This window comes from Lampetra planeri, chromosome 24 (assembly GCF_965212315.1).
Source record: "Lampetra planeri chromosome 24, kcLamPlan1.2.h2, whole genome shotgun sequence".
NCBI lineage: Eukaryota > Metazoa > Chordata > Hyperoartia > Petromyzontiformes > Petromyzontidae > Lampetra > Lampetra planeri.
The window spans coordinates 5,219,377-5,291,465 of NC_136130.1; the positions used below are offsets into that span (position 1 = coordinate 5,219,377).

The window sequence follows — 72,089 nt, forward strand, 5'->3', positions numbered from 1 at the left end:
ACCTGGCTTCCCACACACCCATCCACCCACACACACAGCACCGCTCTCCCGACGTCCATCCCCGTTCACAAACCCGCATTGACAAACCTGGTGAAGTATTGATAAACAGCCCCCAAGACTGACACGGGGAAGGAGACCCACCCCGTCCATCTGAGGATTTAAACATCTGAAAATTAAAACATATCTCTAGTGTGGCGTAATAGCAAGCGACGCATGGGAAAGTGGGAGAAAATGTCGAGGCATGGCTTGGCTTAACGCCGTTCTGCGCAGACAAAAGCATTTTACTTGTCAAGTACATCACAGGCATCGTTTTCCCAGCCGACTTTCCTAATTATATCCAACTGTAATCAGCGTCAAATCATGCGCGTGCGTGCTGACGAATGCATGGCGGGGGGGGGGCGGTGGTGTAGTGGCCAGCGCGCTCGCGCTACGAACACCGGCCGACCCGAGTTCGATTCCCGCTCACGGCCAACATCGGTGACGATGATCTGAAGCGGTGCTGCGTCTTCCCTCGCGGCCGACTCGTAATTAGCACCCAATCGTGCTCAATTAACCTTCGTGCATTTGCACGACCACCCTGCTGTGCCCGGCACATTATCTAGCCTCTGCCGTGCGCGTATGTGATCACGTGTTCAATTCCCGCTCACGGTCAACACCAGTGACTCATACTCTTAGTTCTTTCGGTAAAGTCACGTAGGCAAAACATGAAATTAAAATTAATAAAAATTAAATACATTTTTTTACCTACGTGACTTTACCGAAATAACTAAGAGTATGAATCCTTGCAGTCACGAAAGCTTCAAATCTAGAATTAACACCAGTGACGATTATCTGAACCGGTCCTGGGCCTCCCCTAGGTCGACTCAGCCTCAAATGAGTACCTGATGCGATGTGTAAACATTAACAAGGCTGCCGGGCGTGGTGTTGGCCACCCACCCACTCGTGTGAAATGCCAGCCTTCATAGGTGCTCGCTGACAGCACTTGCGTCAACCGTCTGTGCAGGTTATACGGGTGATCTTTGTCTTTGCACGACATCATAATTGGCTTCAAAGTAGTGCACCTATCCTGGCACGAGTGCCCTAATGACTCGGCCATCCCGTGGCGATATTGTTGTTGTGTGCACAGGTCCATTTTAATTACAAAAGCCGTTACGTGTTTTTCTATTATTCACATTCGCAACATGAAGCATATGGCAGAGATCGTCTGGCACTAAGCTACTTAAATGATAATGCAATGTTTTAATACTACAGACAAACTCAATGTTCACTGTTTATTTTTTTACGCATTTCAGGCAATTAGGGGATTTTTTTATTCCCTTTTCAAGTGTTGTTAGTGAGTATCTATTAAGACCATAATAGTACACGCAAGAGGGGGTGGTGTGTGGTTACCACCACCTGGATATCCGTGTCTACCCCCAGTGCTGATGTTTGTACACCACACCAGATACTGATTTAAAGGCTGAGTCGATCTAGGGGGAGACCCAGGACAGGTTAAAATATCCCTCACCAATGGTTTAAAGGCTGAGTCGACCTAGGGGAGACCCAGGACAGGTTAAAATATCCCTCACCATTAGTTTAAAGGCTGAGTCGACCTAGGGGAGACCCAGGACAGGTTAAAATATCCCTCACCACTGGTTTAAAGGCTGAGTCGACCTAGGGGGAGACCTATGACCGGTTCAGATATCCCTCCACCACTGCTTTTAATCCACAGCCAGGGAAATCTCCAAAACGCTTCTTCTTTTTTTATTTTAAGAACAAAAAGAGCCAGGCTCCGACTTTACGTCCGTCAGCAAATGTGCACAGGCTTTAAACGAAGTAAAGAAACGTCGAAAAATCAGTTAAAGTTTCTCGGCAATGAGCTTCCAATCACTGCCGCCCCTAATTAGCGGCGCTAATCAGCGGAGGAGAGGGAAAACAATGAACGGGCGGTGGGAACGGCTTCGCCCTGCGGTTCTGCGTCTCGCACGCGCTGCAAAGGCGCAGCCCTGCAAGTGGCCCGCTCGCGGCACTGCTGTCGGAAGGTGCTCCCCGCTCGAGGAAGCTCCGTGAGAGTGCCTTGGACTCCTCTTCCAAGCTGGACAGACGTGTTGGAAGCAGCTGTGTGTACGTGTTTGGGGGGGAGGGGTATAAGCACAAAAAAGGAACAGGAGCGATCGACTAAAAATAAATATGTTTTATTTTATCAGGTAAGGGCCACTGAGCGATATAGCAATTTTATTTCAGTAGCGGACTGGCTACAAATTATCGCTCAACGTGGACATTTTAGAGCAGGCTGAGACTCTAAACGCGTGATGTTGATTCTTAATGTGGAGGGAAAAAACCGGAGGACCCAGAGAAAAATCTACACGGAGAGAGAGAGAGACACGCAAACTCCAAATATACAGCAGGCGTCAGGATCGGGATTGAACCTACGATCTGCTGCTGTATACCAGGCGAGGTAGTTAACATCTCAAAGCCACCGTGATGATGATGATGAGAGAGACACACGCAAACTCCAAATATACAGCAGGCGTCAGAGTTGGGATTGAACCCACGACCTCCTATATACCAGGCGAGGTAGTTAACATATCCTAGTCACCGTGATGATGATGGAGAGAATGACACGCAAACTCCAAATATACAGCAGGCGTCAGGGTCGGGATTGAACCACGACCTGCTCCTGTATACCAGGCGAGGTTGTTAACATCTCCTAGCCACCGTGATGATGATGAGAGAGGGAGAGACACGTAAACTACAAATATACAGCAGGCGTCAGGGTCGGGATTGAACCCACGACCTCCTGTATACCAGGCGAGGTAGTTAACATCTCCTAGCCACCGTGATGATGATGAGAGAGAGAGACACGCAAACTCCAAATATACAGCAGCAGGCGTCAGGGTCGGGATTGAACCCACGACCTCCTGTACACCAGGCGAGGTAGTTAACATCTCCGAGCCACCGCAGTGTCCGTGTTATGGGATTATGTCAATCCGCTGTTGGAGGAAATGCTTCTTTGTGCCATGCCGGTCGTGGGAGTTGTTTGACAATACTTCACCACGCCGGTCAATACGGGTTGGTAAAAAGAGGGCGGGGGGGGGCGAGGATCCCAGGACCCGATTCAGATAACACTCACCACTGATGTCAGCCTTGGCCTGGAATCAAACTCAGGTTGGGTGGGGTTCAGAGCACGCCGTGCAAACCGCTGCGACACTGCGCCGTATGAAGTGGGCGCAATCAACCCTCACGTTAGAATTGTTCACAATCAGAATCTTAATTGAGACTGGAGGAATCCGATGAGCTATGAAGCTTTTTTTTACAGATGCTCAGTATGGGGGGGGAGGGGGGCAAAGCAACAGCGAGGGAATGTGGTGGGGCAATGGTTGGATAACTTTTTGCTCTGAACTCGGTCAGCAAAGTTCAATTCCTAGTCGCGGCAATCGTCGGTGGCACCCTCCAGCCTGCCCCATTCACCAGCCCACATTGACCAGTATGTCAGCTACAGCAATGGGTGCGGCCCGCAGATAGATCTGGTTCACTCACTGGTTTGAGTCTGCATGTAGCGTGTTGACCTTCCCCCCGCACCTCCGATTAGCGCGGTTGGCTATGTACGGTGAGATAGAAGTTCAACATACACGAATAATAACACTGGTCAACACACTTTTTCTGGCATAAGGTATTCCAACGGTTTTAATGTAATTTTGGGGTGTTGATTCCAAATCCGGCATTAGTTTTTGTCTATCACATCAGGTTTTTGAGATATCAAATATTGCATTTTCAATAAAAACTGCAGAAGAAAGATATTAAATAAATGTGTATATCTACATAAAATTATATTATAAACACACTATCCTAAAAATACAGCACCATATTTTAACACTAAAGCAGTCACTGACTCGCAACAACTTGCAATCATAAGTGACACAGTTAATTTCGGGTAAAATCAATGAAAATGGGGTATGCCGATAGCATAAAAATTAGATGTGATAGAGCAAATCTGAGATCAGATTTGGAATCAGCACCCTGCAATTAGTCTAAAACAGCTGCAAAAGTCCAGGCGAGAAAATTTTTGTTTTTGTTGACCAGTGTTATCTGTGTGCAGAACTGTGAGTGTTAGCCGCACGTGACGACGCAATGGCCGGTCCACCAATACGAAGGAGACGTCACATGGATACGCTCCGCTAGTCCTGACGCGGTTATCGGGGCTTGACCGCCGAAATGTGAAATTGTAGTTGTTGTTCCTCATCTACATCAGCAGCCGTACGAGAGAAGAGGAAGAGAAGTATATCCCCTTGATCAGCATGAGCTTTCTCTGAGATACACTACATTTTCTGGTCACATGAAGCCAAACTCACTCATTGTAGGAATTGGCCAAAAATCTCCATGCAGGACCCTCCTGCAAAAAGAGTCTTGAGACTCGACGAGGCTCTGCTGGGTAAATACCCGGGCATTATGGAATAATTGACATTGTTCATGGAAATCCCAGGACGTTTTAAACCTAAAAGTAAAAAAAAAGTTTGGCATAGATTCCATAATGAGGACCACGGCTCTGTCTCGTGGATAAGACAAACAGAGCGGTGGGTAAAACGAACGCTCCCAACGATGCGATCGCTTTAGCGAACTTCAATGCGTGGGGAAATTTGGAAACACGCGTATTTCATTTTTTGTTGTTGTTGTTGTTACTTTCATTATTATGCATGTTGTTGTTTTTGTTGCCGTGCGGAAATTTGTGGGAGGGGGGGCTTGCGGCTACCGACGAACTAGAAAAAAAATATATTCGGAGCGCGCGAGACCTTATTTGTTTCTAAAGCTTTCAAGTCGGGGCCCTATCCGTGCAGGACGATGTTTAGAGGAGGTAACCCCTGGCCGTTGCCATCGCAGCCGAGCTCCCGCACAGACCTCGAAGCCTCATGACGTCGCCACGCACAAACTCGGGGTGGAGGACTCACGGAGGAGAGAAACCACGAGGTGCTCTCATCGCCGTTTACGAAAAGCGAGCGGGCTCCGTGGTGCGGCCATTCCTTCTTCGCCGTGCGTGTTAGTCCACGTCTTCATTGCCGTCATTGACAGACCCGATCGATCAACTGCTGGATGAAGGCAACTCCTAAAGCCATCTCCGCAATGTCACAATCCGCCTGGTATCTGGACCGCGGGCCGATTTCCACATCCGTCTGTCCGCTGCGTTCGGCGTCCTCTCAGATGCGTTCCATTCCTTGGCTGCTACTCCACCAGTTGGTCTCCGACCGTGGGTCGGAAACCGAAATAACGATTAGAGCCATTTTACTGGTAGGAGCCTCCTGGTTACACCAGCCCACAGGGGATTATTCTGTCCGTCCGTCGTGCAGGGAGGGGCTGGGTGGGGAGGGAGGGGCTGGGTGGGGAGGGGAGGGTGGGGAGGGGCTGGGTGGGAGGGTGGGGAGGGAGGGGCTAGGTGGGGAGGGGCTGGGTGGGGAGGGGCTGGTCACCCCGTGGTGCCCTTATCAAACTCAACGTTTAACCTACTCACGCCGGCTTGTGCCCGCCCTCACAGTCGGCCATATTTGCGGAATACACCACGCCGCCGTTGACCCTGGCCATTGACCGAGCAACCCAACGTTCCTACCAGCTCCCTCCGCAGGAATGTGATTTTCGAATTCGATAAGTAAAACATAACAAAAAACACCCTCAATATTTCACGGAGCAGTCCTTAAAGAGCTGCACGTTGCTCCAGAGGGACAGGTTTTGCCGACCTCTTCTAGACCAAGGGCCACCATCATCATCATCAGCACCACCATCATCATCATCATCAGCACCATCATCATCATCTATTCTAACGACGCGTCTTGCCCAAGCCCACTGGCTTCTCTTGACAGTTTTTACCTGCGTTGGTTCTCACCGATGTGTGTGTTCCTCTCTCTGCGTGTCTCTTTAAGTATTTCCAAACATGAGTCTGCCCACGCTTTTCAGAGCACTTCGCAATGTTTTTGTTAACCTTTCATTGTCCGTGAACATGTTTCTGAATGATACCTAACAGCAGATATATGTTAAAAAAATCGTATCTATATCTAAGCGTCATCATACAAGTATTCCGACAAAAATGGTTCACGCCATCTTGTCAAAACGCTCAACTATTTTTGACATCGACTTGGTTTTCAAGTCAAGCGATTTTAATTATAACAATGAAAAATATATAGAAAACCTAGAACGTGTCCCATTTTTTTCCACCATTAATCAGAAGACCATGTGCGTATGTTGAACTTATTTTGGACCATACGTAGCCAACCGTCTTAATCGGAGGTGCGGGCGGGCTGGCGGAGGCGGGGCGGGAAGGACAACAAACTAAATACACACAAAGCAGCAAAACACCGGCTGCCCCTTCAAAGCTGCTTCCGATATCCGTTGCTCAAATCTCCGTTCGGGACGTTTTTTGTTTCTTCCCAAAGTCGCGCGCGGCCACGGCGCGTCCCCGCCGTGTGTGCCTGACGGGAGCGGCACCGCTCTCGTGTCGCGCGTTCATCGCAAAGCTCCCCCGTCAACTTTGGAAAGCCGACGAGAGAGACGATATCGTTGTTTCTGCCCGTTTAAACATACGGGGGGGAGACACGACACCACGGCCACCTGGCAGATATCACCGATCATTGGCGGCGGAAAATCTTTGAGAAGGCTCAGCGGCGTCTTTGGCGACGCGGGGCGTCGTGAGCCGCTCCCAGGTGAAACTCACCCCGCGCGTATTCATTTCGTCGAGTGGAGTTCACGGGGCTCTCCGATGCGCCTTCGAGTTGTGCGCCGCGCGCACCGGTTCGGCACCGCGCCCGACGTTTCGCTCCGCGTGCCCCGCGAGATTACAGAGCGGCAACTTGAACCGTTGGACGTGGCGCCGAGTGACACTCGGTTTCAAATCCTGAAAGAAGGGGAGGAAGGGAGGAGGTCAAAACCCGCATCGGAGAGCCACGGCAGCCGCGAAAGACCTACACGGGTGAGTTTATGAAGCGCAGCAGACTGACTTGATGCCGACTCGATGTATGTCATTTATTTTTTAAGTAAAAAAAAGAGTGGCGGGCGGATGGATGGACAGTTGAGGAGGGAGTGGGGGACGGAGCGAGAAACGGGGAGAATGAACACTCCGCAATTTCCAGGTTAATCGGGCTGGCGATGGACAGAGTTGGCAGTCTGGCGAGGCCGGGCGGATGGTTGTTTGATGTGTGCCTACTTCAATTTAATTAAAAACAGATCAAAAAGTGGGGGAGCCTTCCCACTACCAGCGATTCACGGATACAGCACTTCATTGTGTTTCCTTTCCTTCCTGTACATTTTTTTTCTTTATTAAGTACAGAAAAAAAATCTCTTTCAATTCTCTCCTCCTCCCTTCTCCTACCTTAGCGGGGTTTTTTTTTTAATGTGTACAGTTGTATACTGTAGTTATATGAGTTGAATGTTTGGAATTACACTGAAGGGACGGGGCAGGGGAACACATGGTTCAGAGAACGTACGCAAGTTAGAGACGTCGCTAAGAGGGACGTGGTATGCATATTGTTTTATGTTGTTGAACTTCTTTCGCGCCGTACGTAGCCAACCGCGGCAATTGTAGGTGCGGCGGAAGGCCAACAAACTAAACACAAAAAACAGTTATAAAGAAATTAGTTTTCAATGTAGATGATTTAATAGTGCATAGCTCCAGTGGCATCCTAACATCGCAGAGAAGAGCATTCCAGACGGCCGCAAAAATCGTTTATGAAAGCGCGCGATGCAGTGACTGTCATTGTTCGATGGCCAGCCAAAAGCCGCTGCGAGGATGACCGAAGTTCGCGTGATGGCTTATGGTCCTCGATGGCCAGTGGTTGAGACGGAGTGGCAGTGCAAGCACACAATGTGCCCAACATGGAGCTCACCGTGGGGATGGAGCAATGAGATTGGCTCGTGCGCAGGAGCTCAGGGTCTTTGCAAGACTGGCGATGGAAGGATGATGAAATCAGCTTGCGTGCCAGGACTTTGTGTGGATTTTGGCATCGCAAGACCGTGAGATGTGGTGACATCTTCGAAAGGTCTTCATCCAGCGGTCGAGGCTCGTGGGGAATGATTATGATGATGATGCGCATAACTCAAATTAAATTAGGTGGTATAGTGCGGTCAGTGGTGTGTCCGGGTTGTGAGCATCAACTCACTACCATTTCTAGATTTGAAGCTTTCGTGACTGCAAGGATTCATATTCTTAAGTTTTTTCGGTAAAGTCACGGAGGTAAAAATTTAAAATTAATAAAAGTAAAATAAAAATCACGACGTTTCGGAGGCAACACAAGCATCCATCTTCAGGTGTCGTGCTGTGACGGTTCCACCTGAAGATGGAAGCTTGTGTTGCCTCCGAAACGTCGTGATTTTTATTTTATTTTTATTTTACTTTTATTAATTTTAATTTTTTTACCTACGTGACTTTACCGAAAACAACCTAAGAATATAACTCACTACCAGACTCGAGAATCCGGTTTTAATCACAGACGGCTGCAACCTCGACTCAAACTCGGATTCTCATCAGTCCCAGTTCATCGCTGCTGACCTCCGAGCCACCTCAAATAATTCGAGGTCTTATCCATCTCGTGATTGACTGCGTCAACGAGATAGTTTTAAAGTTGCATTGGAATCAGTTGCTAATTGGTTGCGGTGATGTTCCACCAAATGGAGTTGTGTGTGAGAGAGCATAACAGCTGTAAGTGATGGTCTGTTATTGTTAGAATAGCAAGCGTTTATGTAGTTTAACGATCAATTGCAAACGTCATCGGCCACTTTAGCTACTCGAACTAAAATTAACTAAATGTAGGCGAATTTTAACGTTAAAAAAATATAACACTAGACTCTACGCATTTTGAACTAACACTTATGTTGAGGACAACTTCCCAAACAAATGTGTGCAACAATCGCTCAGTTTGCTTTCAATTAAGTGATAAAATTTTCAAACGATCCGTTTGTTCCTAACTTTGCGCTATACAATGCAGCGCCTAACTCGGATTGCCATCTGGGTCCAGGTTTGACCTTGGCAGTACGGGAATGGGCGTCAGTGTTTGGGTAGCAGGATTTGGTTTGTGCCGAGACCAGGCACCGGTATTGTGTTGAACTTTATTGCACACGAGTTAGGCCACGTGGTGGTTGGTTAATGCAAACATTGTCGTGCCTAACAGTCCAGCATCCAACAAGCACGGTTGGCTACGTACGGTGCGAAAGAAGTTCAACATGTATGCACGTATTGTCACGTCTACAAAGATATTATTTATACGTGCCAGTGTATTTGGTCAACTCCAGACCAATAAAGTTCACCGGTGGCTTCAGACCTTTTGCGACAGAATTTAAGGTGAACATGCAGTTGTTGCAGTACACTGCACCGTTCCAAATGGGCCTCGGCTGCTTGAGAAATTTGTCTGGGTTTAGTCTCTGGGAAAAAGGTGCCAAACTCTGACCCCTAACCCGAACGCAGAGGTAGTGGATCCGTGGATCTCTGCTCAAATGCTGTCACACTCCCTTTCCATGGGCGTCGAGGTGCCGTGGCCTGGGCTGGCCAGGAGAAGGCAGTACAGCAAGTGGACTCATCTCCGTCTGTTTCCATCTGTACGGAGATCGAGCGTTGCGTGTGGGGTTTTTTCCGGGTGCTCCGCTTTCCTCCCAAAACAAAACAAAAAAAACCCAATGCGGGACCCATCAGAACAAAAACAAAACTATCCTTGACGTTATTGTGGCTTTTTCCTGGCTAAATGATTATCATTACTGTATTATTAATGTGAGAGGCACAAATGTTCCCGCTTTGAAAAAAATATTCAAGGAGGGGGTGGGGGGGAGTGAATGTTTATTTAACCAGCAAGAAGCTGGCTATATATGAATACAAAAAAATCATGCATTTTATATAAAGTAAATAACAAGCCTCGAGGGAAAAAGCTGAGGCGAACTTCATTTGCCTTAATGAGGAACATATGGCAGTTAGGGACATCATATTGACTGTGATATTGACGCAGAGCTGAGCGGGATTCGGGATGAACAAAGCCTTGAAATTAGGGAATAACAGGCAGCAGTTGAGGGATTTAATTCAGACTCGTTGTCACTAATAATAGTAAAAAAGATAAAAGGTGGAAAACCCCTATTATTATATTTTGGTACTTGCAAAAGAGGTCTAATGATCATTGTTGCTGTTGAGCAGACGGATGGGACCTATGAACTATAAACTATTTTTTTCTTACTGTAAACTATTTTTTATTTTACCAGGTAAGGCCCACTGAGCTACATAGCTCTTTCTCAGAAGCTGGCCACGAATGATTGCTCAACGACGTGGCTTATCGCGTGGAAATTTATAACAGCCAAATGTGGAAGGAAAAACCGGAGAAGCCGGAGAAAACTTCACGCGACCACGGGGAGAGAGACACGAAAATTCCAAATATGCAGGCATCATGGTCGGGATCAAACCCACAACCTCCTGCATACCAAGCGAGAGAGTGAACGACGAAGACTGAGCGTTACCAACCGTAAATGGGCGTGGGCAGCACATGCCGCGAGGAGGCATAACGGTGGATGGATGGGACTTGTTACAGAATGACGGCGAAAAGCAGGGAAAAGTACACAAGAGGTCAACTACCAGAGAGATGGCGTGATGATATCAGAGATCAACTAACCGTGAGAGTGTGGAGCGGTGGCGCAGTGGTTAGCGTGCGGAGCTACGAACCCGGTGATCGAGTTGGATTCCTGCTCACAGCCAACATCGGTGATAAATTTGTGAACTGGTCCTGAGCCTTCCTTAGATCGATTCAGCCTTATTTGAGTAGCTGGAGCGGTGTGTAAACATGAGCACTTGGGACACATATGCGGTCGGGTGTGGCGCTGGCCACAAATCCGTGAAAAAAAAGCTTCATAGCTCATTAGATTTATCCAGGATTAATAAAGATTTTCATTCTGTGTCAGCATTTATAGGTGCTCACGAATCGCACTCGCCCCACAGTCTGTTAAGGCTCCAAGGTGGGTCTTTGTCTTTTTGTATTGTAACATCATTGGATTTGTGTGGGGTGGTAATGGCATGGGGATGTCTCCATCCAGCAATGGATTGACCATGGTTAATGATGATGATGACGACTCATGATAGAGCTTAACCGTGACTCTGCTGCAGGATTTATTATATTTTCTTTTCGGCAGAGTGAAAGTTGCATTACATTCTGAAGAAATACAGTACAGACGTTAGCATTGGCATGTTTGTGTTTATGGGAAACTAATAAAACAAGTTACAGTGCAATTAAAAATAGCAATGTGCGATGTGCTTGGGAGCACGCACGAGATTATTTTTCCAGAGGGATTTAAAAAATAAATATTTAAAAAAATTGCATTTCAATATTATTCATTTCTTTAAATAATTACATCGTAAACATAAACACGTGTCCAAGAGCAAAGATTTGTTATATATAAAATGTTTTTTTAAAGCACAGCAACCAATTACCAACACCCAATGCATCGCGTTCGCGGGGGGGGGGGGGGGTGGCAAGCTTAACACGAACTGGGCCCACTCCGCAAAAAGTGACACTTTGCTAAATTTATTTTAATAAAATAAAACTGACAGCGCAGAATTATTTCTAACACTTCTGACACTTGTTGAGTGTAGTGGCACACAGAGAGGGGGTGGGGGAGGAGGGGGGGAGGGGGCATTGGGGGCTCAAGGGGCAATTGCCCGCCTGAAATCTTTAGACGACTGTTCAACATAGCAGACTCATTTTTTTAAAGATTTTAATTAAATGTAAAATTTCAAAGCATCAATAAAGCAATTATGATAATTTGCGCCCGACCAAAATTGTTTAGACGTATACAAACAAAGATCCCCCGTATAGCCTTAAACAGGCTGTTGGGCCAAGTGCCGTGAGTGCCTATGAAGGCTGTCACAAGTACACAAGTACAGGATGTGGCCCCCCACTACGCTCTTCCGCCTTTGTCCCCCCAGTGCTGATACATACACACTGAACCAGATGCTCATTTTAAGCTGATTCGACCTAGAGGTGGCACAGGACTGGTCTAGATACATGCGACTGATGAGCGACAGGTCGACGGGTTTGTAGCACGAAGCGCTAATCGCTGCACCGTTGCTTTGACATCTCGGGGGTCGCCGGTACAAGACGTCCACACGACGTCTACACGACGTCTTGTAGACGTCCACACGACGTCCACACGACGTCCACAAGACGTCCACACGACGTCTTGTAGACGTCCACAAGACGTCTACATGACGTCTACAATACGTCTACACGACGTCCACAAGACGTCTACACGACGTCTACAATACGTCTACACGACGTCTACAATACGTCTACACGACGTCCACAAGACGGATCGCATGGCACTGTGATGTGTTCGAGGTAGCGCTCTCTCTCTCCTATGCATGGGGGTTATTCTCCAGACACTTTGCATTGCTCCCACGTGCAAAATTCTCTCGCAAATCGTCCAACGTCGCATCGCAAGCAGGGCCCGCCTCTGCTCACCTCCCCCGTGCGTTATGTACACCGTGTTGGACAGCTACGGTTTGCATGACTTCTGTGAAATGAGTTGACAACAATTCCGACGCATTTTCAGGGTTTAGGGGGCGTGACATACTTCATGCGTGAGATGGTTACCGAAATGTTGACTACCTCGCCTGATATGCCCGAGGTCGATCCCGACCCTGACGCCTGTATATCTGGAGTTTGCATGATCTCTCTCCCCATGGTCACGTGGATTTTGCTCTGTGACTTCGGCTTTCTTCCCTCCACGTTGTTTAGAAACATGCATTTAGAGTATTTGGCTGATATACATTACCGCGTGATAAGCCATTTCGTTGAACCATCATTTGTGGCCAGGTCGCTTCTGAAAAAGAGCTGTACAGCTCAGTGGGCCTTACCTGGTAAAATAATATATAGTTAAATAAACTCCGCATTATAAGATGTTCCGGAAAATAAGACACTCCAAACCTGTGCCCTGTGGCAATAAAGTTACACGAATCTGCTCTGACACACGAGATAATAAGATACACCCCCAACTTTTGTTTGCAAAGTCATGGGAAGAAAGTGTGCTGTAATTATCTCGAGAATACGGGGTAATGAAAAGGCCTCAGACTCAGTAAAAAAAACCCTTGGATAAATTAAGCACCAAACAAAGAAAATTGCAATTAAATCGCCACATTTGGCACAACCTCAGAGATGATTATTGCTATTATGAAAGATAGAGAGGAAAAAATGGCTTTTAGACACTTAAAAAAAAAACCCTCAGTATACGCTCATGAAAATACTGCCAGAAATGTATCAATGCGTGGTGGAAAAGTTGCCGTTATGCATGTAGACGCTCGGGCCAAAGCACACACGGTTTGAAATTACCTTCGGCCTTTTCTCCGAGCCAACCCCCCTTCTCACCCGGGAATCTTCTCACCCTGCCATTAACCCTCGTGATGTGAAGCAGATCCAGGCTTAGATCACGCGGCGTTGATTTTATTTTGGAAACGTCTGCGATGGGACACACGCAAGATGGGAGTTTTCTTAAGACCGAGGGGAAGAGCCAGATAATTTTTTTTATTTTTTTTTATTTTTTAACCACGCGTTCAAATGCTTGGTTGAAAGCGTTAACGCATTAGCCGTGTCCGTCTGTCTGTCCGTCGGTGTCTCTGTCAGTTTGTCTGTGACATGGGGGCCACTATAACGCTCGTGAAGATGACCCAATCGAGAAATTACATGGAGTGTAAAAGTTTCGTTGCAATTGGGTTTGTTCCTCCGTACAAAGCTGGCTACATTTTTTAACGGTAATATTTTTTTATTGAAGTGTTTGTCTGTTGCTCAGTAACTATGATTATGCAACTGCTCATGTGCCTATTTAAAAAAAAGCCAGTCATGAGAAAATATATATGTTTTAAAATGTAATTCTCATCAGGCTCTATGGTGTAAAGCGCAGTCTTCAAAATCTCATGCACTCAATCTCTCTTCTGCCCTCTCTATTTATGCGCTATGAAGAAGGGCCATTGCCCGAAACGTCACCTATTGTATATATGTTTTATTTTATTTAAGGCCTCGGGCCTAGGGAAAGTGGGACTGACTCGAGAAGAGAACATTTTGTTAAGGACTTTCAAATCAGCAGCCAGGAAAGCCACACTGAGTACATGTAAGAATCACGAAGCCCCCTCCCACACTCAATGGCTGTATCCATTGGGCCGAATCTCAGCACTGGAGGAGCATCTTAGCTATGAGCTCAGGGACAAGGAAGAAGAACACAACACGTGCATGGGGCCCATTCCTAAACCTTGGAACAAGTAATGCCGTTCTAGATTTGAATTCTTCGTGACTGCAAGGATCCATACTCTTTGGTTTTTTCGGTAAAGTCACGTAGATAAAAAAAAATAAATAAAATTAATTAAAATGAAAACAACTAAATTAAAACAAATCACGACGCTTCGAAGGCAACACAAGCCTCCGTCATCAGGTGGCTGCTCCAGCAAAATTACTGTAGCGTATGAAGAGAGCTATTTCTGAGACGCATGTTAAATGCCGTCCAGAATGTCATGATCTTGCAATGTATGATGTGAGGGAGGATGTGAAATAAAAATATTTAATAAAAAAAAGAATCAAGGCCTCAGTGCTCTATACGAAGGTGTTCAGTTTTGTTGTTGTTGATTGTTTGTTTGTGCTTGTGTACCACTCCCAACGTAGCAGCAGCAGCAGCGGCGGCACCGCCAAATAATCGATCAAAGCCGTTTAGTAAAACTTTGATAATAACAAAACGGGCACTGGATATAGACAACGCGACACGTACACTAATTATTGTATGCGTAAAAAAAAAACCCCGCACGTGAATTGTTAACCGAAGTAGAATGAGGATCGAGACGTAGAATGCGTCGTCACTGTTTTTGTTTCTTCAAGCAGACGATTTACTCGCTCGTATATGTGTGGCGCACGCGGTCATGGAGTCACGGACCCCCGGCGAATGAGGATCGGATAATAAAACGGAAGCAGCGTCCGCATGGAAACCGTGAACGAGTGCGGCCAAAACTGCAGACGAGATTATACGCCCGTTAATAACACTGGTCACACTTTTCTGGCATAAGGTATTCCAATGGGTTTAAGGTAATTTTTGGGGTGCTGATTCCAAATCTGGCATCAGTTTGTGTCTATCACATCAGTTTTTTGAGATATCAAATATTGCATTTTCAATAAAAACTGCAGAAGAAAAATATTAAATAAATGTGGATTTCTACATTAAATTATATTATAAACACACTATCCTAAAAATACAGCACCATATTTTAACACTATAGCAGTCACTGACTCGCAACAACTTGCAATCATAAGTGACAGAGTTAATTTCGGGTAAAATCAATGAAAATGGGGTATGCCGATAGCATAAAAATGAGATGTGATGGAGCAAATCTGAGATCAGATTTGGAATCAGCACCCTGAAATAAGTCTAAAACAGCTGCAAAAGTCCTGGCCAGAATTTTTGTTTGTTGTTGACCAGTGTAATCGATGGCTAACTGTCAATTATTATGGATATATCATTGGTGATAATTCACGGCCGTTTGTGAATGCACTGCTCGATGAAGCCCTTTCCACACCGCGATGGTAACGTCTTTTTTTCTTGTTGCTTTACCTATTTAGCCACGTTGGTCAAGTGAAGGGGTGAACCCACGTGTTGGTTCCGACATCAACTCGCCACTCACGCTCGCTGTGGCGGGGAATTGAATTGAAGACCCCGGGGTTTCTAAACTAATTTCTTTTTGAAGACTTATTTCTTTGGAATTGCTTTTTGCGTTTAGTTTGTGTTCCTTCCCCCCTCCCCGCACCTCCGATTAGCACGGTTGACCACGTACGGTGCGAAAGAAGTTCAACGTACATACAGTACACTCGTGACCCAAACATCATCGCAAACTCCTAGCTCTCACATTCCTCCTCCAGAGTACCGGTGGAACCATCAGAACATCGACAGGCCGACGCGCACAGCTCCCTTCATGAACGGAAAAACAAAAGACGCAAGCCACGCGGTGACCGTGGCTATGCGACCAGGGGCGGTTTCTTCATTAGGGCGATTGGGCGACGCACCACCAATGTCATTCAACCACAGAGTCACGCTAGCCGTCACTGTGCCTCTGGATATAGTCCAATCAGCGTCATGCTACGTTCTGTGGAGTACCGCCTCTTTTTGGGCGATTTCCCTCCGGCTGAAAATCGCCCCGAGTGGTCCCATAGACTTACATTCAAAGATGTTTTTTTTCGAACAGGGGGCGCTGCAATGCATTCTCTATGGCTTCCGGGAGGGCTCGCACTAACGTGCTTACGTCATCATACGTAAGCACGTTTCATCCAACAAAATTATTTGTCGCCACCTAGTGGAATCTTTAATAAAAGAAACATGAGCGGATTGTATTAATAGTGAGTATAGAAACAAACAAGATGTATTGTAAGAGTCACTTTATTTTTCATTAATATTAAAGAAGTGAAGTTGCCTTTACATGCTTAAGCTGTTAATTTATCCTTTGCATGGGTGGACCTTATCCTTATCAATCATCCAGACATTTGCCCCCCCCCTGAGAGATTTTGCAGGAGCCGCTACTGTATGCGACCCAATCTTTGGACCATCTTGCAAACACACAGAGAGGCTAATAGAGATAGACCGTGACATTTGATGATGGTGATGATGAAGATGATTATGAATGATGTGTTGTACACGCATTACTTTGATGGAATACAAATTAAGTTTCAATTTAAAGAGATAGTACAATTGTACGTAGTTATTTGAACAAAAAATTAATCCCAACTATTTGTAACTAAGATTTAAAATAATGTTGCTTGCATGGTGTCCTTTATTTTACGTGTAAAATGTAAAAAAAAAAATCTGGTTTAGAGTTAAGCCGTTTGATTGATCACGCTTTGCAAGTGCTCATTTAAATAAAACAGTTAAACGGAATGCCCCACGCGTGAATGTAAATTATATTGTCGGACACATTTAGCGAAAACTAAATCTGGGGAATTGTGTGATGTGTCTTATTATCTGCGTGTCACAAAGTGTTACTTGAAAACCTTTGCCAGGTTTTCATGGAGTTGGGGGGATTTAAAAAAAAAAACCTCGTAATATTAAATTCCTCCGGTGGATAAATTGAAGGCATCTGGTTAAAGTAACCATCTCCCAGTCCCACATGCTGAAATCTCGACCTCCAGCGGAGCCCTCACAGTCCCTCTTCTCATGCCACGGTTGCCTGCGGGAGCGTGGAGAATTAACGTACACAATGCGAGTCGTTGCTCATGATCATGATCAATCCGCTGCTGGATGAAGGCATCCCCCAAGCCGTCGCCATCTCTCACGATCCTACGATGTAGAAATCCACTCGACATCTGCACCAAAGCTGAATTCATCGCTCCGTCTCCTCGGTGTGACGCCCTCGTTGTGTCTCGCTGGCGCACAACATACACAGATCCTCCGTATTGCCTTTAATACAGGCTGTTGGGGCACGTGTTGTTAGCGAGCACCTATTAAGGCCGCGCGGCACACGAGGAATTGGGTGGCCAGTGCCGATATTTTTTTACACGCCGTACCAAGTAAAATTTGAGGCTGAGTCTACATAGGAGAGGGCCACCGCCGATTCGTATACTTTCCACTGTTATTAGTTGTGTGCCGGAATTGAACTTGGGTTGGCGGGTTTAGAGCGCAGAGCCACTAACCACTATACTGGAGCTACCCAGCAAAACGAAACACAAGAAAAACTGATTTTAATGTTTTAGTGTGTTGTCCTTCCCCGATGAAGCACGTTTGACTACGTACTGTGCAAAAGAAGTTCAACATTCATACGTGCAAACCCAACACAGCACACACAGGCACACACACACACACAAAAGTACCTAGAAGAACACGTAAAAAAAACACGTGGTAACGTAGACATTTACTTGCAAAAACTCAAGAACATGCAAACACATGTTCACAAATATTTCGTTCTCTGGAGTTCTATTGGCCCAAACTCATGGGTGTAGGTTCAAAAGTTGAAATGTAAGTCGTCGGAGAGCAATGCATTTGGCCAGTAAACATTACAATTGCTAAACGCACGGAGCCTCGCATCCACAGCCACCATTTGCTGCACTTATTACTTTTTACAGCAATTGCTTTGCCCTATAAAGTTTCCACACAGAGACGAGCCTCAAGTACACGCTTCTGCAGCGCGGTGCATTTGTAACCACAAGGAATCCAAATGTGTAAAAAAAAATCAGGGAAACATGTCAAACTTCATAAACAAATGTTCTCTTCGCAAAGCTCTGCAGCAATGCTACCGCACATGTCGACTGGTGTGTGTGTGTGGGGGGGGAGTGGTGGCGCGGTGGTTGACGCACTGCGTAATAAACCCACCGTGGTGGTGAGATGTTAACTGCCTCGCCTGGTATACAGGGGGTCGTGGGCTCGATCCCGACCCTGACGCCTGCTGTATATTTGGAGTTTGCGTGTTCTCTCTCTCCCCGTGGTTATGTGGAGTTTTTCTCCTGGTCTTCCGGTTTTTCCCTCCACACTTATCAACGCCCGTTAAGAGCAGTTGGCTGCTCTACATTCCCACACGGTGGGCCACTTCGTTAAGCGATCATTTGTAGCCAGGTCACTCCTGAAAAAGAACTACACGGCTCAGTGGGCCTTACCTGGTAATAACAGACATAGTTTCGTTAGTTAGTATAGGCTCCTCTCTATACACGTATTACTCAACACCCACCTCTCTCAATCGCTCTTCCTCTTTGCTGTCATCTCATCCCTTCTCCCGCCCCTCTTATTCCCTTCCCCTTGCTCATGTAAAACACGAGCCTCTCTTCCAGACGTCACGGTCAGGGACGATCGAGAGGGAACATGTCCCGCGCGTTCTCCTCTCCCTCGCGTTGCAGTGTTTCGCTCGGTCTCCTGCTCGATCTATTGTTTTGTGTTCATGGAAAGCGCGACTTCAACAAGCGGAATCGTTTCGTCATCGGCACAATCGGCGTCTCGGTCACATTGTAGCAGGAAGGAGAAGGAAGGAAGGGCGAGGAAGGACGAGGAAGGAGGAGGAAGGACGAGGAAGGAGGAGGATGGAGGAGAAGAAGAAAACAAACCGCGATTTTTCTAAATCCAAAATTATTTCTTGTGCGGGTAGCTGAGCCGTATCTGAACACGGTGGTGGGATGTGAGATAGGGGGGGGGGGGCAAGGGGGGGAGGAGAGGGGGGAGAGGGGGGGGGGTCCGGACCCCCCCCCCCACTAGACCCACAGTGACTGTGCCTCTGCCCATCGTGGCGCCAGCCTCCGTCAAGAGAACTTTGTCCCGCGCTCACAAAGGGCCTCCTCACGTCACCGGCGGCGAGCACACGACAACAACACAAACACACAGGCATCGCGGGGGAGCTCCACTTGCAACACGACGCGAAGCGCCAACTCGCGCAAGTCACTCACTCCCACGCGGCGTCGGCGGGGGAACGCATCTCGCGGAATCAGTGGGCGTAGGAGCGGTGGTGCCGCGGTTGGCACAGCGCACTTTGAATGCGTGCGGGACCCGAGTTCGATTCCCGGCAGTATCGTGACTAGCGTGGGGGGCGGGGGGGGCCTTGTCCCACACCCCCCTGGTGGTCAAAGCTACGAGGTGGGGCCCCCTTGACAACCAGCATGAGATATGATTTCAACGACAGTTTGTAAAAGAACAAAATGGTATAAATTTCGATTTAAAGCTTCTTTCGTGACTGCAGGGATTCATCTTCTTGGTTCTTTCGGTAAAGTCACGTAGAATTGAAAAAAAAAAACAGACTGTCTCCTCGACAGACCTGCTCTCCACCTGAGGACGGCTACTTGCGTTGTGGCCGAAACGTCGTGTGAATTATTTTATTATGTTTTATTTTTAATTATTGTATTATTTCCATTCTACGTGACTTTACCGAAAGAACCAAGAAAACAAAATGGTATGTAAGGACGTGATTAGGCAAGAGGGACTGCGATCTCTAGCAGCCGAGGTGCGACCGTGCGAGTGAAATTAAATATTGGAGCCCCACCTGCCCGATTCAGAGCCCTGAGCTGATAAATGTTGTAAACGTCGTGGGTCTACCCCCCCACACGCGCGGTGAGCTGAACTCGTAACGAATTGCCACTTTTGTTGACGTGACAGACCTCACCAATTGATTGCTTCGGGAGCGGTGGCGGGTTTAACGACACATTCATTCTTACGCGATATAACCCCAAAAACAGCCTCCGTTGGGGACAACATTAGTCGCGAATGCCGACTACTACCACCCAGAGGTCGCAATCGGGTACCCGATACCCGTACCCTACCCGATACCCGGCTACCCGTACCCGACCAGGTACGGGTATCCGTTTGCGACCCTGGTGCGGCCGGGTACGGGTAAGGAATCAAAACCCGTTTGCGACCTCTGCTACCACCACGCGTTAACCCGACGACGACGATGTAGTTTGCTACGCCACTGACTGCCAGTCACCCGCGTGGCCGGTGGAGGAAACCTCGCGGCCCACTGCTCACATTGCCCCGGGCGAGCTGATCCATCATCGCCTTCCCCTCCTCCATGTCCCACCGCCCCCCCCCCCCCCTTGCTTCGGTGTCTTCTTATTCTTCACCATCGGCATCACTCCATCTCCCCCTCCCGGGAGATGCCCCGCATGCAAGCACAACGAGCAAATGTGATTCGTGACGCTTCGATCCTCACCCCGTGTATCGTCGGTAGTTCAATTTGAATGTGCAGTTGTATTCTGGGATTGTTTTTGTTGCTGTTGTTGTCTTGCTGGGGTCTGGGACTGTTGTTGTTGTTGTTGTTGTTTTTGTGGCTTGCTCAAGCTTGAATTTATTTTTCGATTTAAAGCTTTCGTGACTGCAGGGATTCATCTTCTTGGTTCTTTCGGTAAAGTCACGTAGAAGGGAAGTAATACAATAATAAAAATAATATAATAATATAATAAAATAATATATTTTTTACTTCCCTTCTACGTGACTTTACCGAAAGAACTAAGAAGAAAACAACTTGAATTCATTGTTGAAAAGTCGGTAGGAATTGATATACTTTTGCAATTTGTACGCATATACTTAACTTTTATTGATATTTATGTTTGTATTTAATTTTTAGTGACTTGCTTACTTTCCTATACTTTGCACTCCTATCGGTGTGTGCACTGTTCGTTGTTGTAACTCTCTGACCCGCCCCTGCCGGACATCCGTGAAGAAGAGCCTCATAGCTCATCGGATTCGTCCAGTCTGAACAAAGATCGTGATTCTAAACACGCCACCTTTCCTCCTCAGCCGACTCCTCCATCGCCATCCCTGCTTGCATCGATTCTTATTTAGGTTTTTTTCGGTAAAGTCAAGTAGGTAAAACATTTAAATTAATAAAAGTAAAATAAAAATAAAATAAAAATCACGACGTTTCGGAGGCAACACAAGCTTCCGTCTTCAGGTGGAACCGTCACAGCACGATTGCTGTATCAAGTAAGAGAAATTCCAATTACTTGAAACAGCAATCGTGCTGTGACGGTTCCACCTGAAGACGGAAGCTTTTGTTGTCTCCGAAATGTCGTTATTTTTATTTTATTTTTATTTTACTTTTATTAATTAATTTTTTTTACCTACGTGACTTTACCGAAAAAAACTTAAGAATATGAATCCTTGCAGTCACGAAAGCTTCAAATCTAGAATGCATCGATTCTCTCTCACGAAACCCCCGTCGGCTCAACACGCCCTTTCGTCCTGCAACGCAACATCTCCAACGCATTTGTAGCCCTCTTTCGCCCCATCAAGTGGAGTTCCACTGCACCACGATCATGGTGAGTCGACGCACAATTCCGATGATTGCTTTGTCATTGCTTTCATAGCTTTATTTTGGTGATTTCGAAAAGAATATTGGTTTAGCCATGTTCGTTGTAATACAGAGTTAGACTGATGGCCTTAATCTAAGTTGTCTTGTGGTTGTTGTTGTTGTTTGACTTGCATCCCACTGGGATTTTTGCACACAGCGTTGGTGTACGGTGCTTTTTCTGCAATATTTTGCTGTCTTTTCTTGGATTTTCTGTTTGCACTTAGTTACATATTCACTTTAAGATGTTTTTTGTTCATATTTTTGTTTTTTTGTTTGTTGCGGTTGCACCCGATTCACGGGCCGAATGGCTCACAGGGCTACACCTAATAAATGAACTTGAACTTGTACTCGACGCACCGGCTCAGTGTCCCCTCTCCATCAGCGGTGATGGAAACCGCAGTCTTACAATGCCACCCAACGGGCCCAACCTTCGCTCCCGTGGGCAGGGGAGGGTTGGTGGTGGTCGCCGTTCCTTCTCGACTTTTGCACCTGACGTCTTGAATTCTCTCCTCCCTCCTGCGGCGCCACGGTGGTGAGATGTTAACGCCTTTACCTCGTATGGGTTCGACCCCGACACCTGTCTATTTTAAGTTTGCGTGTTTTCCTTGCGGTGGCGTGGATTTTTCTCCGGGTTTTCTCTCCACATTTGAAACCAATGTGTGTTTAGAGTATTTGCCTGCTATAAATGTCAACGTGATAAGCCACTTCGTTGGGCTATCATTTGTGGCCAGGTCGCTTCTGGGATAGAGCTATATAGCTCAGTGGACCTTACCTGGCAACACAAAACATAGTTAGGTTTTAGTTTTGTGCTATCGAGACTCTGCTGCCCTTGTTCAATTCCCGGCCTTCAGAACCCATTTGTTTTTGTGTGCGTATGGATACATTTTGTTTCGTCACCGGTGAAGCGTCTGGAGATGGTGGTTGCAGTTTGGACGGTGGGCGGTATTGCTCTGCCAAGTCGGATTGTAGTCTTCCTCCCAGCGTCCACGTTTCACCAGCATATGCCAGCATACTCAACGCTGAAGCATTCAAAACGAGAGATGGTTTCTCTGGAATGAAGCAGACCCATTGACCAAAACGTCAGCTTTTCATCCTGTATATTTTTCTTATTTTTTTTGACGCGGTGTTGCAGGTGACGAACGCGGCGATTTTTAGATATTTAAAAAATAAATTCTCGCTGACGTTCCGTGCCCGTTGCACCGCCGCCAACGCAGTGTCACGCAAACGTTTCCGCTTGAAGAATTGTACACACGAAAAAAACCAACTCTCCCCAGCGTCACGGCTGGCTTCTCTCAACTCGGGCTGCAACGAACGCAAAGCTCGTCCCAACGTGCACGGCGCCGTGACATCTCGCGCACAAACGGTGGGCGCTCGACCGTCCGCCCGCCCCAACCCATGAAACCCGCTCTGAGCGCTGCTCCGCGGACATCCTTTGCGAGAACGTCCAGACGCTTGACCCCCACGACCGACCAACGTCACGACCCTGCGTCTCGCGTTAAGAGTAAACGAAGCCACCTTGGCGTACCTATTCATTTCCTAACCCGCAGCCACCCAGCCACCCAGCCAGCCAGCCAGCCACACACCCAACCGTCTACCGCCTTCATAAAAAGCGGAAACACTACACCGCTGTACATTGCAGGTAACGGCGAAGTGATTTCGTGGTTTCGTTCGAGAGCGTTGAGTGGGGGGGGGGATTGGCCTGGGGGCGGGGGCGGGGGAAACGGTTTTGTGAACTCGCAAATCAGAATCGAGTCGTAGTGAAATAGCACCACCACTCACACACCGTCGTCAACTTTCAAACTTGCTCGACACAACAACAACAAATGCACACGCAAACAAAATCCGTCATTCAAAGAAAGTAGCGTTTTTAGTGTGCTGAACTTCGGAAGGAATGCAAACAAGTGGAATAGGAGCTTTCGTAATAACAGTGCACTTTTCCTACCCTCGGAGAATTTCTCTTGATTAATTTAAGCCGCGTGCACAGTTGAATTATAATGATTAAAACGTTCCACCTGGCAGCCGGTCGCGAGTAATATGCTTCGCAAGTGTACGATTCTCTCCCCCTCAAAAGTCATAGTCGCCTCAGAATAATAATAATAATAAGAGGAATAATAATACAATAAACCGCATCTAATTTTGCCCGTGGATTATTTTACGGTGAAACTTTGATACTTATTAACTCGAAAATGTGGCAGCAACAAAATCCCATGTAATTTCCTGCTCGTGTGAGCATTGAAGCGGTTCTCATCCGATGTCTATAGCCCCGAGTCATTGGTGGAAATTCCACATTCCTATGGCCAAGATGAGTCTACCCATAGAACAACCGCTGTTGACTTCTCCACAAAGTGGTATTTATTTTATCGAGCCTGGGTGGGGGGGGGGGTGATGGGTTGAGTCAACTCTCTCAACCAGGATTTCAACTCAGATCCTTCCGATTGAGAGTCTCTCGCTCGATGACTGCGTTTCCTGGCCGGGTGTTCAGACCTTGTCAAGCGGACAGTCTCAGCCTCGTCCAGGATTCTCCATTGTAAGGCACAGGGGCCACGGGCAGCCGCTGACGGCCTTCAGTGCTGCCCCTGATGCTCGGCCCCCGACATTACACAAAGAGTGACAACACCCCCTACCCCCATCATAGTCATCGTCGTGCTGATGTGAAACCCCCACAATGGTTTCAAATGTGTGTGGCGGCCCTCGCACGCCGATGGTGTCTTATCGGCAAAAGTGGGCCCCCTTCTGAAAATTAGTGAACACCACCACTCTGTGGTCCATTTATCCACGGGAAATTTATACAAGTGGGATGGGCCTTCAGCAGTGGATTGGGTGGGGGTGGTGGGATTATCCCCACCCGCCCCCTCCCCGTGAAAGCTACAGTGCTGCTGCCATGCAGCGTCTCGTAACGCTGCGATGACACCTATGATTGTGTACGAACTCTAGTGGCAAGCTGCCCTCATGCATAATAGACAATAGGGCCTTGGCTTGTCTGGCATCTCCTGGCCGTGTGTAAGCGATCGGGAGGCTCCTGTGGATTAAAGGATTCGAATAATGGCGCTTGAACAGTGGCCTCCGTCTGCGCTGGGTGCGCGCGCGTGTGCGTGCGTGTGTGTGCCCTCGACTTACCATCATGAATGTTTAAATGTTGTGGGGGGGGGGAGGTTTGTGTCTCTTCGGTAAAAAAACAACCGCTCGCTTGCACCTCGAAGAGCTCGATTTGGTCATCATGATTCACGGCCCCCCCGTTTGTCGATCCACTGGTGGATTACGGACTCCCATGGCCCTGTCAGTTATGGAGGGGGTTGCGTTTGACATACTTTGACATACTTCACTGCCTTGGTGACGTTTGGGACGCATAGGCGGTGAGGTTTTTGTTGTTGGTGTAGATGATGATAATTATTTAATAGCGCCGATTCACAGCCTCTTGACAATCCACTATTGGATGAAGGCCTCAAAGGGCGGGTTGTTGACCATACTTCACCATGCTGGTAAGGGTGGGTCGGTAGATGGAAGGGGGGGGGGGCTGGAGCCAGTTCAGATATCACTCGTTACTGATGTTAGCCGTGGCAGGGAATCAGACTCAGGTGGGCAGGTTTTTAGCAAAGTTAAAGAACCACCGTGTTATTGTTGCAGATTAAGTTTGATTTTGTGTTGTTCTTAAGTCTACATCACATCTCTCGTGACAAAGAGAATCACGGTCTCGGGGTTTTCTCACGTGGAGACGAAACTAAATCATGCTGCAGTAGAAAAAGGTTTTGCTGGCTTGCTGGCTTGATGTCACGTCCGGAGTGAGACAGGGGATTAATGATCACGTTCAAAGAGCGTCTATGCTGCTAGTTAATAGTATTTCTATATAAACCGACACGTCATATATGTATATTCAAGGTGGCAGTTGTAATAAAAATCCGTAAATTATAACAACATCCATAACAGAAAAATAAGTGCAGGCCCAAAATAAATAGCTTTAACAACACACACACACATGCATGTGCATTGAGTGCACAAAACCTCAAAAGTTCGGTTAGCCGCGTTTGTTCAACTCTTATGAGTCTGTGATCTAAATGACAAATTGGCTATGCGTGCAATTATTTTGATGGATGCACTTATGTTGAACTTCTTTCGCACCGTACGTAGCCAACCGTGCTACTTGGATGAGCTGGTGGTCTGGGTAAGACTACGGCGGTTATGTACCCAACTTTGTTGGAAAGTTAAGTGGTCATCCTATTGAAAGAACGGTCCCCACCACCATGGCAATGTGGAATTTCCACAACAGGCTCAGACCCAATGATATTGTGAGATGGTGTCCCATGCCGCTCCACCGCCCCCTTCTCCTGTGTGGACCGGAGGACCCATGAAGAGTTCTCAGACGTGACGCCCAGGGTAGTTGCACTGCACTGTGACACATCCAAACACATTCTTGCCGAGGGAGCTGGTAGGAACGCTGGGTTGCTCGGTCAATGGCCAGGGTCAACGGCGGCGTGGTGTATTCCGCAAATATGGCCGACTGAGGGCGGGCACAAGCCGGCGTGAGTAGGTTAAACGTTGACTTTTATAAGGGCACCACGGGGTGACCAGCCCCTCCGCTCCCTCCACCCAGCCCCACCAGCACCACCCTCTCCACCCAGCCCCACCCTCTCCACCCAGCCCCACCCTCTACACCCAGCCCCTCCCCACCCTCCCCACCCAGCCCCTCCCCACCCTCCCCACCCAGCCCCTCCCCACCCTCCCCTCTCCACCCAGCCCCTCCCTCCCCACCCAGCCCCTCCCTGCACGACGGACACAATAATCCCCTGTGGGCTGCTGTAACCAGGAGGTTCCTACCAGTAATATTTTGTTTCCCCATTTTGTCACGTGACCCCGACAGCACACTCGCGGATACAACTTGGGAAAGGAGCGATAGCAGGAAAAGTTAGAACACTAACACCCCACCCCCCTTGCCCCCACTTCTCGCTGTGCTCCAGATTTTCCTTTCCTTCTTTCCGTTCCCTGAAGAAGCCCCCCGGCACACGGAGTGAAACGTCGTCAGGCATCAAGCCGAACACACTTGCGGTACGATCCTAAAACACATCCGATAGATCTCTTCGCCTCCCCCCCCCCCCAAGTTTTTATCCCAATTGTGCCATCGACGTGGTGTCAACGAGATAAACTAACCGTTCGGTAACCGTTAGGGGCCGTCCATAAATGACGTCACGCACCTAGGGGGGTGGGGGGGGGTCAGACATTTGTGACGATGTGGTACGAGGGGGGTGGGGCTGAGAAATGTGACGTCACATCAAAATGCGCAACTTGTAATAAATATAGACAACACGTTCTACTTAATTAAATAGACGTTTTAATAAATGTTTTCACCTACAACATCAGAGTGCAGCGCCACATTAAATACGCACTACAATGACAATAGTTTAAAGCGATTTGAAGCATGTTTTATTTTTAGGGGGTCGTGCCGAGCTTTGTGACGTCACATTTGAGGGAGGGGGTCTGTCAAAAATCGTCCACAATCGCGTGACGTCATTTATTGACGGCCCCTTAGTAAAAAAACAGTCCCAATACACCATACACATCCCATGGTAGTTCGGTCGATGTTTAAATGTTTTTAGTTTATTTCGTTATTTCGTTATTTCTTTACTTAAAAAGTAGTAGAGCACGGGGCACCAAAAGCCCCAAAACGTCAAACGACGCGAGACGACCAGCACCAGCGTCAGACTGGCAATGCGCACGAGTTGATGAGGCGTCCTGAGATTGCGGCCGCGTTGTGTGGACGCGATGGAGACGTGGGGGGGGGGGGGCAAAGTCGACAGATGCGAGCGGATCGACAAGAGAGCGAAGGGGCGAGCAACGGCACGGGTTGAATGTGTGTGTGTGAGTGTGTGTGTGAGTGAGGGTAGTAGTGGCTGTGTGTGTGTGAGTGAGGGTAGTAGTGGCTGTGTGTGTGAGTGAGGGTAGTAGTGGCTGTGTGTGTGTGAGGGTAGTAGTGGCTGTGTGTGTGAGTGAGGGTAGTAGTGGCTGTGTGTGAGTGAAGGTAGTAGTGGCTGTGTGTGTGAGTGAGGGTAGTAGTGGCTGTGTGTGTGAGAGTGAGGGTAGTAGTGTCTGTGTGTGAGTGAGAGTGAGGGTAGTAGTGTCTGTGTGTGTGTGAGTGAGGGTAGTAGTGGCTGTGTGTGAGTGAGAGTGAGGGTAGTAGTGGCTGTGTGTGTGTGTGAGGGTAGTAGTGGCTGTGTGTGTGTGTGAGGGTAGTAGTGGCTGTGTGTGTGAGAGTGAGGGTAGTAGTGGCTGTGTGTGAGTGAGAGTGAGGGTAGTAGTGGCTGTGTGTGTGTGTGAGGGTAGTAGTGTCTGTGTGTGAGTGAGAGTGAGGGTAGTAGTGTCTGTGTGTGAGTGAGAGTGAGGGTAGTAGTGGCTGTGTGTGTGTGAGTGAGGGTAGTAGTGGCTGTGTGTGTGAGTGAGGGTAGTAGTGGCTGTGTGTGAGAGTGAGGGTAGTAGTGGCTGTGTGTGTGAGAGTGAGGGTAGTAGTGTCTGTGTGTGAGTGAGAGTGAGGGTAGTAGTGTCTGTGTGTGTGTGAGTGAGGGTAGTAGTGGCTGTGTGTGTGAGTGAGGGTAGTAGTGGCTGTGTGTGAGTGAGAGTGAGGGTAGTAGTGGCTGTGTGTGTGTGTGAGGGTAGTAGTGGCTGTGTGTGTGAGTGAGGGTAGTAGTGGCTGTGTGTGTGTGTGAGTGAGGGTAGTAGTGGCTGTGTGTGAGTGAGAGTGAGGGTAGTAGTGGCTGTGTATGAGTGAGAGTGAGGGTAGTAGTGGCTGTGTGTGTGTGAGTGAGGGTAGTAGTGGCTGTTTGTGTGAGTGAGGGTAGTAGTGTCTGTGTGTGTGTGAGTGAGGGTAGTAGTGGCTGTGTATGAGTGAGAGTGAGGGTAGTAGTGGCTGTGTGTGTGTGTGTGAGGGTAGTAGTGGCTGTTTGTGTGAGTGAGGGTAGTAGTGTCTGTGTGTGTGAATGAGGGTAGTAGTGGCTGTGTGTGAGTGAGAGTGAGGGTAGTAGTGGCTGTGTGTGTGTGTGAGTGAGGGTAGTAGTGACTGTGTGTGTGTGAGTGAGGGTAGTAGTGGCTGTGTGTGTGAGTGAGGGTAGTAGTGTCTGTGTGTGTGAGTGAGGGTAGTAGTGGCTGTGTGTGAGTGAGAGTGAGGGTAGTAGTGGCTGTGTGTGTGTGAGTGAGGGTAGTAGTGACTGTGTGTGTGTGAGTGAGGGTAGTAGTGACTGTGTGTGAGTGAGGGTAGTAGTGGCTGTGTGTGTGTGTGTGTGAGGGTAGTAGTGACTGTGTGTGTGTGAGTGAGGGTAGTAGTGACTGTGTGTGTGTGTGAGTGAGGGTAGTAGTGACTGTGTGTGTGTGTGAGTGAGGGTAGTAGTGACTGTGTGTGTGTGTGTGAGTGAGGGTAGTAGTGACTGTGTGTGTGTGAGTGAGGGTAGTAGTGGCTGTGTGTGTGTGAGTGAGGGTAGTAGTGACTGTGTGTGTGTGAGTGAGGGTAGTAGTGACTGTGTGTGTGTGTGAGGGTAGTAGTGGCTGTGTGTGAGTGAGGGTAGTAGTGTCTGTGTGTGTGTGAGTGAGGGTAGTAGTGGCTGTGTGTGTGTGTGAGGGTAGTAGTGGCTGTGTGTGTGTGTGAGGGTAGTAGTGGCTGTGTGTGTGAGGGTAGTAGTGTCTGTGTGTGTGTGAGTGAGGGTAGTAGTGGCTGTGTATGAGTGAGAGTGAGGGTAGTAGTGGCTGTGTGTGTGTGTGTGAGGGTAGTAGTGGCTGTTTGTGTGAGTGAGGGTAGTAGTGTCTGTGTGTGTGAGTGAGGGTAGTAGTGGCTGTGTGTGAGTGAGAGTGAGGGTAGTAGTGGCTGTGTGTGTGTGTGAGTGAGGGTAGTAGTGACTGTGTGTGTGTGAGTGAGGGTAGTAGTGGCTGTGTGTGTGAGTGAGGGTAGTAGTGTCTGTGTGTGTGAGTGAGGGTAGTAGTGGCTGTGTGTGAGTGAGAGTGAGGGTAGTAGTGGCTGTGTGTGTGTGAGTGAGGGTAGTAGTGACTGTGTGTGTGTGAGTGAGGGTAGTAGTGACTGTGTGTGAGTGAGGGTAGTAGTGGCTGTGTGTGTGTGTGTGTGAGGGTAGTAGTGACTGTGTGTGTGTGAGTGAGGGTAGTAGTGACTGTGTGTGTGTGTGAGTGAGGGTAGTAGTGACTGTGTGTGTGTGTGTGAGTGAGGGTAGTAGTGACGGTGTGTGTGTGAGTGAGGGTAGTAGTGGCTGTGTGTGTGTGAGTGAGGGTAGTAGTGGCTGTGTGTGTGTGTGAGTGAGGGTAGTAGTGGCTGTGTGTGTGTGTGAGTGAGGGTAGTAGTGACTGTGTGTGTGTGAGTGAGGGTAGTAGTGGCTGTGTGTGTGTGAGTGAGGGTAGTAGTGGCTGTGTGTGTGTGTGAGTGAGGGTAGTAGTGACTGTGTGTGTGTGTGTGTGAGTGAGGGTAGTAGTGACTGTGTGTGTGTGTGAGTGAGGGTAGTAGTGGCTGTGTGTGTGTGTGAGTGAGGGTAGTAGTGGCTGTGTGTGTGTATGAGTGAGGGTAGTAGTGGCTGTGTGTGTGTGAGGGTAGTAGTGGCTGTGTGTGAGTGAGGGTAGTAGTGGCTGTGTGTGTGTGTGAGGGTAGTAGTGGCTGTGTGTGTGTGTGAGTGAGGGTAGTAGTGGCTGTGTGTGTGTGAGTGAGGGTAGTAGTGACTGTGTGTGTGAGTGAGGGTAGTAGTGGCTGTGTGTGAGTGAGAGTGAGGGTAGTAGTGGCTGTGTGTGTGTGTGAGTGAGGGTAGTAGTGACTGTGTGTGTGTGAGTGAGGGTAGTAGTGGCTGTGTGTGTGAGTGAGGGTAGTAGTGTCTTTGTGTGTGAGTGAGGGTAGTAGTGGCTGTGTGTGAGTGAGAGTGAGGGTAGTAGTGGCTGTGTGTGTGTGTGAGTGAGGGTAGTAGTGACTGTGTGTGAGTGAGGGTAGTAGTGGCTGTGTGTGTGTGTGTGAGGGTAGTAGTTGTTTCTGGAGGAGCCCCGAGGGTTAAAATTCAATCTCCTGGCTCCGCCAAATGGGGTTTGGCCAGGAGACGTCATAAAAGCCTGACCCCCCGGGGCCTCCGGCACAAGCTTATTAATTACAGGTTTATGTTTACTTCGTAGTTTAGTGGTGGTTAATTGAAGGTGGAGGGGTTACCAGCCCCTCGCACCCGTCCAGAGCCCCCGTTTAGCCACTGTGGTGGTCACAGACGCCATGAGGGGAGAGGCCAATGGGCATTGGCCCTCCCCCCACAGCACTGCCCACGACAATGTTGCCCGTCCGGCACCGCGAGGAGGTAGGAGGTTGTTTTGCCGGACTAGAAACAACGAAAAACCATTGCGGATGGCCACGTGGAATGTTCGAACGCTCACTGCGGAGGAGAGGCTGCCACTCCTCTGTCGGGAGCTGGATCGGTACCGCCTGGATCTCTGTGGCATTCAGGAGGTCCGGTGGACCGGTTCTGGCTCCTGCCACCATGAGGGGTGGACAGTCCTCTACTCGGGGCAGGAGACTGCCAAACAACAGGGTGTGGTTCTTCTTCTGAACAAAAGAATGAAGGGGGCGTGGGAGCGTGGCGGTGAGGTGTGGGAAGCTGTAAGCCCCAGGATACTTTGGGCTCGCCTTCCCATCAACCAGAGGCGAGGAGTGGTGGTCGTGGTTACTTATGCCCCCACCGAAGACGAACATCTGTGGAGGGATGCAGGCAAAGCCGATGAGTCGGACGCTTTCTATGACCTCCTGTCACAGGTGCTGGCTAAAGTGGCCACTCGGGACAGAGTCATCTTGTTGGGTGACTTCAATGCCCGAGTTGGTCATGATGCTGGCACCTGGTCTGGAGTGATTGGAAGGCATGGGCCAGATCAGCTCAATAATAACGGTAGGAGGCTGCTAGATTTGTGTGCAGCCCATGGGCTTGTAATTACCAACACGCTCTTCCGGCATCGGCGCATCCACACAACATCATGGATGCATGCCGGGTCCAAGCAAGAACATCTGCTGGACTACGTAGTGACGGACCAGCGGATGCGAGCCCATGTCCTTGACACCAGGACCTACCGTGGAGCTGATCTGCCCTCTGACCATCGACTAGTCATCTGTAAGATGCGCCTGCCATTCTTCCACTCCGGTGGTGGGTGTACACCCAGGATCCCATTCCAACCAAAAGTGGCCTGGTCTAAGTTAGCTGATGAAAGTTGCAAGCGAGAATTTCATCATTGCTTGCAGCTGGGGTTGGCATCGTCCCCCACTCCACCTGATGTCGAGGGTAAATGGGCGAGGTTTAAGACTGTGACTCATGCAGCTGCAATGGCTGCTTTGGGTACGCGGTCCAGACCTCCCCGGGAACCCTGGCTGACGGAGGAGGTGTTCAGGTTAATTGAGAAAAAGCGACAGGCCCACTCTCATCGCCTACAGCATCCCACGTCAGAGAATGAGGAGGTTTACCGCAGTCTTCGCTCGGAGGTTCGGAGAGCCGTGAGGCGCTGTAAGGATGGGTGGTGGTCGCGGGTTGCTGAGGAGATGGAGTCTGCCTCAGTGGCCCGCGATCACAAATCACTATTTAATTCCATCAAAATAGTAACCTGCAGCGCCACACCTATTACCATCATTAGAGGAAAAAACGGTGATCCAATCTCCGACCCCCAGGAACAGGTTTGCAGATTTGCTGAGCATTTCTGTGAGGTCCTGGGGGAGGGAAAATCTCTCAGCCAGGAAAACATCATGGCACAAAGTGGGGATAACCCTGCTGAGGCTGCGGTGCCTCAAATATTGGAAGAGGTCACCCCCTGTGAGTGGCTGGCTGAGGTTCCAGCTGTTGAGTAAGTACTGAGGGCGATCCGGAGTCTGAGACCAGGGAAGGCACCGGGCAGAGATGATCTCCCAGGCGAAATGCTGAGGGAGGGTGGCGTTTGTGCACAGACTGCTCTATATGACATCATAACAACAGTCTGGACCACTGGACGGGTTCCGCAGGACTGGAAGGATGCCCTGGTGGTCCCCCTCTTTAAGAAGGGGGACCGTACCGACTGTAACAACTACAGGGGCATCTCACTCCTCAGTGTGCCGGGTAAGGTCCTGGCAAGGATTATTCAACATCGCCTTGCTAGGCATGCTGAGGAGAGGCTTGCGGAGCCCCAATGCGGTTTCAGGAAAGGGCGGTCCTGCACAGATGCCATATTTTCTGTCCGTCTGCTACAGCAGAGGTGTAGGGAATTCCAAAAAGACCTACATCTCTGCTTTATTGACCTGGTCAAGGCCTATGATACCATCAGTAGGACTGGGCTTTGGGTTGTTCTTCGTGCTTTCGGAGTCCCTGACCCTCTGCTCACGATCATTAAGGACCTTCATGATGGTGAGCGGGCCCGGGTAAAACTACGTGGCCGGGAGTCGGAGCCTTTCCCTGTACACCTTGGGGTGCGACAGGGATGTCCTCTGGCTCCCACATTATTTAACATCTATTTCGACTGCGTAGTTCGTGAAGCCTTCAATAGCTGTACCGGGGGAATTACCATTTGGTACAGATATAATGGGAGGCTGATCGACGCCCGGGTGCGATCAAGGGATGGCTCCCTATTGGTCAACCACGTTATGTATGCCGATGATTTGGTAATAGCTGCTCATTCAGAAGAGGAGTTGGAGACGCTGCTGCTGAGACTGGAGTGTGCCACTAAGAGGTGGGGCCTTACCATCAGCCCCGCCAAAACTAAGCACCTGCCTGGGTATTTTGTACCATCGGGCACTCCACCCCCACAACTCCCAATCGGTGATGGGGCAGTTGTGGAGAGAGTGGAGAGTTTCCCATACCTGGGCAGTGTGCTCATGACCGGCTCCAGTTTATCAGCAGAGGTCTCACTCCGAATCAGTCGAGCGGCAATATCTTTTCATCGGTTGCGTAACGCTGTGTGGAAGCTACCTGGTCTGTCGCTCCGCACGAAGCTTCAGGTCTTCTCGGCCACGGTCATTCCCTCCCTTCTCTACGCTTGCGAAACGTGGACCCCCCTAGTGGAGCATCTTCGCCGGTTGGAAACATTTAGGCTGGCCTGCCTACGATCCATCCTGGGTTTAACCAGGCTGGATTGTGTGAGGAGCTCACAAGTCCTTGAAAGATCTGGGCAAAGTCCCATCAGTGAGCTCCTCCGGCAGGCAAGGCTGCGTTGGCTGGGTCATGTAGCCCGCATGCCCAGCCACCGCATGCCTAAACAGCTTCTGTTCGGCCGGATCGAGGGGGCTAAACGGGCGCGGCACGGGCTAGAGAAGAGATGGAGTGATGTGGTACAGGAGGACGTGGAGCTGAGTGGACTTGCCGATGACTGGTACCAGCGGTGTCAAGATCGGCCTCAGTGGAGGAGGCTCGTGAAGGACGCTACTGGGCAGTTGGAGGCAGTCGCCCTCCAACAACAACGGAGGGCGGAGGAGCGACGCTCACAACAACGAGCGGAGCGCCGGGTGGCTAAAGCACAGCAAGTTGGCACAGTAGGGGGCACAGGTGGTGCATCAGCCAGTCATCTCAGTCATCTCGGTCATCTCGGTCAGTCGACCCGTGGCACCTGGGTCTGCCCCGTGACCTCCTGCCAGCGGGCGTTCGACACTTCACGTGGCCTCAGGGTGCACATGGCCTGGCACAAGCGTCGTGGTGACGTCACCGCCACTTAGTGGCGAATGGCGGTTGTTGTTGTTGAGGGTAGTAGTGACTGTGTGTGTGTGAGTGAGGGTAGTAGTGACTGTGTGTGTGTGTGAGTGAGGGTAGTAGTGACTGTGTGTGTGTGTGAGTGAGGGTAGTAGTGACTGTGTGTGTGTGAGTGAGGGTAGTAGTGGCTGTGTGTGTGTGAGTGAGGGTAGTAGTGGCTGTGTGTGTGAGTGAGGGTAGTAGTGGCTGTGTGTGTGTGTGAGTGAGGGTAGTAGTGACTGTGTGTGTGTGAGTGAGGGTAGTAGTGGCTGTGTGTGTGTGTGAGTGAGGGTAGTAGTGACTGTGTGTGTGTGTGTGAGTGAGGGTAGTAGTGACTGTGTGTGTGTGTGAGTGAGGGTAGTAGTGGCTGTGTGTGTGTGAGTGAGGGTAGTAGTGGCTGTGTGTGTGTGTGAGTGAGGGTAGTAGTGGCTGTGTGTGTGTGTGTGAGGGTAGTAGTGGCTGTGTGTGAGTGAGGGTAGTAGTGGTTGTGTGTGTGTGTGAGGGTAGTAGTGGCTGTGTGTGTGTGTGAGTGAGGGTAGTAGTGGCTGTGTGTGTGTGTGAGTGAGGGTAGTAGTGACTGTGTGTGTGAGTGAGGGTAGTAGTGGCTGTGTGTGTGTGAGGGTAGTAGTGGCTGTGTGTGTGTGTGAGGGTAGTAGTGGCTGTGTGTGTGTGTGTGAGGGTAGTAGTGGCTGTGTGTGTGTGAGGGTAGTAGTGGCTGTGTGTGTGAGAGTGAGGGTAGTAGTGGCTGTGTGTGTGTGTGAGGGTAGTAGTGGCTGTGTGTGTGTGTGAGGGTAGTAGTGGCTGTGTGTGTGTGAGTGAGGGTAGTAGTGGCTGTGTGTGTGTGTGAGTGAGGGTAGTAGTGGCTGTGTGTGTGTGTGAGTGAGGGTAATAGTGGCTGTGTGTGTGTGTGAGTGAGGGTAGTAGTGGCTGTGTGTGTGTGTGAGTGAGGGTAGTAGTGGCTGTGTGTGTGAGTGAGTGAGGGTAGTAGTGGCTGTGTGTGTGTGTGTGAGTGAGGGTAGTAGTGGCTGTGTGTGTGAGTGAGGGTAGTAGTGGCTGTGTGTGTGAGGGTAGTAGTGGCTGTGTGTGTGTGAGTGAGGGTAGTAGTGGCTGTGTGTGTGTGTGTGAGGGTAGTAGTGACTGTGTGTGTGAGTGAGGGTAGTAGTTTCTGTGTGTGTGTGTGTGTGAGAGGGTAGTAGTGGCTGTGTGTGTGTGAGAGTGAGGGTAGTAGTGGCTGTGTGTGTGTGAGTGAGGGTAGTAGTGGCTGTGTGTGTGTGAGGGTAGTAGTGGCTGTGTGTGTTTGCGTGAGGGTAGTAGTGGCTGTATGTGTGTGAGTGAGGGTAGTAGTGGCTGTGTGTGTGTGAGTGAGGGTAGTAGTGGCTGTGTGTGTGTGTGTGTGACTAGTGGCTGTGTATGTGTGTGAGTAGTGGCTGTGTGTGTGAGTAGTGGCTGTGTGTGTGTGTGAGTAGTGACTGTGTGTGTGTGTGTGAGTAGTGGCTGTGTGTGTGTGTGAGTGAGGGTAGTAGTGACTGTGTGTGTGCGTGAGTGAGGGTAGTAGTGACTGTGTGTGTGTGAGTGAGGGTAGTAGTGGCTGTGTGTGTGTGAGTGAGGGTAGTAGTGGCTGTGTGTGTGAGTGAGGGTAGTAGTGGCTGTGTGTGTGTGTGAGTGAGGGTAGTAGTGACTGTGTGTGTGTGAGTGAGGGTAGTAGTGGCTGTGTGTGTGTGTGAGTGAGGGTAGTAGTGACTGTGTGTGTGTGTGAGTGAGGGTAGTAGTGACTGTGTGTGTGTGAGTGAGGGTAGTAGTGGCTGTGTGTGTGTGAGTGAGGGTAGTAGTGGCTGTGTGTGTGAGTGAGGGTAGTAGTGGCTGTGTGTGTGTGTGAGTGAGGGTAGTAGTGACTGTGTGTGTGTGAGTGAGGGTAGTAGTGGCTGTGTGTGTGTGTGAGTGAGGGTAGTAGTGACTGTGTGTGTGTGTGTGAGTGAGGGTAGTAGTGACTGTGTGTGTGTGTGAGTGAGGGTAGTAGTGGCTGTGTGTGTGTGAGTGAGGGTAGTAGTGGCTGTGTGTGTGTGTGAGTGAGGGTAGTAGTGGCTGTGTGTGTGTGTGTGAGGGTAGTAGTGGCTGTGTGTGAGTGAGGGTAGTAGTGGTTGTGTGTGTGTGTGAGGGTAGTAGTGGCTGTGTGTGTGTGTGAGTGAGGGTAGTAGTGGCTGTGTGTGTGTGTGAGTGAGGGTAGTAGTGACTGTGTGTGTGAGTGAGGGTAGTAGTGGCTGTGTGTGTGTGAGGGTAGTAGTGGCTGTGTGTGTGTGTGAGGGTAGTAGTGGCTGTGTGTGTGTGTGTGAGGGTAGTAGTGGCTGTGTGTGTGTGAGGGTAGTAGTGGCTGTGTGTGTGAGAGTGAGGGTAGTAGTGGCTGTGTGTGTGTGTGAGGGTAGTAGTGGCTGTGTGTGTGTGTGAGGGTAGTAGTGGCTGTGTGTGTGTGAGTGAGGGTAGTAGTGGCTGTGTGTGTGTGTGAGTGAGGGTAGTAGTGGCTGTGTGTGTGTGTGAGTGAGGGTAATAGTGGCTGTGTGTGTGTGTGAGTGAGGGTAGTAGTGGCTGTGTGTGTGTGTGAGTGAGGGTAGTAGTGGCTGTGTGTGTGAGTGAGTGAGGGTAGTAGTGGCTGTGTGTGTGTGTGTGAGTGAGGGTAGTAGTGGCTGTGTGTGTGAGTGAGGGTAGTAGTGGCTGTGTGTGTGAGGGTAGTAGTGGCTGTGTGTGTGTGAGTGAGGGTAGTAGTGGCTGTGTGTGTGTGTGTGAGGGTAGTAGTGACTGTGTGTGTGAGTGAGGGTAGTAGTTTCTGTGTGTGTGTGTGTGTGAGAGGGTAGTAGTGGCTGTGTGTGTGTGAGAGTGAGGGTAGTAGTGGCTGTGTGTGTGTGAGTGAGGGTAGTAGTGGCTGTGTGTGTGTGAGGGTAGTAGTGGCTGTGTGTGTTTGCGTGAGGGTAGTAGTGGCTGTATGTGTGTGAGTGAGGGTAGTAGTGGCTGTGTGTGTGTGAGTGAGGGTAGTAGTGGCTGTGTGTGTGTGTGTGTGACTAGTGGCTGTGTATGTGTGTGAGTAGTGGCTGTGTGTGTGAGTAGTGGCTGTGTGTGTGTGTGAGTAGTGACTGTGTGTGTGTGTGTGAGTAGTGGCTGTGTGTGTGTGTGAGTGAGGGTAGTAGTGACTGTGTGTGTGTGTGAGTGAGGGTAGTAGTGACTGTGTGTGTGTGAGTGAGGGTAGTAGTGGCTGTGTGTGTGTGAGTGAGGGTAGTAGTGGCTGTGTGTGTGAGTGAGGGTAGTAGTGGCTGTGTGTGTGTGTGAGTGAGGGTAGTAGTGACTGTGTGTGTGTGAGTGAGGGTAGTAGTGGCTGTGTGTGTGTGTGAGTGAGGGTAGTAGTGACTGTGTGTGTGTGTGTGAGTGAGGGTAGTAGTGACTGTGTGTGTGTGTGAGTGAGGGTAGTAGTGGCTGTGTGTGTGTGAGTGAGGGTAGTAGTGGCTGTGTGTGTGTGTGAGTGAGGGTAGTAGTGGCTGTGTGTGTGTGTGTGAGGGTAGTAGTGGCTGTGTGTGAGTGAGTGAGGGTAGTAGTGGCTGTGTGTGTGTGAGTGAGGGTAGTAGTGGCTGTGTGTGTGAGTGAGGGTAGTAGTGGCTGTGTGTGTGTGTGAGTGAGGGTAGTAGTGACTGTGTGTGTGTGAGTGAGGGTAGTAGTGGCTGTGTGTGTGTGTGAGTGAGGGTAGTAGTGACTGTGTGTGTGTGTGTGAGTGAGGGTAGTAGTGACTGTGTGTGTGTGTGAGTGAGGGTAGTAGTGGCTGTGTGTGTGTGAGTGAGGGTAGTAGTGGCTGTGTGTGTGTGTGAGTGAGGGTAGTAGTGGCTGTGTGTGTGTGTGTGAGGGTAGTAGTGGCTGTGTGTGAGTGAGGGTAGTAGTGGTTGTGTGTGTGTGTGAGGGTAGTAGTGGCTGTGTGTGTGTGAGTGAGGGTAGTAGTGGCTGTGTGTGCGTGTGAGTGAGGGTAGTAGTGGCTGTGTGTGTGTGTGTGAGGGTAGTAGTGGCTGTGTGTGAGTGAGTGAGGGTAGTAGTGGCTGTGTGTGTGTGAGTGAGGGTAGTAGTGGCTGTGTGTGTGAGTGAGGGTAGTAGTGGCTGTGTGTGTGTGAGTGAGGGTAGTAGTGACTGTGTGTGTGTGAGTGAGGGTAGTAGTGGCTGTGTGTGTGTGTGAGTGAGGGTAGTAGTGACTGTGTGTGTGTGTGTGAGTGAGGGTAGTAGTGACTGTGTGTGTGTGTGAGTGAGGGTAGTAGTGGCTGTGTGTGTGTGAGTGAGGGTAGTAGTGGCTGTGTGTGTGTGTGAGTGAGGGTAGTAGTGGCTGTGTGTGTGTGTGTGAGGGTAGTAGTGGCTGTGTGTGAGTGAGGGTAGTAGTGGTTGTGTGTGTGTGTGAGGGTAGTAGTGGCTGTGTGTGTGTGTGAGTGAGGGTAGTAGTGGCTGTGTGTGTGTGTGAGTGAGGGTAGTAGTGACTGTGTGTGTGAGTGAGGGTAGTAGTGGCTGTGTGTGTGTGAGGGTAGTAGTGGCTGTGTGTGTGTGTGAGGGTAGTAGTGGCTGTGTGTGTGTGTGTGAGGGTAGTAGTGGCTGTGTGTGTGTGAGGGTAGTAGTGGCTGTGTGTGTGAGAGTGAGGGTAGTAGTGGCTGTGTGTGTGTGTGAGGGTAGTAGTGGCTGTGTGTGTGTGTGAGGGTAGTAGTGGCTGTGTGTGTGTGAGTGAGGGTAGTAGTGGCTGTGTGTGTGTGTGAGTGAGGGTAGTAGTGGCTGTGTGTGTGTGTGAGTGAGGGTAGTAGTGGCTGTGTGTGTGTGTGAGTGAGGGTAGTAGTGGCTGTGTGTGTGAGTGAGTGAGGGTAGTAGTGGCTGTGTGTGTGTGTGTGAGTGAGGGTAGTAGTGGCTGTGTGTGTGAGTGAGGGTAGTAGTGGCTGTGTGTGTGAGGGTAGTAGTGGCTGTGTGTGTGTGAGTGAGGGTAGTAGTGGCTGTGTGTGTGTGTGTGAGGGTAGTAGTGACTGTGTGTGTGAGTGAGGGTAGTAGTTTCTGTGTGTGTGTGTGTGAGAGGGTAGTAGTGGCTGTGTGTGTGTGTGTTAAGGTAGTAGTGGCTGTGTGTGTGTGAGAGTGAGGGTAGTAGTGGCTGTGTGTGTGTGAGTGAGGGTAGTAGTGGCTGTGTGTGTGTGAGGGTAGTAGTGGCTGTGTGTGTTTGCGTGAGGGTAGTAGTGGCTGTATGTGTGTGAGTGAGGGTAGTAGTGGCTGTGTGTGTGTGAGTGAGGGTAGTAGTGGCTGTGTGTGTGTGTGTGTGACTAGTGGCTGTGTATGTGTGTGAGTAGTGGCTGTGTGTGTGAGTAGTGGCTGTGTGTGTGTGTGAGTAGTGACTGTGTGTGTGTGTGTGAGTAGTGGCTGTGTGTGTGTGTGAGTGAGGGTAGTAGTGACTGTGTGTGTGTGTGAGTGAGGGTAGTAGTGACTGTGTGTGTGTGAGTGAGGGTAGTAGTGGCTGTGTGTGTGTGAGTGAGGGTAGTAGTGGCTGTGTGTGTGAGTGAGGGTAGTAGTGGCTGTGTGTGTGTGTGAGTGAGGGTAGTAGTGACTGTGTGTGTGTGAGTGAGGGTAGTAGTGGCTGTGTGTGTGTGTGAGTGAGGGTAGTAGTGACTGTGTGTGTGTGTGTGAGTGAGGGTAGTAGTGACTGTGTGTGTGTGTGAGTGAGGGTAGTAGTGGCTGTGTGTGTGTGAGTGAGGGTAGTAGTGGCTGTGTGTGTGTGTGAGTGAGGGTAGTAGTGGCTGTGTGTGTGTGTGTGAGGGTAGTAGTGGCTGTGTGTGAGTGAGGGTAGTAGTGGTTGTGTGTGTGTGTGAGGGTAGTAGTGGCTGTGTGTGTGTGTGAGTGAGGGTAGTAGTGGCTGTGTGTGTGTGTGAGTGAGGGTAGTAGTGACTGTGTGTGTGAGTGAGGGTAGTAGTGGCTGTGTGTGTGTGAGGGTAGTAGTGGCTGTGTGTGTGTGTGAGGGTAGTAGTGGCTGTGTGTGTGTGTGTGAGGGTAGTAGTGGCTGTGTGTGTGTGAGGGTAGTAGTGGCTGTGTGTGTGAGAGTGAGGGTAGTAGTGGCTGTGTGTGTGTGTGAGGGTAGTAGTGGCTGTGTGTGTGTGTGAGGGTAGTAGTGGCTGTGTGTGTGTGAGTGAGGGTAGTAGTGGCTGTGTGTGTGTGTGAGTGAGGGTAGTAGTGGCTGTGTGTGTGTGTGAGTGAGGGTAATAGTGGCTGTGTGTGTGTGTGAGTGAGGGTAGTAGTGGCTGTGTGTGTGTGTGAGTGAGGGTAGTAGTGGCTGTGTGTGTGAGTGAGTGAGGGTAGTAGTGGCTGTGTGTGTGTGTGTGAGTGAGGGTAGTAGTGGCTGTGTGTGTGAGTGAGGGTAGTAGTGGCTGTGTGTGTGAGGGTAGTAGTGGCTGTGTGTGTGTGAGTGAGGGTAGTAGTGGCTGTGTGTGTGTGTGTGTGAGGGTAGTAGTGACTGTGTGTGTGAGTGAGGGTAGTAGTTTCTGTGTGTGTGTGTGTGTGTGAGAGGGTAGTAGTGGCTGTGTGTGTGTGTGTTAAGGTAGTAGTGGCTGTGTGTGTGTGAGAGTGAGGGTAGTAGTGGCTGTGTGTGTGTGAGTGAGGGTAGTAGTGGCTGTGTGTGTGTGAGGGTAGTAGTGGCTGTGTGTGTTTGCGTGAGGGTAGTAGTGGCTGTATGTGTGTGAGTGAGGGTAGTAGTGGCTGTGTGTGTGTGAGTGAGGGTAGTAGTGGCTGTGTGTGTGTGTGTGTGACTAGTGGCTGTGTATGTGTGTGAGTAGTGGCTGTGTGTGTGAGTAGTGGCTGTGTGTGTGTGTGAGTAGTGACTGTGTGTGTGTGTGTGAGTAGTGGCTGTGTGTGTGTGTTAGTAGTGGCTGTGTGTGTGTGTGAGTAGTGGCTGTGTGTGTATGTGAGTAGTGACTGTGTGTGTGAGTAGTGACTGTGTGTGTGTGTGAGTAGTGGCTGTATGTGTGTGTTAGTAGTGGCTGTGTGTGTGTGTGAGTAGTGGCTGTGTGTGTATGTGAGTAGTGACTGTGTGTGTGAGTAGTGACTGTGTGTGTGTGAGCCTGCAGCTGTGCACCTTCCACACCACCCCAACCCCCTCTTCTTTTTAATTCCGAACAACCCGCCCTGAGCGTGCCACCTCCCCCATTATCCCCGTGCGAGATGCACGCCGCGGCCAAACAGCACCGACCAGCAAAGGCCAAAACAACCAATCGTGCCCAGCTGCGCGCGCGTGGTGTGTGATGTGCGTGTGTGGTGGTGCGTGTGTGGTGTGCGTGTGTGGTGTGCGTGTGTGATGGTGCGTGTGTGGTGTGTGGTGTGCGTGTGTGGTGTGCGTGTGTGGTGTGCGTGTGTGGTGGTGCGTGTGTGGTGTGCGTATGTGGTGTGCGTGTGTGGTGTGCGTGTGTGGTGGTGCGTGTGTGGTGTGCGTGTGTGGTGTGTGATGTGCGTGTGTGGTGTGCGTGTGTGGTGGTGCGTGTGTGATGTGCGTGTGTGGTGTGCGTGTGAGTCATCGCCACTTAGGGGAGACAAAGGCGGTCGGGCGTGGTGCTGTGGCCACTCACACCCTCGCCCCCCAACTCCCTCGTGTGCCCTGCCGTGCCGGTATTCGTAGATTCTACTCGCTAACAGCACTTGCCCCCAAAAAGTGTCTGTTAAGGCTATACGGGGAGTCTTTGTCTTTGTGTGTGGAGGGGCTCGCTAACAGCACTTGCCTCTTAAGTCTGTTCAGGGCGTACAGATAATCTTTGTCGGTTCAAAGAACACCCCCTCCCTGCATCGGTGACGATTATCTTAACCGGTCCTGGGCCTCTCCTACGTCGACTCAGCCTTAAATTAGTACCTAGGGGAGGTGTGTCAACATCGCCAGTGGGGAGACAAAGGCGGTGGTCATTCGCACCCCTCGTGTGCTGTGCCGGCCTATATAGTTGCTTGCTAACAGCACTTGCCCCAACAGTTTGTTCAGGCTGTACGGATGATCTTTCTTCTTAGTCTTAGTTTTGTCGGTAAAGTCATGTAGGTAAAAAATGAAATTAAAATTAATAAAAATAGTATTTTATTTTTATTAATTTTAATTTCACGTAGATAAAAAATGAAATTAAAATTAATAAAAATATTATTTTATTTTTATTAAAAATTAATAAAAATGAAGTTAAAATTAATAAAAATATTATTTTATTTGTATAAATTTTAATTTCATTTTTATTAATTTTAATTTCATTTTTTACCTACGTGACTTTACCGAAAAAACTAAGAGTATGAATCCTTGCAGTCACGAAAGCTTCAAATCTAGAATCTTTGTTCGTCTTTGTTGTGTCGGTTCGCTGTTTTGTGGCGTGTTTGTCGTGCCGTGGGCTTGGCAAAATCTGTGGTTATCGTGTGAACTTTTCAGGAGTAGAACTTTTAAAATCGTTTTCGCGGCTGTGCTCCAAGAGCTCCGCGATGATTTTGGGTTACACCGCGCCCTGTTCGAAACGATGTCTGACAATTCGTCGGAAACGAATTCACTTCCCCCATTGAAGCTCCCGGCACGCGGAGCGAAACGTCAGACATCAACTGTCCACCCGGGCCTCTCCCAAGACCAGTCTTAGGTACAACCCTCGGTGTGCTCCAGATCCCGTCACTCGATCGGGCGCAGCACCTCCCCACTCACCCTGCCGCCGATAGAGATGATTGTTCATCCCTTGACGGTCAAACTGATATTTTACATTCTCACGGCTGTAATTTACCAAATTAAGTCCAGAATCAAATTTAATGTGATGGGGGGGTGGGGGGGTTGTTCGTTTATTTTTGCAGTCATCGGTAACCAGGATGAACTCTCACTGAACTCGGGAGCCCAGTGTAATCACGGATAACTGCCCGGGTTCGAACCCATGATCTCAGCAGTGTCACTCAGCGGCTCTGACCCTCTGTGGCACCCGGCCACCTGTACGAATGTTGAACTTCTTTCGCACCGTACGTAGCCAACCGCGCTAATCCTAGGTATGGGGAAGGCCAACAAACTAAACACAAAAAGGAGTTTCGAAAAAAGCTTTCGTGACTGCAGGGATTCATATTCTTGGTTCTTTCGGCAAAGTCACGTAAAAGGGAAATAATAAAATAATATTGTTTTATATTTTATTATTTTATTATTTGCCTTCTACGTGACTTTACCGAAAGAACCAAGAATACAAAAAGGAGTTCCAAAGAACACACTGTGCTCGTATTTGTTCGCAGCATTGGATGTTATCCCTGCCGATACAATAACAGTGTAGTTACACCAGCAGTGGTCTGAGCAAGCAAAAGACGAAACTGATGTCGAGTCAAGGCGCTCTTCCCCCTCCAACCCAGTTTAAATATATGCTCCAAGCCTGGTGGTGTTTCATTCAGACGCTGTCTTTCCGACAGACTTGTTCTTCACCTGAGGACGGCTGCTTGCGTTGTGGCCGAAACGTCGTGAGAATTATTTTATTGTTTTATTTTTATTATTTTATTATTTCCATTCTACGTGACTTTACCGAAAGAACCAAGGAGATGAATCCCTGCAGTCACGAAAACTTTTAATCGAAATTTGATGTCGAGTAATACGTGCATAGAGAGGAGCCTATACGAACTAGCGAAACTATGTTGGTTATTAGCAGGTAAGGCCCACTGAGCTATGTAGCTTTTTCAGAAACGACCTGGCCACAAATGATAACGTGAAAACTAAAAACATGCAAGCGTCAGGGTCTTGTCTTGTGGTTGTTGTTGTTTGACTTGCATCCCACTGGGATATTTGCACAGTGTTGGTGTACGGTGATTTTTCTGCAATATTTTGCTGTCTTTTCTTGGATTTTCTGTTTGCACATAGTCACTTTAAGATGTTTTATTGTTCATGTTTTTGTTTTTTGTTTGTTGCGGTTGCACCCGATTCAAGAGCCGAATGGCTCACAGGGCTATACCTAATAAATTAAGTTTCAACTTTGAGGGTCGGGATCGAACCCACGGCCCTGTATACAAGGCGAGGTAGTTAACATCTCCCCCGCGTGGCGCAATTGCAGGGCTGCACCTTTATCTCCTACCGTCTCATCCGTTGACACAAATTGAACTTAATATCCAGTGCAAAGCGAAGCGACGTTAACACTTAGGAAGCTGCTCAACATGTTGACCGGGTGTGGTGGCGTTGAAGGTTTGCGGTTGGTGAACTCCACACAGATCACCGTGTCTGCAGGACTGTGTAGAGGTCAGTAGGTGGCAGTAAGGCAAGAAGGTTGTCGATGCCCCCTACATTTGCTTCTTTAATCAGGCGCAAAAAAGTCGTCATTATATATGAATGGTAGACAGTATCTGGGAGATCCACGCTCTTCCTTACAATATCACGAAGCCACTGGAGCTACGCAATTTTAAATCCAGATCGAAAACTCGTTTCATGTTATGTTTAGTTTTGTTGTCCTTCCCCCGCACCTCCGATTAGCACGGTTGGCTACGTACGGTGCGAAAGAAGTTCAACGTACAGACACGCATACACGCCGTTGCCTTCGCTCTGCCGTTCCAGTGGGTTCCGCACTTAAACTCGGTCTCCCGGGGGTTGGCAAGGTGGTGCACGCCCCGACAACACAGGACTGTCTGTGGCAGCTCTTTTGAGTTGTCCCACACCAAGCCCTTTTCCAGCAATCTGCATCATCAATCCAAGCTCGCGGCGAGATGTTAACTCCCTCGCCTGGTATACAGGACGTCGTGGGTTCGATCCCGGGGCCCTGACGCCTGTAAATTTGGACTTTGCGTGTCTCTCTCCGGGGTATCGTTCCACATTTAGAATCCACGTGCGTTTAGAGTTATTTGCCTGCTAGAAATCTCCACGTGATAAGCCACTTTCATCGAGCTATCGATTGTGGCCAGGTGGCTTCTGAAAAAGAGCTACAGAGCTCAGTGGACATTACCTCGTACAATCATTTGACGATGTTGTATCAGAATTATAATAATAATAATGACAGAGAGACGTTCTACAAAGAGCGTGCAATGAAGAGGTGCCATTGCCCCAAACAGTCACCTATTAAATTTCGATTTAAAGCTTTCGTGACTGCAGGGATTCATCTTCTTGGTTCTTTCGGTAAAGTCACGTAGAAGGGAAATAATAAAATAATACAAATAAAACATAATAAAATAATTCTCACGACGTTTCGGCCACAACGTAAGCAGCCGTCCTCAGGTGAAGAACAAGTCTGTCGGAAAGAAAGCGTCTGAATGAAACAGACACCTATTACATATGTTGTTCATTTAAGGCCACAGTATTGACAAATGTGAAGAGTGTTTATTATATTTTGTACAATATGATGATACAAAATGTTTAGTAAACCCGGTAGTTCTGAAGATTTTTTTTTTACACAGATTATCCAAGTCGGGGCAGGTCAGCAAGTCACACCAACAAACAATACATAAAACGATAAGAGTCACAAAGTATAGAAAAGGCAAAAGCAGCCCACCGAACATAAACACCGTACATAAATATGAATTGACGACATTGGTACAGATTGCACAAGTACGTACATTCCTGCCGATGTTTAATCACTTATCTTTATATAAGCACACACATAGGTATAAGCACACCAAGCCCTGATATAACGCAAGGCTTACATTACACTCTTGAGTGGAAGACGAAGGCCACGTTCTGAGATAAGCACACTAACTTCTACGTCAGCACACTTGAACTTGCTCCCAAGGAGTGCGCTTATAAATTCAGCTGCAACTATTCTGCTTTATATGATTCATACCGTATTGGAAATGCATGTGTGTTGAACTTCTTTCGCACCGTACGTGGCCCACCGTGCTTAATGCCAAAGCGTCCATTAATAACGCCACCGAAGATCCATGGGTATTTCAAATGTTCCTAGATGAAGCGGTGTGGGGTTAAGTTTGGGGTCAAGTCCGCCGTCTGGAATTCCGAGACAATGCTACAGGATGTCGGCACTGAAATCCATTCCTGCCACCCAAACACAGATGCCACTTTCCGCACTGTCCTACCCAGACCGATGGCATCCCTTACTTGGTAGGTAGAGGGGACTCAAAAAACCCAAGCCTAAGCGGATTAGCCGACACCACTGCATTCCTGCGTTTAATTCCACGTGTGGGCCATCGATGAAACCTCACCTCGTTTTAAAGAGCCTGTCTCTCGCGCGACAGTACACACACACACACACCGCATCGATTTAACGTAGCGTTAAAACGCGACGTAAAAAAAAAACCTCCACTGCCGTACGGAAACTTCAACTCGTCCGATAGCAGCACGAAGGAGCCGACAGCTGTTTAAGAGTCAGGCAGGCGGACGCGTGCCCGTGCGCGCGTGTGTTCGAGACCTCATCCAAAGCATTACGCCGGGAACAGCGGCGGCATAACGGGAAAACACGCGCGGTTGCCAGACGCACGAGTTAATGGAAGAAAATATCTGCTGCCACCACCACCACCACCACCACACCCCCCCCCACACCCCAACACACACAACCCACGCTACCCACTTTGACGACGAGCATCAGACCACGCGCGATGTTTCGCCGCGCGGCCCCCACAAACGCCACGCTCGCCAATCCACCGCTTCGCGACGCAATCAGAAGAGGCGCCGAAACTGGCCTCACCGCGGGAGAGACACCAGGCGGAGATTGTGGGCGGCGGGGGAGACGCCGCAAACACCCACGGCTGAGCGTGCGTTCGTAGATTGGGAGCGCGTGCGGAACGTCGACAAGACTCTGTCGTCGTCATCGTCCACATCGGCGATCAGCCGTGATCGATCAGCCGTGATCGATCAGCCGTAATCGATCAGCCGTGATCGATCAGCCGTGATCGATCAGCCGTGATCGATCAGCCGTGATCGATCTGCTGCCGGACGAAGGCCTCCCAGAGTATAGCGCAACCGTTCACTCGCCCTGGCGATCCAGCAACCTGCCTAGCACCTGCCTAGCGCCTGGTGACATCTTCTGTCGCGGCATTTGATGATAGACACCGAGCAGACTATAGGCGTCGAGCAGCAAATTTGTTACCAATCAATGCATGGCCACAGTGCAACGGATTAGTTATATATATTATATATCTAACTGAATACTCTTAGTTCTTTCGGTAAAGTCACGTAGGTAAAAAAATGAACTTGAAACTTTACCGAAAGAACTAAGAGTATGAATCCTTGCAGTCACGAAAGCTTCAAATCTAGAATCTAACTGAATGCTTACCGGGTCGCTGGAAGATTGGAAGTTGACAGCACGTGAATAGTAGCCATATTGTGATGTATATACTGGATGTGGCGTGCCGGGCGCGCAGATATATTCAACCCTGATCGCGGTGCTGCGAAGCAATGATACAACAGGAATAATGAACAATTGTTATTGTTGTACTTAACGGAACTCACTGACAATATCCATTTAAGGATGCATAATTCAAGTGCCAAAGGGGAAGATTGCCCTTCATGCTTTAAAAATGACTTTCATGAAGTAGAACTGAAAAAAAAATCAACGTTGCCCAACTCAAACGGGCATTTGCGTCTCTACCGATACTTATACAAACCACAGCGAGCTGAGTGAAATTTCCACAATTTTATGGCGCGGGGGCATACTCCACGCACTCTTGACTTCCCACAAAGTGTTACTAATTGTATCAACCCTAAGAGCGATGATGGGACACATGGATGAGTTTACGCCACCACCCCCGCACCCCCCACCCCCCACCCTAATTGGTATTTGAACCCACAACGTTGCGATAGGGAACTGCCCAAAACAACCAGCGAACATGAAATAATAACGATTGCATTATTACCGTTGCTACTCTTTATCATGGCTCGCTCATTGCGCGATGAACCAGGCAACAAGGGGTAACTTCACTTGTGAGTGGTACTGGTAGTAACCTCCTGGTTACACCAGCCCACAGGGATTATTGTGTCCGTCCGTCGTGCAGGGAGGTGCTGGGTGGGGAGGGAGGGGCTAGGTGGGGAGGGGCTGAGTGGGGAGGGTGGGGCTGGGTGGGGAGGGGCTTGGGTGGGTGGGGAGGGGCTGAGTGGGGAGGGTGGCGCTGGGTGGGGAGGGATGTTGCTGGGTGGGGAGGGTGGGGCTGGGTGGTGAGGGGCTGGGTGGGGAGGGGCTGGGTGGGGAGGGTGGGGAGGGCGGAGCTGGGTGGGGAGGGGAGGGTGGGGAGGGGCTGGGTGGGGAGGGTGGGGCTGGGTGGGGATGGTGGGGAGGGGCTGGGTGGGGAGGGTGGGGAGGAGCTGGGTGGGGAGGGTGGGGCTGGGTGGGGGGTGGGAGGGGTGGGGCTGGGTGGGGAGGGGCTGGTCACCCCGTGGTGCCCTTATAAAACTCAACGTTTCACCTTTTTACGCCGGCTTGTGCCCGCCCTCACAGTCGGGAATATTTGCGGAATACACCACGCCGCCGTTGACCTTGGCCATTGACCGAGCAACCCAACGTTACTACCAGCTCCCTCCGCAGGAATGTGTCATCTGAACCGGTCTTGGGGCTCGTCGCTCCTTTACCGCCCACAGTACTGAGCAGCGTGGTGAAGTATGGTCAAACAACACCCATGACTGACAACACAGCAGGCATGAAGAGGCCTTCATCCAGCAGTGGATTTGAAAATCTCTATAAATTATATGCACATATATTTTTGGTACGATTTCTCATGTGTGGTCATTGTAACCTAAATTTCGGTGTGATGATGATAATAATAACGATGCATGTAGCCATGGAATTGATGTCAGCATCACAATAAACATTGGGCAATTATGACAATGTAACATTATCATCTAGAGCGTGAGAATAAGTTGTAAGAACAATACAAATGAAAAAAATAAAATTATTACGTCCACAAATAAAAATACAATCAGGTCCACGTTACTAATAACGAGGCAGCAAAACACCACATCAGTATTTATATATTAAAAAAAAAACTCATTAAAATTAAACGCTATAAATAATGTACTTCATTTACATGCACTCCGCATGGGGTCGCGATTACTAATGATCAGTGCTAAATAGTTTTACCGCTCCAATTAAGAAATTGAAATCAAATTTTGTTTGCTGCGTACAGAGAAAGCGCTAATATTTAAGAGGCATCAATGCGTGCGTGCGTGTGTCTGTATGGGCGGGGAGCGGTGGCGCAGTGGTTAGCGCAATGCCCCTACGATATCCGACGGCCCGAGAACGATTCCCCGATCGCGGCCAACACCAGTGGCGAGTGGTATCTGAACCGGTGCTGGGCATACCCCTAGGTTGATTCAGCCATACATTATTACCTAACGCAGTGTGCAAACATTAGTTCTTGGGAAACAAAGGTCAGTCGTACGTAGTGCTAGCCGCATCATCGCCTCGTTCGAGCCTGAATAGGTACTCGGGAACAGCACATGCACCAACGGTCTGGAAAGGCGGCAGGAGCTATTTTACTCAAGTACATATGTTGTGCTACCCAGTTCTATTGATGGTCCAAAGCCACTGGTTAGATGTGCACATTCCTACGGCAGGGATGAGTTCACCCATTGAACAATTGCTGGTGCAGCCTCGCCATCTGGTATTCGTTTTGCCAATCCCTGAAGGACGTTGATGATGCTCCTGCTGTTACTGCTGCTGATGATGATGACGACATTAATGATGATTACAATAATGCAGCCGCAGGTGATGATGACGGTGGTGATGATGGAGGTGGTGGTGATAATAGCGACGGGGCAAAGCTAAACTTTGCTGGCATTCGAATCGAAAACCGCTTGACTGTAGGCCGTTCCAAATCTTGTTCCAGCCTATATATATAATGACAGAGATCCGCCGTATAGCCTTCATCAGACTATAGGGGCAAGCGCTATGCGCGAGCACCTATGAAGGCCGGCACTGTGGCACACGAGGGGGTGGGTGGCCAGCACCACGCCCGGCCGCCTTTATCTCCCGAGTGGCGATGTTTACACACCGCACCAAGTATTCATTTGAGACCGAGTCCACCTAGGAGAGGCCCAGGACCGGTTCATATAATCGTCACTGGTGTTGACCGTGAGTGGGAATTGAACTCGTGATCACATACGCACACGGCAGGGGCTAGAGAATGTGTCGGTCACAGGGTGATCGTGCAAATGCACGAAGGTTAATTGAGCACGATTGGGTACTAATTACGAGTAGCTACACATTAATACCCCGAGATTATTTACAGGTGACTGCGAATGCCTCAGCCATGCCACCAGCATTCAATTGAATGCATTAAGTGCAGAGATGCTAGCAATACTCACTTTATATTATGGAAGAATAACACAAAAATAATATTACTGGTAGCAACCTCCTGGTTACACCAGCCCACAGGGGATTATTGTGTCCGTCCGTCCGTCGTGCATCCAAACATGGATGGGGAGGTGCTGGGTGGGGATGGTCTGGGTGGGGAGGGGCTGGGTGGGGAGTGTGGGGCTGGGTGGGGAGGGTGGGGCTGGGTTTGGGGTGGGAGGGGTGGGGCTGGGTGGGGAGGGGCTGGGTGGGGAGAGGCTGGGTGGGGAGGGGCTGGTCACCCCGTGGTGCCCTTATAAAACTCAACGTTTAACCTACTCACGCCGGCTTGTGCCCACACTCACAGTCGGGCATATTTGCAGAATACAGCATGCCGCCGTTGACCCTGGCCATTGACCGAGCAACCCAACGTTCCTACCAGTTCCCTCCGCAGGAATGTGTTTAAACCTTGAAGGTCAGCCCATGGGGTGTCAGTTGTGTGTGTTGTTTGATTATACTTCACTACTGCCGGTGGATGTGGGTTAGAAAAAGAGGTGCCTGGGACAGGTTCAGTGGGAAGTTGAGTCGAATGGGCCACCATGACCGGTTCAGATATCGCTCACCACCGATGTTAGGCGTGGCCAGGAATTGAAATTTGGTTTCTGGGTTTATAGTGCGGATAATGAAGCAGCCCCACTGGCGGGTTTGTACATTGCATACAATACAAAATGTGAAATCATATTCAACTTCGGGCCAATTCAGTATTTCCTTGTGGCATTCGTATAAAACTGGTAACCATTGGTTTCGACTACACATTTAGAAATGGGCATACGATGACGTTACACGCAGGAACCATTCACAAATTTAAATAAAAAAAAACTGAAATAACCGTCACGTGTGTTTATCCATCAATATTTAGCAAATAGTATTCGCACTAGCAGTGGCACGGTGTTTAGCGAGACGTGCTATGGATCCTGTCACCCGCTATCGGTTCCCGGTCGTGACCAACATCAGCGGCGAATAGCGGAACGGGTCGTGGGCCTCTTCCCCGATGTAGAATCGAGTTTAGATGAGTGTCTGCTATGATGTTGTAGGCATCAGCACTGGGGAGACAAAGGCGGCCGGGCATGGCCTTGGCCACACCCCCCAATCGGTGCGCTGTGACAGCCTTCATAGGTGCTCGCTAACGGAGCACATGCCCGAACACCCTGTGAAATGCTATACGGGAGGGAGATGTTTGTCATCGTGTGTGGGGCGGGGATAGTCTGCGCAAGTCCGTGCGTGTTGGCGTTACGGAGCGAGACCTTGTTTATTAATTGTTCTTCGCCATCAGGGAGGGTAATTGCTACACGGGGTCCGCTGCCACGGGGTCACATCCCGCTGGACTTGTTGGGTCTTTAAATCGCGCGAGCGCGGGAGACACGGAGTGAGAGGTCACGCACACACGCCTGGGCAGCTGGACTAACGGCGGCGCTTTGTCGCCTACCAGAGAGTGGGGCTTGTGAGTGATGGAAACAGCTTGGCAAGGCCACACCACCACCAAAAAAAAAAAAAATCACGAAACGTCGTGATTTTTATTTTACTTTTATTAATTTTAATTTTATTTTTTACCTACGTGACTTTAACGAAAAAGCCTAAGAGTACGAATCCTTGCAGTCACGAAAGCTTCAAATCTAGAAACAAACACCACCATCACAATTAACACCGCCACAGAGACCACAACTAAAACAACACCAACCGCCATCGCACACACTACCACCACCACCACAATCGTCACCAAAGGCGAATAGTATCATATAGTTACAAAATAAGTGCTATTGGTGAGTACCTTTCAAGGTCGGAATGGCACACAAAGGGATGGTGTGGTCAGGACCACGCCTGACCACGTCTCCCCCCCCTCCCACCCAAGTGATGCTTACTTACCGTAACATATCCTCATTTAATCCCGAGTCGACCTAGAGGAGACCCGCATACAGGTTTGCGTACTAATTGACAATTACGTGCATGGCGAGAGGTATCGTCATAGCACAGTGACAGCTGCCGTTCGCCACAACTAAATGTGGGAAGTCCGATCGTGCCTGCACTTTTTGCCAGGCCAGGCTCAAACACAAAGATGCCCTGCATGGCTTTTGACCAGCCTGTTGGGGCAGGCGCTGTTCGCGCGCACCTACGAAGGCCTGCGCGGCACAACACGGCGGTGGATACTCATACTCTTAGATTTTTTTCGGTAAAGTCACGTAGGTAAAAAATAAATAATAAAAACAAATTATAAAAAATAATAGGAAAAATAATAGAAATAAAATAATAAATCAAGACGTTTCGGAGGCAACACAAGCTTCCGTCTTCAGGTTGGAACTGTCACAGCACAATTGCTGTATCAAGTAAAGAGAAGTCCCAAGAGACCCGACCTTGGATATATACTGGTTAAGGGTGGAGGAGCCAGGATGGGCCGCGGGAGAGGAGTTGTTGTGAGATGGTTAGTACGGCTGCTGCTGCTGCTGCGACTGAGCCTTTGTCATGTAGATGGCAGAAGCAGAAAAGCAAGTCAGAACGGCGGTGGATGACCACCAAACCACAACCCGGTCGCCATAGTCTCCCCCAGTGCCGATGTTCACACACCGCACTTTTTATACTCACTCGAGGCCAAGACGAACCAGGGAGGGAGGGGCTCAGGACCGGTTCAAATATTCGCAAACTTTTATTGGTCGCGAGCCAGCAGCGAACTCGATCCGCGTTCACGCAATGCACCGACTGCGCCACCGCTCATGATAGACGCAACAATGCAGTCGCGCCGTCTTTACGAGAACAAAACAACATTTACTGCGCGCTAATCTTCACAGCAGTATATATATTTTGTGTTGGGCGCTTCGATCCAAACGAATCGCTCAATCCCACAGATAAGCCAATTAGCGAGCGCGTGTCTGGGTGCGAATGCGTCTCAATTGTTTTGCTTAATTGTTTCTCGTGGCAGCTGACTCGATGTATGTCAGCCACAAACGCGAGCGACGTTTCCCCCAGCAGCCCCCGGCGCCCCCCCCCCCCCTTATATCTTGTGCCGGGTAGCTGGGTAACCCAAAAAGAAAACCACACACGCCCGCCACCGCTCATCAGCAGCCACAAAACAAAACCGCGTGCCGAACAACAAATGCATATTTAATACAGCACATGCGATGCCAGATGAGCGGCAATTATCGAATGAGCATAAGGAGTTGCAAGAAAGCCAGCAGCCTCGATAGCTACCGACTGCAGGTGCAAATGCTCGTATGCTCGCGCGTGCTTCAAGCCGCTCGTAATTGATACGTTCACATCTGCTTGATGGGATTTCCCCAGCTGCATCGTTTCAATGGTTGGAGGGGGGGGGGCGTTGCTCGGGTGCTCGGTGTCTGCTGCTTCACTTTTAGGCTGCGGAGGGAGAAACATTTTTTTGTTGCGGCAATCAAGGCTCCGGGCATTCGCTGCCGCCGGAGCCAACATTAAATGCGAAGCGAGCGAAGCCGATACTCCGACAGTTACTATACCAGAGGTCGCCAACCGTAAACAACAAGAAGAGGCGGTGTTATTTTTTTCGAATTCGGTTTCGAATGGAAAAAAACCAGCAATATGTCAAGAGCCGCAATGCAATGTGGTGAATACGAGACGGCCAGTCGTTAATACATAACGCTCACGAAGCAGTTCTTAATGAGCCGCATGCTGGCTCTGGAGCCACAGGTTCCCGACTCCTGCCCACGGTAAACTGGACTTCCACGTCAAACTAGAATTCCAGTTCACCGTGGAATTCCAGTTCACCGTGGAATTCCACGGTGAACTGGACTTCCACGGTGAACTGGACTTCCACGGTAAACTGGACTTCCACGGTAAACTGGACTTCCACGGTGAACTGGACTTCCACGGTGAACTGGACTTCCACGGTAAACTGGACTTCCACGGTAAACTGGACTTCCACGGTAAACTGGACTTCCACGGTAAACTGGACTTCCACGGTAAACTGGACTTCCACGGTAAACTAGAATTCCACGGTAAACTAGATTTCCACGGTAAACTGGACTTCCACGTCAAACTGGACTTCCACGTCAAACTGGACTTCCACGGTGAACTGGACTTCCACGGTGAACTGGACTTCCACGGTAAACTGGACTTCCACGGTAAACTGGACTTCCACAGTGAACTGGACTTCCACGGTAAACTAGAATTCCACGGTAAACTAGATTTCCACGGTAAACTGGACTTCCACGTCAAACTGGAATTCCACGGTGAACTGGACTTCCACGGCAAACTGGACTTCCATAATAAACTGGATTTCCACGGGAACTGGACTTCCATGGTCAGGGATCGGCAATCAAAATAAAAAGAGACATTGTTGTCGAATTTCAAGAGTCGTACTGCAGACCTCCAAGAGCCGCTTGTGGCTCCAGAGCCGCGGGTTTGCCGATCCCCTGTACTAAACCGAGTGTTCGTGAGCCTAGCATTTAAATAAGTTACAAAAAATATATAACATATATAATCTGCAAAAACCGTCGTGGCGCAGATGGCACACACGCGGGGTGATGAGCGCGACGGTTCAAATCAAACAACGATCATCGGGGGGGATTAATACAAAAGACACCGCTCCCGTGTTGTTTCCCAGTGATGTGTGGCTCAAGCCACAATGTCCAAAGCACAATCAAATTTTAAACAAAATTCAAGGGGCGCTTTAATTGAATTCCCACTGTGCTCTGCGTCCATTTGCGAGCCGGTGGCAATCGCTGCCACCGAGTTTGCTAAGTGGCCGCGTGTGTGTGTGCGTGTGTGTGCGTGTGCGTGTGTGTGCGTGTGTGCGTGTGCGTGTGTGCGCGTGTGTGTGCGTGTGTGCGTGTGTGCGCGTGTGTGTGTGCGTGCGCGTGTGTGTGTGCGTGTGCGTGTGTGCGCGTGTGTGCGCGTGTGTGCGTGTGTGCGTGTGCGCGTGCGTGTGCGTGCGTGCGTGCGTGTGCGTGTGCGCGTGTGCGCGTGTGTGCGTGTATGCGTGCGTGTGCGTGTGCGCGTGTGCGTGTGTGCGCGTGCGTGTGTGTGTGTGCGTGTGTGTGTGTGCGTGTGTGCGCGTCTGGCTAAATTTCCGCTCACGGCCAACACCGGCGACGATTATTTGAACCGGTTATGAGCCTCCCCTAGGTCGACTCGGCTTCAAATGGGTACCTGGTGCGGTGTGTAAACATCGCCGCTCAGGAGACAAAGACGGTCGGGCGTGGTGATGGTCACCCACCTCCTCGTGAGCCGTGCCGGTCTTCATAGGTGCTCGCTAACAGCACTTGCCCCAACAGTCTGTTGAGGCTATACGGGGGATCGTTGTCTTGTCTGCCTTATATCGGATATGCAATGCTAATTACATCCGATTGTGTTTCTGAAACAGAGAATTCAACTCGAACAATAACAGGGTTAATTTCCTAGCGCGTCACGTGGGACGTGTTGAACAATCATTGGGCGCGTGCAGCGTGGAACGATTGCATTTGAATCGGGAGTACAATTGGTACCGTAATCGCGGAAATACGTAACGCCCGTTAGGTGGAAACCCCTTGCGCCTACGCTGTTCGCCACTCTCTTTCATGATCTGGTTATATAATTTTCGTAATTTGTCTTCGGGTTCTTCTGAGTGTCTGTGTTGCTAAATCACATCCAGGGGGCCCCTTTAGTTCCATATGTGCATTATTCCCATTCGTAACACAGTGCGCTAACCACTGCGCCACCGCTCCCACCCCCCCTCCCACCCGCACACATCTGCGATAATCACTTCCACATCGCACACGCCATAATGCTAAGAGCGCAGCTTAATTTTCGAGACCAGTAGCCCATTTAATACCGAAGCGGCCTAAACTGCAGCAGGTGCCCAAAGTTACTGAACAACGTGCATGTTGTAGCACGGCCAATCGCGCGCAGTTTTTTTTACAACAATCTACAAATGTCGCCTGCTTCACACGCGAACAGCAGCAGCAGCAGCACGCATTACGTTTGTCTCAAGGATCCCCCACATGCAAGTGGGAGTGTGTAGTGTTCTCTAACGCTTCCAAACAAACTCTCCCGGGGTTTGTCCACACATTCGTGGTGATTTCGGAAAGTCCGACCCCGGGGGGTCGCCCCGTAACTTCTTCTCAAACGCTGGATTTTTTTAAAAAAAAACTTCTGGCTCCACGCTCGACTCATAATGAGGGTTAGAAGGCGGGGCTACCCGAGTAGTGGGCGGGGCTACCCGAGTAGTGGGCGGGGCTACTTGAGTAATGGACGGGGCTATCCGAATAATAAGCGGGGTTACCTGGATAGTGGGCGGGGCTACCGGGGTAATGGGCGGGGCTACATGGGTAGTAGGCGGGGCTACCTGCGTAGTGGGCGGGGCTACATGGGTAGTAGGCGGGGCTACCTGCGTAGTGGGCAGGGCTATCTGCGTAGTGGGCGGGGCTACCGGGGCAATGGGAGGGGCTACATGGGTAGTGGGCGGGGCTACCTGCGTAGTGGACGGGGCTACCTGCGTAGTGGGCGGGGCTACATGGGTAATGGGCGTGGCTACCGGGGTAATGGGCGGGGCTACATGGGTAGTGGGCGGGGCTACCTGCGTAGTGGGCGGGGCTATCTGCGTAGTGGGCGGGGCTAGCTGCGTAGTGGGCGGGGCTACACGAGCGGTAGGCGGGGCCAACGTCAGACAGAGCACCTCGACGTTTGGAGGGGGGGGCTAGTGGCTGAGTGGGTGTGGTTGTGTTGAAGTGGGTCGGACTAACGGGGAGACGGGCTGCCAGCTCACAATATGTCCTACAATACGAGTATAGTGTATAGGTAGGACTACCTTCCTTTAATTTATACTCTAAAGTATTGCTAAGCCCTCTTCAGTGGGGGGGATGGGGGGGTGAATCTTGACTCAAAAAATAATTTGAATAAATGGATGGACCAGTGATTGAAATGCCACCACTATCACAGTCGTGCCATGAGACCGAGAAAAACCCTCGCGAAACTCACAGTCCCAGTTGAAACCTCCGCACTGCGTCCGCATTGACCGCAATCGTCACCAGACGTTCTGGTCCACCTACTGCTGGATCGGAGGCTTCTTCCGTCGCAGATCACCACGCGATGCAACCGTTAAGCCCCCTGCTCTCGAGCCGGATTTCGTTGCTCCGTCTCCTCGGTGGAGGTGAAGCTCAGGGCGTGTACGGCACACCGCAGACAGCTTCCACTCCGTCGTCCGTGTTGCCCTGACACTTCTCAACAAGGTAAAAATAAATAATAAATAATAAAAATAATAGAAATAATAATAAAAATAAAATAATACAATAATACATCGCGACGTTGCGCCCGAAACGTCGTGATTTATTATATTATTTCTATTATGTGTATTATTTATGTTTATTATTTATTTTTATTTTTTTACCTACGTGACTTTACCGAAAAAACCTAAGAGTATGATTCTAGATTTGAAGCTTTCGTGACTGCAAGGATTCATATTCTTAGGTTTTTTCGGTAAAGTCACGTAGGTAAAACATTAAAATTAATAAAAGTAAAATAAAATAAAAATCGCGACGTTTCGGAGGCAACACAAGCTTCCGTCTTCAGGCGGAACCGTCACAGCCACGACACAGCTGTATCAAGTAAATGAGAGATTGCAGGAGCTACCACTCCGTTTATATAATGGTTGGAGAAGGGGGGGGGGGTAAGGGCCAAGTACAGCACACTCCCTATTCATATGGTAAGGTGAGGCTTAAGAGGGTGAGCCTTTGTTATGGAGAGGTACGGTTTGTGACTCAACCTGTGACAAGGAGACAACCACTGAACATGGTAAGTTAAATCCTTTTTGCATGGTTAATCACATCTTTCCAATGATTACTCAGTGTGTAACCGTCAACCGTGATGACGGTTACAAACTGAGTAATCATTGGAAAGTTGTGATTAACCATGCAAAAAGGATTTAACTACACTTATTTGGCCAATCTTATTTGAGAGACAACTATCACAGGTTTACCATGTTTAGTTGTTTCTCCTTTTCACACTTTTGTTAGGTAGGCCAGGTTGAGTCACAAACCGTGCCTCTCCATAACAAGGGCTCACCCTCTTAAGCCTCACCTTACCATATGAATAGGGAGTGTGCTGTACTTGGCCCTTACCCCCCCCCCCTTCTCCAACCATTATATAAACGGAGTGGTAGCTCCTGCAATCTCTCATTTACTTGATACAGCTGTCGTGGCTGTGACGGTTCCACCTGAAGACGGAAGCTTGTGTTGCCTCCGAAACGTCGTGATTTTTATTTTATTTTACTTTTATTAATTATAATGTTTTACCTACGTGACTTTACCGAAAAAAACTAAGAGTATGAATCCTTGCAGTCACGAAAGCTTCAAATCTAGAACTTTTCAACAAGCCCATCGGCCGTCTCCAACGTGCGCCCGCTTTGCCCTCTGATCCACACCGTTCCTCGCTCCATCTCTCCACTCTCGTCTCTCTCCCTCCCTCTGCTCAACTCCCACCGATGCTGGGAATGGAACAAAGGCTGACAAGGGCTCAGCGAAGGGTGGAGAGGTGCGACGCTTTGATGGTGCTCATGGCTGCTTTGTAAAGAGCATCTAACTGAGGGCCGATCTACAGGCTGGTCCAGATGTATTGTGACCCCCCCCCCCCCCATTAATTGACCCCTAACATTTGTTTTCCTTTGCATATTCATTTCTGGTTTAATTAAGCCTTCACTCGTAGGGCTACCGCGACCAATATTATAACCGTAATAAAGGTTAATTCAGGTTAGATTGCGTAAATGTTATTTATTCTCATAAAATATATATTAAAAAAATGTGTAATGTTTCACTCGACAATTCAGCTATTCGGCTTGGTGCTGCTTATCCACTCATTTGCAATATCCTGCTAAGTTGTGTGAACCCTATTCCAAAAATCATGCAACGAATAGACTCGTGCCATTGGAGAGGACGGGAACTGATTGACGTTCAGTCGGCTTCTCTCGCGAGTTGTAAAATATGCATCGAAAAATATTGGAATTGGCTTTCAGAAGGGAAATGCAAGATGTGAGCATTCCCTCTCGAACCGCACCGCGGGAAGGAAGGGCCTCCACTAAAGAGCATTTGGCCGACTCTTTCACACACTGGCCCGACGTTTTGGAAGAGGTGGGAGAAAACCATACTTCACTCCACCACACAACAACAAGGCCTGCTGACAATCGACTAAATGTGGTGTAACCATTTATGACACGGTTTGCAAGATGTTAACTACCTCCCCTGGTTTACAGGAGGTTGTGGGTTCGATCCCTACTCGGAGGCCTACATATTTGGAACTTTGCATGTTTTACTCAGTGGTCGCGTGGATTTTTCTCCGGGTCTTCCGGTTTTTTCCTTCCACATAAAAAAAAAATTCGTTTAGAGTATTTGGCTGCTATTAAATTTCCACGTGAAAAGCCACTTGATTGAGCTATCATTTGTGACCAGGTCGCTTGTGAAAAAGAGCTATATAGCTATGTGGACCTCGCCTAGTAAAATAAAAAAAAATTGTTAACGAGTAATACATAAAAAAATACCGCTGGATAGACAGAAGCAGTATGATTAAAAAAAATATGCCCCTTTTTTGTATTTCAACTGCCACGCCAAGAGATTGATCCGGCGACCTTTGCATTGAAAGTCCGGTAGCTAACCATTACACCACGGCAGGATCCCTCTTCGTGCACATCTAAATATAAAAATATATGATGCGGTCATTTTCTTTTGTTAATCATTGGAGAAAAGGCCAACGCCATAAAACTCACTACACTTGAGAAGCTGGTTTAATTACGGGTGGCTGCAAACTAGATTTGAACGCAATGGTCTCGCAGCGGTGCCAGCTTCAGTACCCTGACATGGTCATGATGAGTCCCCCTCCAGACATGGCAAAGTGCTATCATGGTCCATCGCGAACAAGTTACAACAATAATCATAATCACTACAGACTGGTGTAGATAGGATTATGGTAATTTTTGTCATATCTTAACTTGCAGCACCCAATATGCAAATGCGTGCGCGCGAGTGTCCAGCTAATCATGAATATGTAATGAGAGTGGATTAATATTCACGCCCTAGACAACTGAATTGCCCCTGCTTATTTATTTAAAAGTGTTGTGTCGGTTTTCTCTCTCTCTCATTATGCTACATTCAGTTGTTTTGAACCACCGTCTTTTTAGCTAAGCAACAAATAATGCGTCTGCCGTTCATGACAAACCTCTTACGGGGCCCACGGGGCTACGATCTGCAATGACTTCGTGCACTGCGCAAACAAAGTGACATCTCTAAATTGAGTAATATGTCGCGGAAAAAAGAAGGCCGATTTAGTAAATTACTTGAGTTTAAGAAATGCTAAGGAGAGACTTATCCGCGTTGTCAGTTTGCATTTTAAGGAGTCCCAAAACGTGTGGCATTAGGCGGAACAACTTCATGTTAATTACATTAGTGCCAATGTAATTCTATGTTAAGTTAGCACCGCGGTACACGTGTGTACACTGTAATCTACATGTCGATTGATTGGCGTGAAAGTTTTTGTTCCTTTCACCCCATTTTTCAGAATAATGATTCGAGTAATATTTTAACTGCCATCACCGTTCACCAAAGCAACGTAACTATTCATGTATCTAATGATTCATCATCTGCCAAGCTAGCTATTGTGTCTTCATCTATCCAATAACCATTTATTCGTGAACATGTCTATTCTATCTATTCATTCATCTGTCTCGATATCTAGCGATTTCCAATCCATCCATTTATCTACCAAATAATATGTCTTTATGCCATCTATCTATTCATACATCCGTCCACCCATCAATCCATATACCCCTAAACATGTATGTATATTGTATATAACCAGCACGGCCACGCCGCTACATATGAACACTGCCCCCCCTCCCTCCCCAACTCATCCATCCAACACGGCTCCACTGCTACAGATGAACACTGCCCCCCCTCCCCAACTCATCCATCCAGCACGACTCCACCGCTACAGATGAACACTGCCCCCCCTCCCTCCCCAACTCATCCATCCAGCACGACTCCACCGCTACAGATGAACACTGCCCCCCCTCCCTCCCCAACTCATCCATCCAACACGGCCTCACTGCTACAGATGAACACTGCCCCCCCCTCCCCAACTCATCCATCCAACACGGCTTCACTGCTACAGATGAACACTGCCCCCCCCCTCCCCAACTCATCCATCCAGCACGGCCTCACTGCTACAGATGATCACTGCCCCCCCCCTCCCCAACTCATCCATCCAACACGGCCACGCCGCTACAGATGAACACTGCCCCCCCTCCCTCCCCAACTCATCCATCCAACACGGCTCCACTGCTACAGATGAACACTGCCCCCCCTCCCCAACTCATCCATCCAGCACGACTCCACCGCTACAGATGAACACTGCCCCCCCTCCCTCCCCAACTCATCCATCCAGCACGACTCCACCGCTACAGATGAACACTGCCCCCCCTCCCTCCCCAACTCATCCATCCAACACGGCCTCACTGCTACAGATGAACACTGCCCCCCCCTCCCCAACTCATCCATCCAACACGGCTTCACTGCTACAGATGAACACTGCCCCCCCCTCCCCAACTCATCCATCCAGCACGGCCTCACTGCTACAGATGATCACTGCCCCCCCCTCCCCAACTCATCCATCCAACACGGCCACGCCGCTACAGATGGAGTGCGTGCCGCTTGCCTCGGGGGCAGACTGAGCTAACAACCGGGCCCGCATCTGTCACGGGAAGCTGCCAGGACGCAGTTGGGTAGAAGGATCGTGCTTGGAGGGCGACGGAGGCAGTTTTTATTTATTACATATATATTTATATATATACACTTTATTTCCCATCGACGAATTCCCGTGGAAGCCTCGCGCGAAATTGCGTTTTCAATTAAAAAGAGATGAAGTGATGTAGAATGTGTCGGTTTGTAAGCCCCCCCGTCCACCACCTACCCCCACTGAATAAAGTATTCAAGTGTTTTTTAAAATCTACGGATTGAAAAACGGGATATGTAGATAACTCAAAGCCTATGTTGGTCGTGTGTGTGCGTGTGTGTGTGTAATGTGGGCAAGGGCGGCCGGGCGTGGTGCTGGCCACCCACACCCCCTCTTGTGCCGTGCCGGCCTTCATTGGCGCTCGCTAACAACACTTGCCCCAACAGTCTGTTAAGGCTATAGGGATATCTTTGTTTGATGTGGGCAAACCTTTACGTGACAACATAATGCAACGAATATGAGTTTAGAATTTCCATTGAAAACAACAACAACAGCAACAATCCCCAATAGCTTTTTATTACATTCATTGATAATGTGTTTATTATGTCGGGGGACAACATAGTAACGTTTTAATTGTGAAATAAACCCGACCATAATTCATTCCCAATCATTTATTTATTTAAGCAAGAAAGCATCACTCCATTTTTGTAAGAATATATATTGTTTCATCTGTTCCCTCCGACATGAATCTTGACGGTGCTGTAAGTGTCACGTCGTACGTCAGACAACTCTTTCTGTGAGCTGGGTTCTGCCTCTGATGTTCAGGAGACAATTACTCCTCGAGTCTTTTGGGGATGGTGTTTACATTGGCAGTGTTTGCACGCAGGTGTTAGAAGCAGTAGCGGTAGCATTAGTAGCATCAACTTTATTAATAATAATAACAACCAAGTGGTAATGTTTTTTTGGTTAGTTCTGTAATAGTAGCAGTTTTGGTATTTTCATTTTCTAATTGTCTTTGAAGGTAATTTCATGAATATTATTTTTATATTCTTGGTTCTTTATTTTATTATTTCCCTTCTAGTGATAATTTTAGTTGTTTTATATTAATATTATTTTATTATTTCCCTTCTACGTGACTTTACCGAAAGAACCAAAAATATGAATCCCTGCAGTCACGAAAGCTTTAAATCAAGATTTATTCTTTTTATGTTTACGGTAATTTGAATACCCTTGAATTCATATAATATACAAAGTCATACAATTGTATTTGGTTAGTTATAAGTCACATGAATAACATTAATGACATATTCTTGGTTCTTTCGGTAAAGTCACGTAAAAGGGAAATAATAAAATAATAAAAATATAAAACTAAAAAAATTATCACGACTTTTCGACTGCAACACAAGCAATCATCATCAGGTGTAAAATCCCACAACAATAACAATTCCACAGCAAGAAAATGTTCTTGCTGTGGAATTGTTATTGTTTTATATTTTTATTATTTTATTATTTCCCTTCTACGTGACTTTACCGAAAGAACCAATAATATGAATCCCTGCAGTCACGAAAGCTTTAAATCTAAATTTAACATTAATGACGTTACTAGTATCACTACGAATGGGATTACTCGTATTACAATCAACGCGATTATTGTTACTCATTATGACATTACTAGTATTACTTGTAACGACCTAACTATTATTTACTGGAATGAATTACTTATATTATTATTGCTACGTATTCCTATTATGACCCCGATTCGAACCCAGGTTCTTATCATTGCTGGCCAGGCACTTTGACCTCTCAGCCACCTGTACATCGTGAGACGGTGAGCTCAAATCTAGGCCGGGGTCAACTCAGCTCGTCATCCCTGCAGGATGAATAACACAAAATTGTACCACCTAGGATAACTGCAGCTCTTCGTGGGAAGGTGATGAATGGCTATACTAATACCATCACACGTGCCTCGGCGTTGTTGAATCCCTTAATTGACCAGGAGATGACAGCACGGGCAAGCTCGTGTTTGTTCTTGGCTAAGCACGTTGCTCCTTCTCTGGCACAAATCATCTGCCACTCGTTTTCTCTTCTTTTTTTTGCAAGGGCGACCTGCGTCCATTGCGGAACAACGTCAGAGACGTTCGAAAACGGAACAACAATGAAACACAACAACAAATGACAAGAAGATAATATCGTAAAACAGATTTTTTTTTGTGTGTGTGTGTGGTGCGTTATATAAAACCATTAGCCCCGGGACAAGTCCGCACCTACTTGGAATGACATAAATTCTTTTCAATACATCTACCACGCTGGCCAAACACCAAGCGACGGCCTGTCAACAGGACATCACCTGACGGGACGTGTATGTGTGGTGCGAGTGGTGTGTGTGTGTGTGTGCGCGGTGTCTTTGCGGTGCCCCGAATGCCACCGCTCATACCACCGCAAGGATCTCCTCCTTTGCAACAACAACAACAACAACAACCGCCCAAGAGCGGTTCAACCCTCTCCTCTGCGGCTCCTCTCCACTCAAGTCAAAGTCAAAGTGACTTCCTGCTGCTCAAACAAGCATCGAGGCGTTGCTCATCTTCTGTTTTTCACTCCCGGGCCAGCGGTGAAATTCCCTTGCTCCTATTGCTGGGGGGCAGCCGATCTGAGAGGCAACCACCGGTTTCTTTTTTTTACTTCCGCACATTGTGTGGTACATACTTTATCGACCCCTGAAGCGATGATGGGCTGTCACCTCCCCCCCCCCCCCAAAAAAAAAAATTTAAATTGGAATTTAGCAAATTTTCATATTGAGAATTCACCAAAGCAGGAATTTCCTCACCACTGACTCAATGGCCCTTTAAAGGTGCGTGTGTTCTCTCATGCTTGTGCATTTTTACGCTTCCTGTCTGTTGTTGGGTTTTTTTTACATGACCCCCCCGCCACCCTCGATATGCAATAGTAGCGCCCCCACCACGTACTCCTCCACTTACAAACGAGTTAGGTTCCAGAGGTCTGTTCATCAGTCGATTTCTTCCAAAGTCCAAATTTACTTTTGGCGATTCCAAACATGTTGTACGGCGTGTACACTAAACACGGGGGATGGCTTTAAGAGTTGTATCATCTGATGCAGATGTAGATGCCACTGGTACTTAATGCCCTGCAGATGTAGATGCCACCACCGCCGCCATCTATTGCGCGCCGGTTGAACAGGCAACTGGACTTACGGACCAGGTTTGTTCGTATCTCTGAAAGTTCGTGAATCGAATGTTCGTAAGTAGAGGAGTTACACATTTTCATAACGAAACTAATCACATAAATGTACCGCGTGATTGGATTGATGATTTGTTATCATTACCGATGCGCTGCTACGTTCACAAGGAATGTCCATCAACTCTTGTATTTTGACGAAAAAAATGGATTGTCTCAGTGTGCACACTCTCAACTTGATAAAAGAAAAACAAGTATAACCCGTAAAAACAAAGTTTTTCACTATAAATCCTTTATATGCGTGGCGGCTAGAGTCCTCTCGTCCTCTGGCTTGAGATGGCTGCCACCTATGGGTCAGATGATTGTCTGGCAGCATTAAACAATTGGTAATTTAATATTTACAATTTTTTCCCTTTGGAATTTTTTTTTCACGAAAATGCATTGTCACGCACAACGAGTCTGTGTGCAAAATGTCAGCTCGATTGGATCACGGGAAGTGGGCTAAAAAACGACCGAAAGATTTGCACGGTCCTAAGCAAGCAAGCGAACTTAATATAAAGGATTTAAAAAAGGAACGACCACTAAGGTATTCTCGATTAGCTTACGTGAAAAAGTTCCCTTGCTCAAACAAACGCTGCCTGACATTACTGGCCTGGAAAGCCAATAGCGCTGACGGTCTCCAACACGTGCCGTGTACACGTGGGACACACACACACGCAGAGTCGCGGCGTACGCATTAAGCTCATGCCCAAACCACAATCTCCGTCGGGCACAATATCAAGTTGGAAGTTTAGCAAAACATAACAAATCCTTTTCTTGCCGTGGAGGAAAGGCAGGGAGCGGGGAGCGGAGGGGTGGAGGGGCGATGCGGCAAGCGAGGCTTGCATCTCGCGGCCGACGCCGGCGGCTTTGCCGTGCCGTGACCCCTTCTCTCCTCCGCCCGCCCGCGTCGCCAGGGATGACTCCACGCGTCACCGCGCCGAGCGATGATGACTTCGTGTCGCCTGGCGCGGTAGGGAGGATGGGGGGGTGGGTGGGTGGGGGGGTGAGGGTGGTGAGGGGCTCGAGGGTGGAGGAGGCAAAAAATGCCGAGCGGCTGCGGGAAGCTCCGAGCATTCTGTTGTTATTCATATATTCTTAGGTTTTTTCGGTAAAGTCACGTAGGTAAAAAATTAAAATTAATAAAAGTAAAATAAAAAATCACGACGTTTCGGAGGCAACACAAGCTTACTTCTCCAGGTGAAACCGTCACAGCACGATAGCTGTTGTTGTTGTTGTTATTGTTGTTGTTATTGTTGTTCCTGACAACCGCCGTCAGTGTTTGGAGCGTAACAAGAGTTTGCGCAAGTTGTGAAACCTCTTCCAGAAATAAGTTTGACAGTGACGGTCAGTTGTATCGGGGGCGTTGTTTATTTTTTTTATGCTGTTGTAACGCTTGCTTTAAAATATTTGTTTAAACGATTAACTTATTTTTATATTTTTTTCATTAAAAAATGCATGTTTGCTGAGCACAGGCCCCAAGCCTTGAAACAGCAAGTGACCAGCAACAAACAGCGCAATTGGAGTGATAACAGATGAAGAGTTCACCACTTTTGTTGAAACGAGCGAGGTTATACTAGCTTGGTCACACCTCCGGCATACATTTTGATATCGGTTGTCAGATGACAGTCAAACTGATCATCCCATTTATTCCTAGAGGTGTAATTTTGGCAAATTAATTGAAAATGTTTTTTTTTTATCATAGGTTTTTATGCTGCCAATGGTGACTGGGCTTTGACCATAAACTCATTTCACTTGAGGTCTCAGTTTGATCAAGGGTTACTGACACCCGGATTTGAACCCAGGCTCTTATCATTGCTGGCTCGGCACTCTGACCTCTCAGCCACCTGGACACCTTGAGACGGTGAGCTCAAATCTAGGCCGGGGTCAACTCAGCTCGTCATCCCTGCAGGATTAGTAAAACATTTGTACCACCTAGGATAACTGCAGTTCTTCGTGGGAAGTTGATGAATGGCTATACTAAGAAACTGCTCTCAATGACCAGAAAGCAACAGGGATGTGTTGAAGATTTCATGAAACGAAACACATTCTTAGGATCATGAAAAGAGAATGCTTATGCCACTGCTGGCAGAGGGGCTTCCGTTCAAGGGTGTTTTGGCCTACTCTTCCACACTCGCCAGGCATCTTAGAAGAGGTGGAAGTAGTCACAATTTACCCCACCTAACTCGACCTGCCCATTGCCTAACTTGCGGTTGTACCCCAATGCAACTGCTGTTTTGGATAGGAGCGGGGGTGACAAGGGGGGGGGGGGGGGTTGAGAAAGGTGTCGACTTTTTCCACTTCCGCGTTGGGATATCGAACCGGTGACCTTTGCCTTGCAAGTTCCATCGCGTGAACAATCGCACCGCGTGGCACTACACTCGTGGCACGTGCGCATCGCTGGGTTAGGTGGGGGGGGTGGACAATCGTTACATTATTCGTGTCGCCACAAATGAACCACAACACCTCGCCGACCTCGTCGTGGAGCATGAACCACCATCACGCGAACTGCGGTCATCCTCACAGCAGCAGCTTTTAGCTCTGTCCATCGAACAAACACGGGCACCGCATCGCGCGCTCTGCAGATGCCCGTCTTTTTTTTACGATCAGTGGAAACAAGAAGATGCTCGGTGTATTCGGCACTTTGCTTCGTTCATCATTTCGTAATTTTTTTTGTTTTAAACTAGCTTTATGTTAAACCCCCATCTCTCGCTCACTGTCTCGCTCACTCTCTCGCTCACTCTCTCGGTCGCTCTCTCGCTCTCTCTCTCGCTCACTCTCTCGCTCTCTCTCGTTCTGCACACAGCCCTTCTCGCAATCCGACGGCCTCCGACGGGTAGCTCATATCAGCATGCAGAGCTCCCCGTCATCTGCCACCGAGCACACGGCCTCCTCCATCGCCCACCTTCGGTCGCCTGGAACAGTCTTCTGATATCAGGAAGCCACTGGAGCGATGCACTTTTAAATCGAGATCGAAAAACTCATTTCCTTTTGCTTATTTGTGTTTAGTTTGTTGTCCTTCCTCCCGCACCTCCAATTAGCATGGTTGGCTACGTACGGTGCGAAAGAAGGTCAACATACATACGCGCTACCATTGCAGAACCTTTGCTTATGTCTAATGACAGAGAAGAATCGAGCCGGAAGAGCACCGGCCAATGTTCTTTTGCAAAAAAGGAACACACTCTTAGAGTTGGTTAACAGGAGAGGCATCTTGACATCTTTGTCACGCACGCAACAGGAGAAACAACTGCCAAGGATAAGGGGGGAAACCATATTGTTATACTTTGGTACTGGCAAAGGAGGTCTAATGTTGAAGATGCTTACCCCGAGTTCTCATTACTCTGACAGTGGCATTGTCTTTGAGCTGTACGCCTTTTGGCGTCCTCTGGTCTAACACCGATTGAGACGAGGCTCAAACGAAAGCTGTCTCTGGTGTGGACCAATCAGTTTCAAGGACAATGCATATATTATCAGAGTGTGTTTTTTCTTTGCATTTTGACCGCAAGTATTGTGGTTAATGCAGACATGATTCCTTGTAAAAAGGTTTCAGTTTTGTTGCCAGAAAAAAGGGGAAAAACACTATTATTAAACTGCGAAGGACATTCGTTATCCTGCCATTATTAAAACAAACGGCGATGGCACCAAGGATTGTATTCATTGCAGGCGCGTTCGTCACCTGTCGCAGAGGCTCGCGGTTCGAATCCGGTGGCCGCCCTGATTAATACCGCGGTGTGTATTAAGCATAAGTGTCGCTTGACAGTTGGCAGTGGACGTTAAATAGCCGTTGATGCCATGCGCAAGAGCGGGACATTTCCATATGATAGGTCACTAAGGTGACCTATCATATGTGGCCAGGTTGCCCATAAAAAAAACTCTATTTAACTCAGTGTGCCTTACCTGGTAAAATATAAACAGTTTAGTAGTTTAGTTTGTCAAATTTGAAAAATTCGATTGGGATAACTCGTAGCAATATCGCCCAGCTACTGCTAAATTGTTGGCAGGACTCTCCTGAAAACGCGTCTTGGGACTCAGTGAGGCTTCCCGTGAAGGAGATGTGTGTATCTCGGCCTGTCGATGCTCAGATTCGCTTGATGGTTGCACCAAGTGTCTTCGAGGAGAGATGTCGAAGCCAGGGGGTGAGACGATGTTCGTGTTCCGAATGAGGCGTGGATTTCGGACGTCCCCGTTGTTACACTCCGTTCGCACCGCAGCCTTCACCGGGGTCTGGGCGAGATGCTGGGATGGCGACAGCAGCAGAACGGTGATCGTGACTCGCTCAAATTAAGTTTCACTTTTCCCACCACCAAAGATAAAGATTCACCCGTATAGCCTTAGCAGACTGTTGGGGCAAGCGCTGCTGTGAGTAGGAAGGCCGGGGGGAAATGGCACACAAGGGGACGGGTGGCCAGCAACCACGCCCGGCCGCCTTTGTCTCTCTCGCGACAATGTTTTTACACGTCGCACTAGGTACTCTATTGAGGCTGAGTAGACCAAGGGAGGGCCCAGATTCGGTTCAGATAATCGCCACTGGCGTCGGCCGAGTGGCTCTCCACCACCACCACAACGACCGCCACCATCGCCACCACCACCACTACCACAACGACCGCCACCACCACCACCACCAACCACCACCGCCAGCCTCCTTTTACCGCCACCACACACAACCCCCCCGCCCCCCCCCCCAACCGCACGCAATCCGAATTCATTCCGTTCTCTCTCGCTCTAAAAAAAAAACCCAAACGTTCGTTTTCTCAGCTAAAACAACGCGCCTATTTTCACCGTAAACATAACCCGTCCCCGGTTCGGTGTACAAGCCGGCGCTTGTTGGCGAGTCTGTCCCACCCCCCCCCCCGGAGGCAAGGCGCAGACTCTCGGACGACGGCAACAGCTGCCACGGTGCGCTTCGAGCGGCCGGCGTTCTCCTCTCTCTCTCTGTGTGTGTCTCTCTCCCAAGTCTGTTGAAGCTTCTTCAACCCTCGTGGTCGGAGCGAGTTGGTTCGGCTCTCGCTCGTTCACAACGCGCGCAAAGAGCTCTCACACACACACAGATTGTCGTCTCGTGCTTCGTTGGGTCTGTTGTTGTTTGTTTGTTGTTTGTTTGTTTTCTAGAAGTTTCACACTCGCACACAATACGACGGAGATTGCACTCACCCCGTGTCCCCCTACCGTGTATCGGCTTCTAGTAGACTGTTGGGAGCAAGGGGCTGTGAGCGAGTTGCAGCGATAAATGCCGGTCACAGCACACGAGGGGGTGGGTGGGTGGGTAGCCAGCAGCGCCACGCCCGGCCGCCTTCGTTTCCCCAACGGTGATGCTTGCACACCGAACCTCGGGGAGTCCATGGGCCGGTTCAGTTATTCGTCACGGATGTGTCGGTCATGAGCGGCAATCGAACTTGGGTCGCCGGGTTCGTAGCGCGGTGCACTGACCACTGCGCCATCGCTCCCCGAGTCACACGCACAGAGACAAAGATCCCCCGTATAGCCTGTAACAGACTGTTGGGCCAAGTGCTGTTCGCGAGCACCTATGAAGGCCGGCACGGTACACGAGGAAGTGGTTGACCAGCACCACGCCGGATCGCCTTTGTCTCCCCAGTGACGATATGTTCCACACCAGGTACTCATTTGAGGCTAAGACGATCAAGGGGAGGCCCCAGGACCGGTTCCGACATTCGTCACTAGTGTTGGCCCTGAGCGGAAATTGAACTTGGTCCACCGGGTTTTCAGAAAAGGCGCGTTAACCACTGCGCCACCACTCCACAGTTTCACGCAGACACGCGCACAGTGGCGGCGCTGATCCATTGGGGTGAGGGGGGGGGGCTTTAAGCAGAAATTAGGGGGAGGGTTGACCATACTTCACCATGCCGGTCAGCACGGGTTGGTAAAATGAACACGTTTTGAGTTTCTCCTCTCGCTCCAAGAAATGGAACGCATTCGATGAGCTCGTCGTCCATCGAGGAGATGGAGCAATGAAATCAGTTTCACGCGCAGGTGCTAGGCGGATGATTACATCGCAACGATTGCGCGAGCTGCCGGTGGCTTGGGGAGGCCTCCATCCAGCAGTGGATCGACACAGGTCTGTCAAATAAGAAAGTATGAGCTCGGTGAGCGTGGGGAGTGTTGTTCGGTTGGATGAGTTTGAGAATCGGTTTGGGTGAGGGACAGGGCGAGTGGGTGGGTGGGTGAGTGGTGGTGGCGAAGGCATTGGGGCGGGAGAGCTCGGTGCTGTGGGGGCGGGGGAGACTCTGACTCAAACAGCTTTCCTAGCTTCGGGAAAATTCACCAGCTGCTGGGTCAAAGCAGGCGCTCAGTCTGCCGTCCCTTGCAACGTTCACGTGCGCAGACACGCGCGCACGCACGCACGCGCACGCACGCACGCGCGCGCACGCGCACACACGGCGCACACACGCGCACGCACGCACGCGCGCACGCGCACACACGGCGCACACACGCGCACGTGCATAGACATGTGCACAGCGCGCACCTAATAACGGACATCCTAAAAGTGCTCATAAT

At 49.1% G+C, this 72,089-nt stretch overlaps 1 long non-coding RNA gene across 1 annotated transcript; it reads right to left on the bottom strand.

Moving 5' to 3' along the window:
- Positions 1–910: 910 nt before the first annotated feature.
- LOC144726853 (uncharacterized) lies at positions 911–55,930 on the bottom strand. The gene is made up of 3 exons (XR_013587347.1): positions 55,870–55,930; positions 6,677–6,856; positions 911–2,097 (listed from the first exon to the last, which is right to left on the bottom strand). It is a non-coding gene; the product is annotated as an uncharacterized LOC144726853 (long non-coding RNA).
- Between the last annotated feature and the right edge of the window lie 16,159 nt (positions 55,931–72,089).